The sequence below is a fragment of the Triticum aestivum genome, chromosome 2A (assembly GCF_018294505.1).
Source record: "Triticum aestivum cultivar Chinese Spring chromosome 2A, IWGSC CS RefSeq v2.1, whole genome shotgun sequence".
In the NCBI taxonomy this organism is placed as follows: Eukaryota; Viridiplantae; Streptophyta; class Magnoliopsida; order Poales; family Poaceae; genus Triticum; species Triticum aestivum.
The window spans coordinates 464,206,475-464,278,563 of NC_057797.1; positions in this window are offsets into that span (position 1 = coordinate 464,206,475).

Consider the following 72,089-nt stretch of genomic DNA (forward strand, 5'->3'; position numbering starts at 1 on the left):
CGAGATTTGGTGATTTTCACCTTAAAAGGTTAGAGGAGATCAAAAAAAAACGTTAGGAAGTTTATGGTTTTGCAATTTGAGCATAATAATTTCTTTAGAAACGAGCTTAAAGAACAAAAAAGTTTCATGAGTTATATGAATAAAGAGCTTGATGATATGTCTAAAGAATTTGAGGGTATAAGATCCCAGATTGCTCGTCTAGAGAAGATGACTGCTGAAATTTCGGATATGCAAGCCACCTTAGTCAATAAGATGGCCGCTAAACCGAATACCTATGAAAATCAAGATGAAGATCTAAAAGTTATTGATGTGTCTCCTATTAAATCTTTATTTTGCAATATGAATCTTGATGAAACTGAATATGATCTTCCTTTACCTAGAAGGCATTCTAAAAATTTGGAGTGTTTATATCTTAAGGATGAAATTGATGAAAGTGGGATTGAAAGAAATAAAAATCTAGATGATGCTAAACCCACTATATTGGATTTCAAGGAATTTAATTATGAAAATTGCTCTTTGATTGATTGTATTTCCTTGTTGCAATCCGTGCTAAATTCTCCACATGCTTATAGTCGAAATAAAGCCTTCACCGAACATATTGTTGATGCCTTGATGCAATCTTATGAAGAAAAACTTGAGTTGAAAGTTTCTATCCCTAGAAAACTCTATGATGAGTAGGAACCAACTATTAAAATTAAAATTAAAGATCATGAGTTTTATGCTTTGTGTGATTTGGGTGCTAGTGTCTCTACTATTCCCAAGACTTTGTGTGATTTACTAGATTTTCATAATTTTGATGATTGCTCTCTAAACTTGCATCTTGCGGATTCCACTATTAAGAAACCTATGGGAAGAATTAATGATGTTCTTATTGTTGCAAATAGGAATTATGTGCATGTAGATTTCATTGTTCTTGATATAGATTGCAATCCTTCTTGCCCTATTATTCTTGGTAGACCTTTCCTTAGAACGGTTGGTGCGATTATTGATATGAAGGAAGGGAATATTAGATTTCAATTTCCATTAAAAAAGGGGATAGAACACTTTCCAAGAAATAAAATAAAATTACCATATGAAACCATCATGAGAGCCACTTATGGATTACCTACCAAAGATGGCAATACCTAGATCTATTTTTGCTCGTTATGCCTAGCTAGGGGCGTTAAACGATAGCGCTTGTTGGGAGGCAACCCAATTTTATTTTATTCCTTGATTTTTTCTCCTGTTTAGTAATAAATAAATTATTTAGCCTCTGATTTGGTTGTGTTTTTTGTGTTTAATTAGTGTTTGTGCCAAGTAGAACCGTTGGGAAGACTTGGGAAAGTCTTGTTGAACTTGCTGTAAAAAACAGAAACTTTAGCGCTCACGAGAACTGCTGTAATTTTTATTTGAAGAGTGCTATTTAGTTAATTCTTTTTGTAGATGATTAATAGATAAATTCCTCACGTCCATAAATTTATTTCAGAATTTTTTGGGTTCCATATCTTGCGCTAGCTACAGATTACTATAGACTGTTCTGTTTTTGACAGATTCTGTTTTTCTTGTGTTGTTTGCTTATTTTGATGAATCTATGGCTAGTAAAATAGTTTATAATCCATAGAGAAGTTGGAATACAGTAGGTTTAACACCAATATAAATAAAGAATGAGTTCATTACAGTACCTTGAAGTGGTCTTTTGTTTTCTTTCGCTAATGGAGCTCACGAGTTTTCTATCTTGAGTTTTGTGTTGTGAAGTTTTCAAGTTTTGGGTGAATTCTTTTGATGGATCATGGAACAAGGAGTGGCAAGAGCCTAAGCTTGGGGATGCCCATGGCACCCCCAAGATAATCCAAGGACACCAAAAAGTCAAAGCTTGGGGATGCCCCCGGAAGGCATCCCCTCTTTCGTCCACTTCCATCGGTAATTTACTTGGAGCTATATTTTTATTCACCAACATGATATGTGTTTTTCTTGGAGCGTCTTGTATTATTTGTGTCTTCATTTATGAGTATGCCACAATCATCCTTGCTGTACACACCTTTTGAGAGAGCCATACATGAATTAAAATTTGATAGAATACTCTATGTGCTTCACTTATATCTTTTGAGCTAGATAATTTTGCTCTATGTGCTTCACTTACATATTTTAGAGCATGGTGGTGGATATGTTTTAAAGAAACTATTGATCTCTCATGCTTCACTTAAATTAATTTGAGAGTCTCTTAATAGCATGGTAATTTGCCTAATAATAATACACTAGTAGAAAAAGGGCCTTCAGTCCCGGTTCATAAGGGCCTTTAGTCCCGGTTCTGGAACCGGGACTAAAGGGTCGGTACTAATGCCTATCCCTTTAGTCCCGGTTCAATCCAGAACCGGTACTAAAGGGCGCGGCCACGTGGAGCTCCACCTTTAGTCCCGGTTGGTAACACCAACCGGGACTAAAGGAAATTTTATGATTTTTTTTTGAAAAAAATTTTGAAATTTTTTTTGAATTTTTTTTATTTTCAAATTTCTGAATTATTTTAACCTCTAGTCTGTAATCACCGCCCCTCATCACTTCTCAATTTATCCTCTAATCACCTCTCATCATTCCAAACCATCTAACTTCCCAAACGGTCACCCATCCTCCCACTCCCCCAGCCTGAGCATGGTTAACTTCCGGGTTCTATTCTCCCTCGCTCCAAGTCTGCACTTGTTGTTTTCCTGACAATACTAAGATGTCAATCCTATTAACCTTCAGGAATTTTGCTTGAGCATGAAGTGACACATTTCATAGTTTTATTTTGAAACTATTGTTTTAAAAACAATAATTATTTAGTAACACTAATATTTCTTGAATAATTAGTTTGACCATTGTTTGACCACAGTTTGACCAGATTTGACCAAAATTGAAATAACAGAAATAATTATTTACTAACACTAATATTCTAGAATAATTAGTTTGACCATTGTTTGACCACAGTTTGCCCACTGTTTGAATTTTTTTCGATTTTTTTCACTCTAGATCTTAAAAGCCCCGTAACTTTTTTCTATTAGGTTTTTAAGGATTTTGAAAATGTTTAACGGGGTTCCCCCAGTTAAATTCAGATGTAACTTTTCGAGGAGATGATTTTTCATATAAAAAACTTTTTCATCCGAGTTAGTATGCAAAAGTTATGCCCATTTTTACAAATTTCAGAGAGATTTTGCAAATAAAGTAAAAATTCACATTTGCAAATTTTCCCAACAACTAGACCACATATCACATGGGAAACTTATTTTATTTTATTTTTTTGACATTTCCATCATTTTCTTTTATTTTTTTTAAAACTGAAAAGGCGATCCACTGGGGGGGTAGAGTTTGAAAATGGGACCTTTAGTACCGGTTCGTGGCACGAACCGGGACTAAAGGTCTCAACCCCATTAGTCCCGGTTGGTGCCTCAAACCGGGACTAAAGGTCTAATCCTTAGTCCCGGTTTGAGGCACGAACCGGGACCAATGGTTGTGGGCCAGGAGCGAGGCCCATTGGTCCCGATTCATCCCACCAACTGGGACCAAAAGGTCCAGATGAACCGGGACCAATGGCCCACGTGGCCCGGCCGGCCCCCTGGGCTCACGAACCGGGACCAATGCCCCCATTGGTCCCGGTTCTGGACTGAACCGGGACTAATGGGCTGACCCGGCCTGGACCAAAGCCCTGTTTTCTACTAGTGGTATGCTTGGTATTCAAGATTTGTGAAACTTTCTTTTGAGTGTGTTGAATACTAAGAAAAGATTGAAGCATGATAATTGTTTTGAGATATGGAGGTGATAATATTAAAGTCATGCTAGTTGAGTAGTTCTGAATTTAAAGAATACTTGTGTTGAAGTTTGTGATTCCCGTAGCATGCACGTATGGTGAACCATTATGTGATGAAGTCGGAGCATGATTTATTTATTGATTGTCTTCCTTATGAGTGGCGGTCGGGGACGAGCGATGGTCTTGTCCTACCAATCTATCCCCCTAGGAGCATGCGCGTAATACTTTGCTTTGATAACTTCAAATTTTTTGCAATAAGTATATGAGTTCTTTATGACTAATGTTGAGTCCATGGATTATACGCACTCTCACCCTTCCACCCTTGCTAGCCTCTCTAATACCGCGTAACTTTCGCCGGTATCATACACCTACCATATACCTTCCTCAAAACAGCCACCATACCTACCTATTATGGCATTTCCATAGCCATTCCGAGATATATTGCCATGCAACTTTCCACCATCTAGTTCATCATGACATATCCATCATTGTCATATTTCTTAGCATGATCATTTAGTTGACATAGTATTTGTGGAAAAGCCACCGTTCATAATTCTTTCATACTTGTCACTCGTGATTCATTGCATATCCCGGTACACCGCCGGAGGCATTCATATAGTCATACTTTGTTTTAGTATCGAGTTGTAATCATTGAGTTGTAAATAAATAGAAGTGTGATGATCATCATTCAATAGAGCATTGTCCCAAAAAAAAGGCCAAAGAAAAAAAAGAAGGCCCAAAAAAATAAATAAATAAAAAGGGGCAATGCTACTATCCTTTTTTCCACACTTGTGCTTCAAAGTAGCACCATGATATAGCAAGTCTCATATATTGTGCTTCAAAGTAGCACCATGTTCTTCATATAGAGAGTATCATATGTTGTCACTTTCATATACTAGTGGGAATTTTATGTTATAGAACTTGGCTTGTATATTCCAATGATGGGCTTCCTCAAATTGCCCTAGGTCTTCGTGAGCAAGCAAGTTGGATGCACACCCACTTGTTTCTTTTGTTGAGCTTTCATACATTTATAGCTCTAGTGCATCCGTTGCATCGCAATCCCTACTCACTCACATTGATATCTATTGATGGGCATCTCCATAGCCCATTGATACGCCTAGTTGATGTGAGACTATCTTCTCCTTTTTGTCTTCTCCACAACCACCATTCTATTCCGCCTACAGTGCTATATCCATGGCTCACGCTCATGTATTGCGTGAAGATTGAAAAAGTTTTGAAAAAGTTAGAGTATGGAACAATTGCTTGGCTTGTCATCGGGGTTGTGCATGATTTAAATACTTTGTGTGGGGAAAATGGAGCATAGCCAGACTATATGATTTTGTAGGGATAACTTTCTTTGGCCATGTTATTTTGAGAAGACATAATTGCTTTGTTAGTATGCTTGAAGTATTATTATTTTCTATGTCAATATAAACTTTTGTCTTGAATCTTTCTAATCTGAATATTCATACCACAATTAAGAAGATTTACATTGAAATTATGCCAAGTAGCACTCCGCATCAAAAATTCTCTTTTTATCATTTACCTACTCGAGGACGAGCAAGAATTATGCCTGATACGTCTCCAATGTATCAATAATTTTTGATTGCTCCATGCTATATTATCTACTGTTTTGGACTATATTGGGCTTTATTTTCCACTTTTATATTATTTTTGGGACTAACCTATTAACCGGAGGCCTAGCCCAGAATTGCTGTTTTTGCCTATTTTAGTGTTTCAGATAAACAGAATATCAAATGGAGTCCAAACGGAATAAAATCTTCAGAAACATAATTTTCTTGCCGAACGTGATCCAGGAGACTTGGAACCTACTGCAATGGATCAAAGAGGTGGTCACGAGGGTGGGGGCGCCCCCCCCTAGCGCGTGCCCCCCTGCCTTGTGGGCCCCTCGGTGCTCCACCGATGTACTCCTTCCTCCTATATATACACACGTACCCCAAATGATCAGAAAAGGAGCCAAAACCCTAATTCCACCGCCGCAACTTTCTGTATCCATGAGATCCCATCTTGGGGCCTGTTCCGGAGCTCCGCCGGAAGAGAGCCGTCATCACGGAGGGCTTCTACATCATCCTAGCCCCTCCGACGAAGTGTGAGTAGTTTATCTCAGATCTTCGGGTCCATAGTTAGTAGCTAGATGGCTTCTTCTCTCTCTTTGAATCTCAATACAAAGTTCTCCCCCTCTCTCGTGGAGATCTATTCGATGTAATCTTCTTTTTGCAGTGTGTTTGTTGAGATCGATGAATTGTGGGTTTATGATCAAGTCTATCTATGAATAATATTTGAATCTTCTCTGAATTCTTTTATGCATGATTGGTTATCTTTGCAAGTCTCTTCGAATTATCCGTTTGGTTTGGCCAACTAGATTGGTAGTTCTTGCCATGGGAGAAGTGCTTAGCTTTGGGTTCGATCTTGCGGTGTCCTTACCCAGTGACAGAAGGGGCAGCAAGGCACGTATTGTATCGTTGCCATCGAGGATAACAAGATGGGGTTTATTTCATATTGCATGAATTTATCTCTCTACATCATGTCATTTGGCTTAAGGCGTTACTCTGTTTTTAACTTAATACTCTAGATGCATGCTGGATAGCGGTCGATGAGTTGAGTAATAGTAGTAGATGCAGAATCGTTTCGATCTACTTGTCACGGACGTGATGCCTATATACATGATCATGCCTAGATATTCTCATAATTATGCACAATTCTATCAATTGCTCAACAGTAATTTTTTCACCCACCATAGAATACTTATGCTCTTGAGAGAAACCACTAGTGAAACCTATGGCCCCCGGGTCTATTCTCATCATATCAATCTCCATCACTTTTATATTGCTTTGCTATTTACTTTGCTTTTACTTTTTACTTTGCATCTTTATATCAAAAATACCAAAAATATTCTATCTATCAGATCTCACTCTCGTAAGTGACCGTGAAGGGCTTGACAACCCCTAATCGCGTTGGTTGCGAGTAGCTATCGCTTTGTGCAGGTACGAGAGACTTGAGTGTGGGCTCCTACTGGATTGATACCTTGGTTCCCAAAAACTGAGGGAAATACTTACGCTACTCTGCTGCATCATCACTTCCTCTTCGGGGAAAACCAACGCAAGCTCAGGACGTAGCAGCACGCACGTGGGCCTCGTCCCTGCCCAGCAGCCTCCAAGCCCAGCTCCGAGCCGGCCAGATGGCCCATGGTGAGACATCCCCTACGCCCAGTGCACTGTGTAGCCCAGTTCGGCCCCTGTTACAGATTCGGCCCGAGACGTGTTTTTTCCGCAGAACGTTTTGCTAATTAACCAGCGCACTGCAGTTTTGCAGAAAAGCCCTCAAACATCACGAATTTAATAACTCACCAACCGTGCATCATATTAAAATGTTTTATATATGTAAAATGCTTAGAATTACATCTAGTTTCATAATTTCCAACGTTCATCAATGTTAAAAATGTTGTTTGACTAAATTTTGCTCATGTGCCATGTTAAGATGTTTTATTTCATAACTTAATAACCGTAGCTCCAAATTTAATAAACTTTATATGTAAATGGGGTAGAAAAATGCCTAGTTTAACATGGTGACATTACTTTGCATGTTTAACAACTCTAAAATTGTGTTTAGGGCAGAACAGTACCAACTTTAAGATATGCACATGAGGATTTTTCCGGACTTGTTGCTTGTTATTCCGGCCTCATTTAAACTTGCCTAGATAGATAGTTTTATTATGCTTCACCCCTTGACATGTTTAATAACATTTAATATTGTTTGGTACATAAACGAGAGAGAACTAAATAATGGAATGTGGTGTTTCGTCAATATGCAATTCGTTGCATATTGAGCTCCACTTAATTTGTAGTATTGTTTATGCACTTTGCCATGCCATGCCTATTTAAACCGGACATGCATCATACTTGATTGTGCATCATGCCATTTTTATGTGATGGTTGTTTACTATGTTTCTTGCTTCTTTCCGGGTTGATTCTCTCGTTAGCTTCGGTTTCGTTCTGGAGTTGTGAGGATTCATTCGACTACATCTGTTTGTCGACTTCTTGGACTCGTTCTTCTTCCTTGCGGGATCTCAGGCAAGATGACCATACCCTCGAAATCACTTCTATATTTGCTTGCTAGTTGTTCGTTCTATCGCTATGTTGCGCTACCTACCACTTGTTATATCATGCCTCCTATATTGCCATGTCAAGCCTCTAACCCACCTATCCTAGCAAACCGTTGTTTGGGTAAGTTACCGCTTTGCTCATCCCCTCTTATAGCGTTGTTAGCAGGTAAAGATGAAGTTTGTTCCATGTTGAAACATGGTTATGTTGGGATATCACAATATCTCTTATTTTAATTAATGCATCTATATACTTGGTAAAGGGTGAAAGGCTCGGCCTTATGCTTGGTGTTTTGTTCCACTCTTGTCGCCCTTGTTTCCGTCATACCGGTGTTATGTTCCTTGATTTAGCGTTCCTTACGCGGTTGGCTATGATGGGAACCCCTTGACAGTTTGCTTTGAATAAAACTCATCCATCAAGGCCCAACCTTGGTTTTACATTTGCTTGACAACCTAAGACTTTTTCCCTTGGGTTTCCGGAGCCCGAGGGTCATCTTTATTTTAACCCCTCGGGCCAGTGCTCCTCTGAGTGTTGGTCCAACCTGACAACAGCCGGTGGCCACTAGGGGCAACTCTGGGCTGGCCTACCGGAAGTTTGGACAATCCGGTGTGCCCTGAGAACGAGATATGTGCAGCTCCTATCGGGATTTGTCGGCACATTCAGGTGGCTTTGCTGGTCTTGTTTTACCATTGTTGAAATGTCTTGTAACCGGGATTCCGAGACTTGTTATGGGCTAAGTTGACATTCGGGCGGCTTCCTGGCAGAAGGAATATCATTCGTTGACCGTGAGAGCTTGTGATGGGCTAAGTTGGGACACCCCTACAGGGTATAAACTTTCGAAAGTTGTACGTGCCCGCGGTTATATGGCAGATGGGAATTTGTTAATGTTCGGTTATAGAGAACTTGACACTTGACTTAATTAAAATGCATCAACCGCGTGTGTAACCGTGATGGTCTCTTTTCGGGGGAGTCCGGGAAGTGAACATGTTCTTGTGTTATGCTTGTGCGTAAGTAGTTTCAGGATCACTTCTTGATCACTCTAGCTTCACGACCATTGTGTTGCTTCTCTTCTCGCTCTTATTTGCGTATGTTAGACACCATATTTGCTTAGTGCTTGCTGCAGCTCCACCTCATTTACCTTATCCTACCCATAAGCTTAAGTAGTCTTGATCTCGCGGGTGTGAGATTGTTGAGTCCTCGTGACTCACGGATACTTCCAAACAGTTGTAGGTGCCGATGATACCAGTGCAGGTGACGCAACCAAGCACAAGTGGGAGCTCGATGAAGATCTTAGTCGTTGTTTTGTGTCTTTTCCGGATGATCAGTAGTGGAGCCCAGTTGGGACGATTGGGGATCTAGCATTTGGGGTTGTCTTCTTTTATTTTGGTTCCGTAGTCAGACCTTGATTGTACTCTGGATGATGTATGTTTAACTTGTTATTTGTGTGAAGTGGCAATTATAAACCAACTCATTATCCCATTCTTATTCAGTACATGGGATTGTGTGAAGATTACCCCACTTGCGACTAAACCACCATGCGCTTATGCCTCTAAGTCATGCCTCGACACGTGGGAGATATAGCCGCATCATGGGTGTGACAAATATGCACCAAGTAGAAACATATATCTAATTGCAGTGTTGTGCAAACAATATTGTATGCCACATTTTTTTGTTGCTCCCTAAGTAAAATTATCAACTATATTACTTCCTAGAGACTTTGTAATAATGTTTTGAGCCGGTTAAATTCTTAAAGTGTCTTTTTACAAATTATGCTAATTTATTCGATAGTTTCCATATTATCACATCTTTGGTAATGGGATTGTTTTTGTTTTTGAGGGTGGGATTATGTTCTCTTGTCATCATAAAAGGCTTGCCTAATGTATGCAATCTTGAAAACTGGTATAATCTAACAAAAGAAAGTATTGCCACACACTTGTTGGCCGAGTGTATGGAGGTGTGCAGGTGTGAACACAGCCACTGTGGATTGAATCTGAATGCTCAATTTATGTACTCATGGGAATGCATTTGGTAGGAAGGCAATTTTTTGGATGTGTTAATATATACCCAAATAATTACAAATGTAGATGTCAATCTTATTATGTGTGTGGTGGTATGTGTACATGGATGAGTTATTCCTCATATTAGAAAAGAACAGGAAGTCATAAAATATACCGACAGAAGATCATTTTTTCTTGAAACAGAAGAGTCATTTCTCTGTTGGCGGGGTTTTGTCGGTTCCTTTATATGCAAGCAAGAGATGGATTAGGAAATCACATATATGAACTATATCAGAAAACAAAGATTTAATCGACTCGAGGAACAGATAAATATTGTGGTCATTGGGACAAGGGTTCCTTGCTGGTATTGGCCTGCTCATTGTAGATTATGGGCATAAATGAGGATTGTTAGCTCCATAGTTCTATATCCCTGATGCTATTGAAGCCATCACACATTGTGTATATGCCAAGTATTTACATCCTCGATCAGTCAAAGATGCTTTTTCATGTGACATATGCAGGCAACATGTTGTGTTGTACCATAGAGAATTTCTAATTCAAAATCAATTACATATATCAAGTTATTATGCATGTTCGATCTCCGAGACAACATATTTTGAAGCTTTGTTGTAATCATAAGATTTGTAATTTGATTAAATTATGAGTGCAATTAATTGCCATAGTTAGCAATATTGTCGCCTCACGTTATTATTGTAGAGTAATCTGTCTAAGTTCTATAATTTACCTTTTTAGGAATGAGGTTACTATTGAAGTGAAATTATTCAAGGTTGTGTTAGAGAAGTATCTTGACAACTGGTTAGGATGAACAGAACATTTATAAAGTTTCCGCCACACTGGCCGTTTGAGTCAATTATTAGAGTCTTGCATATCCATGAAATTTAGAAGTGATCTACGATCTTGCATACCATGTTTGGATATGAGATCTCTTTGGAATTGTAAACCTGAGATGTGTGCATTTTATTCATGCATTTCGAAAACAAAAACAAACTGGTCATTCCATGAACTACTGGAAAACCTACTACAATTAGTATCCATTGGATTTGTATTAGAATTATTGCCTTCTTGCCCCCCTTTATACATCTTCCCTATGCTTCCGTACTCCAGCAAGATGTAATTGAAGGAAATATGCCCTAGAGGCAATTATAAAGTTGTTATTTATATTTCCTTATATCATGATAAATGTTTATTATTCATTCTAGAATTGTATTAACCAGAAACTTGATACGTGTGTGAATACATAGGCAAAACAGAGTGTCCCTAGTATGCCTCTACTTGACTAGCTCGCTAATAAAAGATGGTTAAGTTTCCTAACCATAGACATGTGTTGTCATTTGATGAACGGGATCACATCATTAGGAGAATGATGTGATGGATAAGACCCATCTGTTAGCTTAGCATAATTATCGTTAACTTTTATTGCCATTGCTTTCTTCATGACTTATACATATTCCTTTGACTATGAGATTATGCAACTCCTGAATACCGGAGGAACACCTTGTGTGCGATCAAACGTCACACCGTAACTGGGTGATTATAAAGATACTCTACAAGTGTCTCCGAAGGTGTTTGTTGGGTTGGCATAGATAGAGATTAGGATTTGTCACTTCGTGTCTCAGAGATGTATCTCTGGGCCCTCTCAATAATGCACATCACGATAAGCCTCTCAAGCAATGTGACTAATGAGTTAGTTGCGGGAAGATGCATTATGGAACGAGTAAAGAGACTTGCCGGTAATGAGATTGAACTAGGTATGAGGATACCGACGATCGAATCTCGGGCAAGTAACATACCGATGACAAAGAGAATGACGTATGTTGTCATTGCGGTTTGACCGAAGAAGATCTTTGTAGAATATGTAGGAACCAATATGAGCATCCAGGTTCCGCTATTGGTTATTGATCGGAGATGTGTCTCGGTCATGTCTACATAGTTCTTGAACTCATAGGGTCCGCACGCTTAATGTTCGATGACAATTTGTATTATGAGTTATGTGTTTTGGTGACCAAAGATTGTTAGGATTCTTGGATGAGAACATGGACATGACGAGGAGTCTCGAAATGGTCGAGAGGTAAAGATTAATATATTGGACGATGATATTCGGACACCGAAATGGTTTCATAATGGTTCAGGTATATTTCGGAGATCCGAGGGGTTATCGGACCCCCCCCCCCCCCGGGAAAATACTGGGCCTACTTGGGCCATAGGGGAGAGGGGAGGCAGCTCACAAGGGGTGGCCGCGCCCCCTCCCATGGGGAGTCTGAATCGGATTAGGGGAGGGGGCGCGCCCCCCTTTTCTTCTCCTCTTCACTGTCCCTTCCCCCTTTCCCCCTCCATGAGAAGGAAAAGAGGGGGGTGAATCCTACTAGGACTTGGAGTCCTAGTAGGACTCCCTCTCCTTGGCGCGTCCCTGGTGGCCGGCCTCCTCCCTCCTCATTTATATACGTGGGCAGGACACCCCTTGGATACACACCAATTGTTCCAAGCCGTGTGCGGCGTCTGCCTCCATAGTTTACTCCTGCGGTCATATTCACGTGGTGCTTAGGTCACATCACCATGGCCCTGCATGGGTCACATCACCATCACCGTCACCACGCCGTCATGCTGACGAAACTCTCCCTCAACACTTTGCTGGATTAAGAGTTCGAGGGACGTCATTGAGCTGAACGTGTGCTGAACTCGGAGGTGCCATACGTTTGGTACTTGATTGGTCGGATCGCGAAGACGTTTGACTACATCAACTGCGTTATCCTAACGCGTCCCTTTCGGTCTATGAGGGTACGTGGACACACTCTCCCCCTCTCGTTGTTATGCATCTCCTAGATAGATCTGGCGTGATCATAGGAATTTTTCTTAAATTGCATACTACGTTCCCCAATAGTAATGACGGCCCAGGAAACACTGTTGTTCTTTGCTCATCCTTAAGTAAAATAATAATCATATTTATTTCCAAAAGTTTCTAATCCCAGGCTTGTTATTTGTATTCAAATATTTGGTTCAACATATTTTGATTTTTCATTCATGGTTTCCATCTTATGACATGTTTTGCAATGGAATTTTATTTTTTAAGAAATAAAAAAATAGCTGACAGAATTCGTGGAAATAAGTTCTAAGCTCTCAAACGTGCTCAACTACAACTGAATATAATGTTCTTACACATTTATCAAAGATAAAATTATATATTGGTAAACCATGGCATATGAAAAAGAGAGAATGAATGTATGGTGTACATGGAATAGATTTGTAAGCCTTTGGAGGTTTCTTTATTTAGAAAAACTCACTATACTTAAATTTTTTACATTGTCTAACACACCCTTTATCGATGGATGACTAATATTGAATGCTCGCCATAACTCCTTGGAGGTAAGTTGGAGCATCTCAAAAGAGCTCAAATAGATATATTTGGAGCAATAATGTAATATATTCTATGAATACAATCTCCTACAGGAGTTTGTTATTTAATGCATCTGCTTAAGTGTAATTATAAACTGAAGTTTAGTTCACACATGATCATATAGACATGGTTTTCAGTGTAGGAAAGGTTTTCTGTGCAAAATGGTACATGTACCATTGCATGTCTGTAACTTGCTTGGTTGTTAGCATAGATATTGCACGATCAAGTGGACGCCGAGACTACCAATGTGTGCCCGACAAACAACTGAAAGTTTCCTCCATGAGACTTGACTCGGAACAGTAAACTTTAAGAAAATCATTATCTCCGAATAGCAACATAATTAGCCAAGAGATGTGAACTTCATGTGGCTGCAGACTTGGTTGACAACTCAAAGATTCTAGCAGGGAATTCAAATCAGCACAAAAATGCGTCATCACATAAGTAACTTGTGATAGAAGCCCACGTGCTTGAGACGCAGTTCATGAGAGCAGGCAAATGATGGCCACAACATAGGTTGTGTCGGTTTTCATCTGTAATATCTCGCAGAAACAATGGCCACGACTTCGATCGTTGCACTAGTCGCGAGGGTGTCGTAGCTGGGTGAAGCACATACCTCAGTAGGTTGGTGTCGCGATGAGAGCGGTCCGTCGAATACATGGCCAGCACCATTGCAACACAATCGATGGGGTCGATGACGTCTTACGCCTTGTTGGTCACCAGAAAAAAAACATTGAGAAAGGGCATCAACGGTCGCCTCCACCGGTGCGTGTGCCTCAGATTCCTACAAGTCATACTTGGAATCGATATCGACCGTGATCGTCTTGGGAGGAACAACCTCCTTAGTGATAGAGGATGTGTCGCTGCCGGTGGAGGACATTGCCCACACCGAGGCAAACTGCTCGACCTCCTTGTCATTGTGGTCGACCGCGGGCTTGTGGTAGATGGTGTTGGTCGCGTCATGAACTTCGTTGACAATGGCAGTGTTGATGACTTGGTTCAAACCATAGATTGAACACGTGACGAGCGCCACCGTGAGGGGCCAAAGGATACGTCATGGATGACCTCGAGGACCTCCTCGACCTTGGTGGTGGAGCGGGAGATATTGGGGACGACCGACACGACATCGGTGTTGATCGTGAAGCCTCCATCGGAGGTCGCGATCGTGGAGCTCGCTAACTGTGGAGAAGGAACCGCCGTGTTGAACTTGGAGTAGAAGATCTCCCGGTCTTGGAGCAGCATGAGGATGTCGCTGGTCCGCGCCTTAGTCTCTACATGGAACTTGTATAGGTAGATTTTCAAGGCAGAATCGATGGTGGTGGAGATCGAAGGAAGTGTGGGGAAAAATTGGGCAGAATTTTGGTCAAATTTGGGGATGGTGGTGAGAAGGCTCTGATGCTAGATGTTAGGATTATCGTGGTTCTAAGCCTGACAGTAGAGTGGGGGTAGGTATGGAGAGGCAAGGTCCTAGCTATGGAGAGGTTGTAAACACAAGAGATGTACGAGTTCAGGCCCTTCTCGGAGGAAGTAAAAGCCCTACGTCTCGGAGCCCGGAGGCGGTCGAGTGGATTATATGTATATGAGTTACAAGATGCCGAACCCCTCTACCTGTGGAGGGGGGTGGCTTATATAGAGTGCGCCATGACCCCAGCCAGCCCACGTAGGAGAGGGTTTAAGGTGAGTTAAGTTCGGGGCGTTACTGGTAACACTCCACATAAAGTGTCTTTACTATCATAAAGTCTACTTAATTACAGGCCGTTGCAGTGCAGAGTGCCTCTTGACCTTCTTGTGGTCGAGTGAGTCTTCGTGGTCGAGTCCTTCAAGTCAGTCGAGTGAGTCCCTCGTTGGTCGACTGGAAGGTGACCTCTTCTAAGGGTGTCCTTGGGCAGGGTACTTAGATCAGGTCTGTGACCCTACCCTAGGTACATGACCCCATCATTAGCCCCCGAATGGATTGAGGCTTCGAGTGAGGAAGGAGTTGATGTTATTTCCGATTAACTTTTGCACACTAGTCGTGCGTTGTTCTGGACCAAAGAATCTCTTCGTTGATAGTGACCAACTTGTCTTCAGTCGACTCGATCCATTCTCTTCTTTCGTCGAGTGATCTTTCGGGCTTTGACGATTTCCGAGCGACGAATCGCAGGAAATCCCGCGTCTGACAGACCGGTCTGCCGTTCGCGGATTCCGCGGGATGCGAAATTTGGGGAAGCGCGCGGAACGGAGCGGACCGCGGCGTTCGAATGGGACGGGATATAGACGCCTCGATCCCCGTGCCGCTTTCTTCGCCACGTATCCCGCCTGTATAACTGTTCCTGGATATGATTAGATCGACCGGGCCCACCTGTCATCCACTCGGAAGGGACCTTATAAATGCGCCCGGCGAGGGTTTTTTGTACAGTGCCTCAGCATTCTCTTTCTCTGCTCCCTTCGTCTCCGCCCGACGCGCTCGCTCTCGCCTCCGCCCAACCTCTCCTCGCGCGTCTCGCCGGCAACCATGGCCAAGGAGAAGACGGCGGCGCTGGAACGCGCGAAGAAGGCGTCGGCGATGGAGAAGGCGAAGAGGAGATCCACCAGCCGCGGCGGGTCTTCGTCTAGATCCCGCCTGCCGAAGGGCTGGGTCCAAGGAGATTGGATCCAGTCGACCATCATGAAGAAAGATCTCCTCGACATGGCCAACGAGGGCTTGATCCCCCATGGAGCTGCGAGGCTTCCGGGGAAGGAGTGGAAGCCCCAGCCAGAAGAGGGTGAGTGCGTGCTCTTGGCCACCCATGTTGATCGTGGATTTTCTTTGCCGCCGAGTATTTTCTTCCGTGGTTTCTTGAACTTCTTTGGAGCGCAGCTCCACCACTTTACCCCAAATTCTATCGCCTATCTTGCCGCGTTCGTGTCCATGTGTGAGGGTTTTCTGGGCTGTCGACCGCACTGGGGCTTGTTCAAGCATATATTCACGTGTCGCTCTCAGACCGTGAAGAAGGCGAGCCCAGGCGACGAAAGAACCCGAGTCGTCCAAATGTGTGGGGGCCTGGGGATCCAGGTGAGGAATAAGAGCACCTTCCCAGCCATGACTTTTCCCGAGTCAGTCAGAGGCTGGCAGTCGACCTGGTTCTACTGCCAGGATCAGTCGACGCCGGGGCAGTCGAGTGGACTCCCTCAGTTTACCATGGACCGAGTGAACAAGCCCTCCTCTCTGAAGTTGATTCCGGAGGAGAAAGCTGACGTGAAGATGTTGATGGAGCGCGTGGTACAGTTGGTTCGGGAGGGAGTGACGGGCATGGATCTCCTGGAGGTTTTCCTTAGGCGTCGTATCCAGCCCCTTCAGTTCCGGAGCCATTGCATGTGGTTGTACTGTGGGACTGAAGACGAGACTCGAGTCCATCCAGAAGCAGTCGACGATGTCACTCTGGAGAGATGGATGGCCGCCGTTACCGGAAACAAGGATAACCCACGCGAAGCCAGAAGGATTCCTCCACTCGACCACAACAGTGATCCAAACAAGGTATGCCTGCTCTGCTCTCCACTGTGTTCTTGTCATATTCATTTCTGTTTATTCTGCCAATTGGTCGATTGATCCTTGTCTTGATGTCTATCAGGCCCTCACCGAGCTGTACTCGATACCCAATGGAGCACAGGCTCCGACTGAGGAGGGTGAGGCGAGTGGGGGCGAGAGCCAGGAGGAGGAGGAATGGGACTCGGACATTGCTGAGGATGATGATGACGATGACGACGATGACGGTGATGAAGATGACGCTGAAGACGAGGAAGAAGAGGAGGAGGAGGTTGTACCACCGCGCTCGGAAAGGCGGTCGAAGCTTGTCCACGACCCTTCGACTGAACGTGGCAAGGGGGTTGCGACCGTTGCACAGTCGACCAAGCGCCCTCGGACCACCTCTCCGGCGCCGACTGAAAAGGCGCCGAAGCAGCCCCGGGCGGCTCCCTCGAAGCCGACCAAGCTCCTGCCGAAGATGAAGGTGTCCATCCCCACCATATCAGGGTAATCATGCTGCTTAAGTCTTCTTATTTTGTGTGAACTTTGTCTCTGGTTGACGCTGAAGTTAGTCGACTGATTCTTTGGAGTTGCAGTGCTGCTACTTCTGAGACCTCCGCCCGGGCTGACGACCATGAAATGGAGGACGCAGCAACCTCAAAACCAGGTACTATATTCTTAACGCCGTTTTTAATCGACTGACTCATGATCTCTAATCCTGATTCTTCTCTGTAGCTCCACCCAATGTTGTTATCACTCTCCCTGATGATGATGAGGATGAGGAACCGCTGAAGCGCAGAAAGAGTAGGAAAGCGTCTGCCAGCAGGGTGCCCCAGGATGTGACGGCGCCTGAGACTCTGATTGCGGAGGAAGAGAATACCACTCGACACACTGTGTCCTTCGCAGATCCACTGACGAGTGCTCAGCAGCCCTCCCTCTTCACGACGCACCACGTCCCAGAGGACCAAGCTGGCGCCGCGAAGGAGGCGATACGCCAGGCAGGGATCATGATGGAGCAGTTAAGGACCATCCGGGATGCGAGCTAGGCAGCTTACGACGCCAGTTCCGCCCTTCAAAGCAATGTTCAGGTCAGTCGACCACCGCCTGTTCTGTTAGGATATGCTATCAAAAACTTTTCTTTCTAGAATTTATAGTAGTCACCCACTGGGTGTGTCGATTCAGACTCCGTGTTAGCGGGAGCACGCTGAGTGCACCCGCTGGGTGTAGTCCCCATGGCTAAGGTCGACTGCTGGCAGTCGGCTTTAGGTTTTATAATTTTAGTCTTTGCGTCATTCGACTATGTCGAATGGATTTCGCAAACCGGTGGGGGCACGCTGAGTGCACCCACTGGGTGTAGTCCCCGAGACTGTGGTCGACTGCTTGCAGTCGATTACAGTCTTAAAGAATACATCTCTCTTTTTTTTTTTGAGGTCGACTGGTCGACTCTATCTTCGATAGGATTAGTGGGGGCACGCTGAGTGCACCCACTGGGTGTAGTCCCCGAGACTACGGTCGAATGCTTGTATTCGGCTGTAGTCTTAGAAACGTGTGATTTTTCCTTTTTCACTCGGAAGTGAATTATATTTGACATTTAGTCGATTGGTTCTTCGCAGAACTCCTGTGATCTTGTGGCTCGCTACTCTGAGCTGGAAAACAAGCACGTTCAGCTCGAGCTGAACTTGAAGCTGGTTCAGGAGAAACTGACGAAGGCAAAGGAGGAGGCCGAAGGTATGTTTGGTGAGACCTTGACGACTGCTTTTCCCTTTGTTTGTTTCAAAATCTGATCTTGCTGTAACTTGCAGGTAAGGTAAGGGAGGCCCAACAGAAGAAAGACCTTGAACTAGCTGAGAAGATCAAGCTTGCTGACGAGAAGTTAGCTTCAGTCACCAAGCTTGAACAAGACAATACCAATCTGAAAGCTACTCTTGGGATCGCCAACAAGGAGGTCAGTCGACTGAAAACTGATAAAGCTGCCCTGACCGACCAAGTCAGTAAGTTGACTGGGAAGAAAAATGATCTGGAGGCCTTCCTGAGTGGTCTTGCCAAGAAGCTGTTTCTTATGCTTGAAGGTAAACCTCTATGCTAGGCAATTATTTCCAATCGTGGTTTTTCCATTTGACCATCACCTTGACTCGGTGATCGTCCTTGCAGAATTTTGTCAAAACTTTGAAGAAGAAACTAGCCGGCTGGAACCAAACCTCGACCCCGTCAATTCTCCGGTGAACGACGAAGTTGCCATGAATGTTTTTCGACTGGAGTCCCGTGTTGCAGCTGTCGTGGACTATCTTGCAAGGCTGAAGGTCGCCACATCTCGCATCGACTCGACGCTCTGGCCCGGGGAGACACTTCAGAATGACCTTGAGTCGCTGATGGCTCGCTTGAACACGATCCCTGGTCGAGTGCAGGAGTGGAAGAAGTCCTCGGCTCGGTGCGGTGCAGATGTTGCTCTGTGTCTGGCCCGAGTCCACTGCAAAGATGCGCGAGAAGAGAAGCTGGCGGCCCTCCGGGTGGCCAACACCAAGAAACACGACTTCAGGTCCTTTATGGAAACTTTCCTTGCGGCTGCCACTCGGATCGCAGACGGAATTGATCTTGATGAGTTTGTTGCACCTTCCAGCCCTCCGCAGGAGGGGTAAAAAACTTCTTCTAAGCTCGACGCTTTAAATTTGCCTCGGTATGCCGAGTGGAATTGTAACCGATAAACCTTAATGGGCTTAGCGCCTGAGCACTTTCGGTTCCTTTAGATATCGATTCGAACTTGAATTTGGTGCTTGAATATGATTGCTTTTGGCTCGAAATGTCTTTTGCAGGTTCAAAGCAGGGCGCCTTTATTGCAATCGACTTATTCCTTAGTCCACTTAAGCGAGCACTGGGCTGCGGCTAAGCCTCCGAGTGGAAGTCTGGCTTACCACTCGGTAGGATTTTTATAACTTAGGCGAGTACTTGGACTGCAGCTAAGCCCCCGAGTGAGAGGTTTTCTCTTCACTCGGTAGGATTTTTGATTACTTAGGCGAGTACTTGGACTGCAGCTAAGCCTCCGAGTGAGAGGTTTGCTCTTCACTCGGTAGGATTTTTGATTACTTAGGCGAGTACTTGGACTGCAGCTAAGCCCCGAGTGAGAGGTTTGCTCTTCACTCGGAAGGATTTTGATAACTTAGGCTAGCACTGGCTGCAGCTAAGCCTCCGAGTGAGAGGTTTGCTCTTCACTCGGTAGGATTTTCGATAACTTAGGCGAGTACTTGGACTGCAACTAAGCCTCCGAGTGAGAGGTTTGCTCTTCACTCGGTAGGATTTTGTAACTTAGGCGAGTACTTGGACTGCAGCTAAGCCCCCGAGTGAGAGGTTTGCTCTTCACTCGGTAGGATTTTTGATTAACTTAGGCGAGTACTTGGACTGCAGCTAAGCCCCCGAGTGAGAGGTTTGCTCTTCACTCGGTAGGATTTTATAACTTAGGCGAAACTGGATTCGCAGCTAAGCCTCCGAGTGGGAGTGTGGCTCACCACTCGGTAGGATTTTTATAACTTAGGAGAAACGGATTCGCAGCTAGGCCTCCGAGTGGGAGTCTGGCTCACCACTCGGTAGGATTTTTTACAAACTTAGGCGGAACGGATTCGCGGCTAAGTCACCCACTGAGGGGAATTTTATTAGACAAAATGAAAAGTGACAAAAATTATGGAGGAACTATGACACTATTATTTTGAGGTCCATGAACTACAGAAGTACTTTATTGCAACTCATCCGAGTGATAAAACTTAAGTGTAAAATGGGTGGAGTAGTTCCGCGTTCCAAGCTCGGGGCTCGTCGATATTATGCTCGACGTTGTAAAGACGGTACACCCCGTTGTGGAGAACCTTGGTGACGATGAAGGGACCTTCCCAAGAAGGAGCAAGCTTGTGTGGTTTGTGCTGATCCACTCGGAGAACCAAATCTCCTTCCTGGAAGGCTCGACCTCTCACATTTCTGGCGTGGAAACGACGCAAATCTTGTTGGTAGATGGTCGACCGGATCAGAGCCATCTCCCTTTCTTCCTCTAAAAGGTCGACTGCGTCCTGCCGCGCTTGTTCAGCTTCTGCTTCGTTGTAGATTTCAACTCGAGGAGCATTGTGGAGAAGATCACTCGGCAAGACTGCTTCAGCTCCGTAGACCAAGAAGAATGGAGTTCTTCCGGTCGACCGATTAGGTGTGGTCCGTAGTCCCCAAAGCACTGAGGGAAGTTTGTCGACCCAAGCTCCAGCTGCATGCTTGAGATCACGCATTAGTCGGGGTTTCAATCCCTTGAGAATCAGGCCATTGGCTCGCTCTGCTTGTCCATTCGATTGCGGATGGGCGACTGAAGCGTAGTCGATCCGTGTGCCTTGAGAGTTACAGAAATCTCTGAATTCCTCCGAGTCAAAGTTCGACCCATTATCCGTAATGATGCTGTGCGGGACTCCATACCTGAATATTAGTTCCCTGATGAAACTAACATCAGTACCGGTGTCAAGGTTCTTGATTGGTTTAGCCTCAATCCACTTGGTGAACTTGTCGACTGCCACCAGTACATGCGTGAAGCCACTTCGCCCTGTTCTCAAAGGACCGACCATGTCCAACCCCCATACTGCGAAAGGCCAGACGAGTGGAATGGTCTTCAGGGCTGATGCAGGCTTGTGCGACATATTCGAGTAAAACTGACATCCCTCGCACTTATCCACTATCTCCTTTGCCATCTCATTCGCCTTTGGCCAGTAAAATCCGGCTCGGTATGCTTTGGCCACGATGGTCCGAGAGGACGCGTGATGACCACAAGTCCCCGAGTGAATATCATTAAGGATGATTCGACCTTCTTCCGGCGTTATGCACTTCTGACCGACTCCAGTTGCGCTTTCTCTGTATAAATGTCCTTTGATTACGGTAAAGGCCTTAGATCGGCGGACGATCTGTCGAGCCTCTTCCTCATCCTCCGGGAGCTCTTTTCTCAGGATATACGCGATATATGGAACCGTCCAATTGGGAATGACCACCAAGATCTCCATGACCAAGTCGACCACTGCTGGGACTTCAACCTCAGTCGGATCTGTGGCACTCTTGGGCTGTGGAGCTTCTTCGGTGAAAGGATCTTCTTTGACTGACGGAGTGTGTATATGCTCCAAGAACACACCACTCGGAATGGCTTCTCTCTTGGATCCTATCTTTGCTAGATCATCAGTTGCTTGATTTTTCAGTCGGGGTATATGATGGAGCTCCAACCCCTCGAACTTCTTTTCCAGCTTCCTCACTACACTGCAGTATCCAGTCATGGCTGGGCTTCTCACGTCCCACTCCTTCATCACTTGGTTGACCACTAAATCCGAGTCGCCATAGACCATCAGGCGACGGACGCCGAGTGAAATGGCCATGCGCAACCCATATAAGAGGGCCTCATATTCTGCCTCATTGTTGGAGGAATCAAAGTGAATCTGGAGCACATATCTGAGCTTATCTCCTCTGGGGGAAACCAGGACGACCCCAGCACCGGAACCATTCAACATCTTAGAGCCATCAAAGAACATGGTCCAATGCTTCGAGTGAACTTCAGTCGGCTGCTGCTGTTCAATCCACTCGGCGAGGAAATCTGCTATTGCCTGGGACTTAATGGCTTTCTTTGCCTCAAACTTGATATCAAGGGGAAGAAGTTCAATCGCCCATTTGGCCACTCGACCAGTTGCATCTCTGTTGTGCAAAATCTCTGATAGTGGAGCGTCGCTGACGACTGTGATGGAATGATCAGAGAAATAATGAGCAACCTTCTTTGTGGTCATGTATATTCCATACACAAGCTTCTGATAATGAGGATATCTCTGCTTGGATGGAGTCAAGACTTCAGACAAATAATACACTGGGCGCTGAACTTTGAGAGCTTTTCCTTCTTCTTCCCGCTCGACCGTAAGCACAGTACTGACAACTTGTCCTGTGGCTGCGATATAGAGCAACAGAGGCTCTTTGCTGATTGGAGCAGCAAGCACCGGCAGGGTGGAGAGCAGAGCTTTTAGCTCGGCAAACGCTGCATCAGCTTCTAGAGTCCACTCGAACTTGTCTGCCTTCTTCATCAGTCGGTAAAGAGGCAATGCCTTTTCACCGAGTCGTGAGATGAATCGACTTAATGCGGCCAAGCATCCAGTAAGCTTCTGGACATCGTGCACTCGCACAGGGCGTTTCATTCGGAGAATAGTGCCGATCTTCTCTGGATTAGCGTCGATTCCTCGTTCGGAAACGAGAAAACCGAGTAACTTGCCACCAGGAACTCCAAATGTGCACTTTGATGGATTGAGCTTGATATCATACCTTCTGAGGTTGGCAAATGTTTCAGCGAGATCAGCGAGCAGGTCGGAACCTTTTTGTGACTTGACAACGATATCATCCATATATGCTTCCACATTCTGACTGATTTGAGTGAGTAGACACTTCTGAATCATTCGCATAAATGTGGCTCTGGCATTCTTGAGGCCGAATGGCATGGTGATATAGCAGAAGCACCCGAATGGAGTGATGAAAGTTGTTTTTATCTCGTCGGGTCCGTACAGACGGATCTGGTGGTACCCGGAGTAGGCGTCTAGAAAAGACAGTCTCTCGCATCCCGCGGTCGAGTCAACAATTTGATCTATGCGAGGGAGAGGAAAATGATCTTTCGGGCAGGCCCGGTTGATGTGCTTGAAATCAATGCACATTCGGAGCGATTTGTCCTTCTTAGGAACCATGACGACATTAGCGAGCCACTCGGAGTGGTATATCTCTCGGATAAATCCTGCCGCCAACAGTCGAGCCACTTCCTCACCAATGGCTTTTCTCTTCTGGACAGCGGACCGCCGAAGATGCTCTTTGACTGGTTTTGCAGATGAGTCGACTCTTAGGCGATGCTCAGCCAGTCCCCTGGGAACACCTGGCATGTCAGCGGGCTTCCATGCAAAAATGTCCCAGTTCTCACGGAGGAACTGACTGAGCGCTTCTTCCTATTTCGGGTCGAGTGTTGTGGAGATGTGGGTCGGAGCTGCATCGGGGTCGGTCGGGTGAATGTGAACAGGCTTCGTCTCACCGGACGACTGAAATGCGGACTCTGTGGCGGGTTTCTTGGATCGCAGCAAATCACTCGGATCTGCATTTTGCTTGTATTCTTCGAATTCGACCGCTGTCACCTAGGAATCAGCAATCTTTGAGCCCTTCTGAAAGCACTCTTCTGCCTTTTTCCGATCACCGGTGACAGTGATCACTCCTTTGGGGCCGGGCATCTTCAATTTGAGGTACACGTAACATGGTCGAGCCATGAACCGTGCGTAAGCTGGTCTCCCCAAAATGGCATGATATGCACTCTGAAAATCCACGACCTCAAACGTCAACTTTTCTTTGCGAAAATGTTTCGAATCACCAAACACCACGTCCAGAGCTATTTGGCCGAGTGACTCGGCTTTCTTCCCTGGTATAACTCCATGAAAGCTCATGTTACTGGTGCTCAGTCGGGACATCGGAATGCCCATTCCTTTCAGTGTGTCTGCATGCAACAAATTCAGCCCGCTTCCACCGTCCATCAGCACTTTTGTCAGTCGAGTGCCTTCGACAACTGGATCGACCACCAAAGCTTGCCTCCCAGGGGTGGCAATATGAGTCGGGTGATCAGATTGGTCGAATGTGATGGGTATTTGGGACCATTTCAGATAATTTGCTTTTGCTGGGGCAACCATGTTCACTTCTCGGTTAATGACTTTTAATCGACTCTTGCTTTCCACATCTGCAAAGATCATCAGAGTGGAGTTGATATGCGGATATCCTTCCTCACTGTCCTCCTTGTCTTCGGCCTTGTCCGACTCCTTCTCCTTGTCCTTAGACTGTTTTCCTTGAAACTGCTGGATCAGGAGTCGACATTGGCGAGTGGTATGCTTCGGGTAGATGATATTCCCCTCTTCGTCTTTCTTCGTGTGGATGTGACACGGCATATCCATCACGTCGTTCCCTTCTTTATCCTTCACCTTCTTAGGGTTCCAGGATCCTTTTGGTTTCCCTTTAAACTTTCCTTGAGTCACGGCCAGAGCCTCTCCAGGAGCTGCCGGTTCAGCCTTCCGCTTCTGTTTCCGACTGGTGTTTCCCTTTTCCGACTGGCTCGGCTTGTGCTTGCCGCTTCGGAGTCGGTCTTCTTCTTCGCCGTTGGCGTACTTGGTAGCAATCTCCATCATCCGACTCAAGGTCATGTCACCGGTTCGACCAAACTTCAAGCTCAATTCTCTGTTCTTGACACTATCTTTAAAGGCGCAGACTGCCTGATGATCAGACACATTCTCCACAGTATGGTGCAAAGTGATCCATCTCTGAATATACTCTCTGAGAGTCTCATTGGTCTTCTGCACGCAGACTTGCAACTCCGTCAATCCAGCCGGTCGTTTGCAAGTTCCTTCAAACGTTCTGATGAACACTCGGGACAGATCTTCCCAAGTGTAAATGCTGCTAGGAGGTAATTGAGTCAACCATGCCCTGCCAGAACCTTCCAGCATGAGGGGCAAATGCTTCATGGCCACCTCGTCGTTCCCACCACCAATCTGAACCGCCACTCGGTAGTCCTCAATCCAAGTTTCAGGCTTAGACTCACCAGTGAACTTGCTGACTCCTGTTGCCAACCTGAAATTGGGAGGGATAACTGCGGCTCTGATAGCTCTGCTGAAACATTCAGGACCAGAAACATGCACTCGACTGCTTGTGGGCGCATCTCTGTCGAGTCCGCCTCGATGGGCTCTGTTTCGGTCGACCAAACCTTGCACGATAATGGATCGCGCGTCGAAGCCTGGTTCTCTGGGGTCGACTGGAACTCTTCGCCCCGTACTGAACTGACGCCTGTCATCTTGCTGCCGAGGAGCGTAAGACCCACCCCTCGGAGGGGAATTGGGCACTCGACGCCTATCATCTCGGTCGAGTCGGTCACCATATTGGTCTCGCCGATTCTCGCGCCCTTCACGCCGCGGAGGCGATCTGGGACTGTGAGCCGACTGAACCGTATTCGCAGCGACGGATCGACTGTGAATTCTGTTGCGCGACTGCGACATGGCTGAATTCTGGTCTCCTGCTGCCCGGAGCAGATCCCTGATCTGCATCAAGCCTCTGCCAGCTTCCGACTGAGAGGGTTGGATGGACTCTGCTATACGGGTCGCAGCTGCTAAATTCTGGATTGGGGTTCGATATACCTGAGTCGGCGGGAAGAGTTGACGTCGACTGGTGTCGGGAATTCGTTGCTGCGCGCGCTCGTCGAGTGCTCGCTGAAGATTCTCCAGTCGAGTGCGTTCGGCCAAATTGGCCAAACGTACATCCTCCAAGGCGCGAGCCTTGGGGGTTTCTCCTGCGATGGGAGTACGCAGGACATCCACGTTCCTGCGGCGAAGTTCCTCTCTTTGCAGAGAGTCGAGTGGCTCGGGCTGGTACTCTTCGTGGTCTCGTGCGGGGTCGCCTCCGTCGCCTGCTCCACCATCACGGGCGAAGCCAGGGGGACTGCGGGGCCCGTCGACCATCAGAATTTCTGCCGCTGGATCACTGCTATCGCACTCGGATGCGGTCTCTACGGAACCAGTCGACAGATCGAACAGGCCGTAGAGAGATTCGTCGGGCTCGATTGCCGCAACTTGGGTGGTGGCCGTCTGGCGAGCCACCGCGTGCCTCACCCACCGCTGAATCCACGACCGGCCCGAGCGCTTGCGCTGACGGGAGACCGGGAGATGGGGATGTCGACCGATACGGGGTCGACGGTTGCCGCAGCAAAACGCCGCTGACACATGCGCGAAAATGTGTCGCACCGCGGACGGGGAGCACATCAACGTCGAGTGGAGCCTCCTGGAGCCAGGCGGAGTCGTCAGCGATGAAGGTGAGAGCGCCGAGACGGATCTCTCGACCCTCGACCAAAAATCCAGCAGCCACCATGATGAAAGTACTCGGAAGAATCGCAACTTCTCCACAAAATTGCTAAAACACCTGCCCCACGGTGGGCGCCAACTGTCGTGGTTCTAAGCCTGACAGTAGAGTGGGGGGTAGGTATGGAGAGGCAAGGTCCTAGCTATGGAGAGGTTGTAAACACAAGAGATGTACGAGTTCAGGCCCTTCTCGGAGGAAGTAAAAGCCCTACGTCTCGGAGCCCGGAGGCGGTCGAGTGGATTATATGTATATGAGTTACAAGATGCCGAACCCCTCTACCTGTGGAGGGGGGTGGCTTATATAGAGTGCGCCAGGACCCCAGCCAGCCCACGTAGGAGAGGGTTTAAGGTGAGTTAAGTCCGGGGCGTTACTGGTAACGCTCCACATAAAGTGTCTTTACTATCATAAAATCTACTTAATTACAGGCCGTTGCAGTGCAGAGTGCCTCTTGACCTTCTTGTGGTCGAGTGAGTCTTTGTGGTCGAGTCCTTCAAGTCAGTCGAGTGAGTCCCTCGTTGGTCGACTGGAAGGTGACCTCTTCTAAGGGTGTCCTTGGGCAGGGTACTTAGATCAGGTCTGTGACCCTACCCTAGGTACATGACCCCATCAAGGATATCTCTGACTCACTCAAATGCACTAGTTACACGATAAGTGTAGTATGATTATAAGAACCAGTATGCTAAAGTGGGAAAACAAGGGGGAGGAATATGAGATCTAAGGTGGAAGTGAGAAGAGTCGATGGCGTTTCAGTCATGCTCTTCTGGATAGTCCGTTCTTTGGCTCCCTCCGAAGTATTTAGGATCTTCGATATAACGCATCTTGCGTCTAATAGAACCCTGACGCACAAGGCAACCATAACTATGCAGACCCATTTAGTGTGTACTGTAGCGACCACATACTCTGGGGAACGAACCAATGCAACGACTATGCATTGTAGCAGCCTGGTAGCTCCGTCGAATCGAACACTGTAGAACAAAGAAAAATAAAAATAAAACTGAAAAGGAGCAAAAAAATAAATATAACAATAGAAAGAGATTAAACTGGTTCGGGAACCTTCTAGAAGGTTCCCAAACCGGTTGGCTGCTACTGTGAAATACAATCAAAGTGGGCCGGTTCATTGCTCGGAACCAGCGTCCGATGGGTCCGTACTTGTTGTAGCCTGCATCGGCTTGGGGTGGCGCACCGCCTGGGCTGGCCCATGTGCTGGTCGAAATGGGGCAGCCCATGTCTGGGGAGTGGGTGTTGTGTGTACGCGTAGCGGGAGGGGGCGTGTCGCCGCACCGCGTCACCCGCGAGGAATCAATGGAAGGCTGCATTGATTTTCCGCGGAAAACGAGGCATTGTGAAGACGACGAGACATGGGTCGCTGACTCGGCGGGCCCACCGTTCGTTTGTGCCAAAACCGATTGCCCCGGCATCCCCGGGTGCCCCCAGCGCGTCGGGTTTGGCCTGAGTCTGCAGGCGCCAGTTTCAAGCCAAACCGACGTAAAATGGGCTCCTAGAGAACGACTGGACTAATTTTTGGACACTGGTATTAAAAAGAGCCCTTGATGATGCGGTTGGAGATGCTCTGAGCCTCACATTGGGGGAGTTCCGTACTTTGTAGCCGGCGCTTGGGGTGGCGCACAGCCGGGGCTTGCCCTTGTGCTCGTCGATTGCCAGAGGCTCTCGGAAATTTTCTCAAAAAAAAATTTGCTCTCGAAAAATATGCCAGGTGTTTCTGATTGGCTAGCAATTACTCTCTCCGTTCCAAAATAGATGACCCAACTTTGTACTAATTTTATACTAAAGTTAGTACAAAGTTAAGTCATCTATTTTGGAACGGAGGGAGTAGTTCGCTCGTGGAACCCACGTGGATCGTCTCCTGAGGCTGGTCATAGTGTGAAGTAACTTATACTAGTGTCATACATATGAGACTAGTCTAAGTTACTATCTTTATAGTGCAAAGTAACATAGTAGTAGTATCATAGATGGCTTTATTTATTAGCTTATAAACTCACCTTGTATTAGAAAGCGCTATGTTACACTAACATATTATGTTACTACTTCTCATTAACTACTTGCCACATAAACAAAAAAATTCTTAAAGTGTGTTATGTTAATCGCTAAGTTACTCCCACTATGAGTAGCCTGATGGCCAGAACCAATCGCGGTCGCCTGAACACGCGCAGGTACACAAAATCCGCACTCTTGTCTCTCTAAGCTTTGCCACACTGCAGTACTGTAGCCGACGGACGCCCTGCCAACACACTACGCCGCGGAAAATATGCCCTCCAACGCCGGTGACGTCCGCCGCGGCGCCCAGCTGGGAAGCGGCGACGCCGCGGATCTCGTGCACGCTCCCGTTCCCCGTATCGGGCGCTGCGAGGCCGGCTTCGACGCGGCCGCGCGCGAGGAGAAGGCCGCTGCCGACCAGGTCGAGCCCGAGCGTACCTCGCTTGGCCGCGCGAGGCCGAAGGACGTCGACGATGCAGAGGGCTCTGCACGCCGGACAATCACGGAACACGCCAAAATTCTCCCGCTGCAGCCGTCATCGGATGGATGCGTGGAGGTGGTGGTTCCGATGAACAAGAGGAAATCCGATTTGGTGGACTCCCGCTGCAGCCGTCATGGGATGGATGCGTGGAGGCGGAGGTTCCGATCAACAAGAGGAAATCCGATTTGGTGGAAGAAATCCATGTTAGAGATGGTGAAACTGTCTTCGCAGCCCCACCGGCCAAGATCTTGAGGATTAGCCACAAGACGAAAGTGGCCACAAGAGGCAGCGGCGGTCTTCGTCGTGGTCGTGGTGGTGGACGCGGACGCGGTCGCGAGCGCGGACGAAGCTCTGCAGGTGAGTCAGCGCAGAATTCTTCGTCCTCACTTGGCAACAGGTGCTGGCTGATTGCGCCCTCTCCTCCGGTGCCTAACAGGCGCCTGTTTACAGCATAGTTTTAAATAGTGGGCTATAGCCCCGCTATATCTTCGTTATAGCTGTTTGAGTATATTGCCGCTAAATGATTTCATATATAATTTGCCGCTATAGCCCGATATAGCCCAGCTATAGTTGTTTTTAAGGGTTACCGCTATATGCCATAGCCCGCTATTTAAAACATTGGTTTACAGCGCCACCTCCTTCTTCAGTGGGGGACGACGGCCATCTCTAAGTTGAAACTAGTTCGGAAGATGAAAGCAGTGATGGAAGTTTCGAACCGGACGAAGTAGACGTCACAGCATTGTATCTGCTCGCTAGTGTTGGTGTCTACCCGTGCTCTAGACTGCCCTAGCTGCTGCCTATCTCTCTCTCTGGATCAAACCAGCGAAGAAGAAGATGGAAGAAGGAGGAAATAGAAGGCACAGGTAGTTTTACCGGGCACTCGAACACCCGCAGCCGCACGAACGGCCTTGTTATGTATTTCCTGAGCACGAACTCAAAACACAACGACCCAGCGATACACAGAGACCAGCCAGGCTATATACGCGCGCCCGTACGCACATACTCACCCACGCCCCGCGTCCCACGCCGTACCTGGCTCACGTTCCCGTCGCGCCCGTACGCAGACGACGCGGCCACCAAACAGCCCTGGACGCGGTCATTCCTCCGACTCCATCGCCAACTAACCAACTCGCTAGCCAACTACATGCACGGCCACACTTTAGCTAACCACCTAGCCAAACACACACGTCGGACTATGGCCGGACTATAGCCAGACACACTGCACACGCGACCCCGTCACGGTCCCGGCATGTCCGGTGCGCGCACGCACATGCACCCGACGTGATCACCACCGTGACGGCCACGGCTTTATTCCTAACATTCACCCCCTAAGCCGTGGCCTAGAGGAGTCCGTCGTCTTCGACTCCAATGACGTCCGCCAGCAACGCGCGCTCCGCCGTCGGCTTCCTCCGCAGTTTGGAGCAGTCCCTCTTGAAGTGGCCGCGCTCGCCGCACTTGTAGCAGTGCCCGCGCCGGTTCCCGCCGCTGCTCGGCGCCACGCTTTTGTTGTCGCCGTCATCCCGAGCACCGCCGTGTCGATGCTCCCGCGCTGCCCACTGCGCCGCCGTCATGAGGAGCTGCTCACCCCCGCGCTCGCCGCCGTCTTGTCCACGGCGCCGAACCCGCTCGTCGAACGCGCGCAGCCGCCCAAGCGCCTCGTCGAACGCCATCGTCGTCACGTCGTGGAACTGCTCGATGCCGGCGACGACGGGGAAGAGGCGACCCGGCACCGTATCCAACAACTTCTTGACGAGCGCCGCGTCGCCCAGCGTCTCCCCGAGGTTGACATACGTCGCCGCCATCGCCGCGAGCCTCCCGCCGTACACGTGGAGCTCCTCGCCGTCCGCCATCTTCAGGCGGTCGAATTCCCCGCGCAGCGTCGCCAGCCTCACCGCGCGGACCCGATCGGCGCCGACAAACCTCACCTTCAAGGAGTCCCATACCTCCCTGGCGGTGAGCTTCGTCGACACCTGCAGCAACACATCCTCCGGTAGCGCTCCGAGCAGCAACACGCGCGCCGTCTTGTTCTTCCGCGCGTTCACCGCCGCATCGCCCGGCGCCACCGCCTCCCACATGGTGTGCACGTCGAGGATGGCCTGCGCCTTGATCGCCTAGACGGTGTAGTTGTCCACCATGAGCATCGGCATCGCCATCGACGCCGATCCGCCCGCGCCTTCGCCATGAGGGACGAGCGCCATGGTCACCGGTGATCACCCCAACCGAAGCTCTGATACCAATTGTTGGTGTCTACCCGTGCTCTAGACTGCCCTAGCTGCTGCCTATCTCTCTCTCTGGATCAAACCAGCGAAGAAGAAGATGGAAGAAGGAGGAAATAGAAGGCACATGTAGTTTTACCGGGCGCTCGAACACCCGCAGCCGCACGAACGGCCTCGTTATGTATTTCCTGAGCACGAACTCAAAACACAACGACCCAGCGATACACAGAGGCCAGCCAGGCTATATACGCGCGCCGGTACGCACATACTCACCCACGCCCCGCGTCCCACGCCGTACCTGGCTCACGTTCCCGTCGCGCCCGTACGCAGACGACGTGGCCACCAAACAGCCCTGGATGCGGTCATTCCTCCGGCTCCATCGCCAACTAACCAACTCGCTAGCCAACTACATGCACGGCCACACTTTAGCTAACCACCTAGCCAAACACACACGTCGGACTATGGCCGGACTATAGCCAGACACACTACACACGCGACCCCGTCACGGTCCCGGCATGTCTGGTGCGCGCACGCACACGCACCCGACGTGATGACCACCGTGACGGCCACAGCTTTATTCCTAACAGCTAGTGTTTCTGAGATGGTCGCTAACGATAGTGATGGTGATACAAGAAATAATGCTGTTCTTCCTGCGAGGAGAACTAGGAAGGACGTCAACATCCATGATGAAGGGACTTCACAAGAAGGTGGAGCTAGAAACTGCACAGGAGGTACACTCTAGAATACATTGGTTAAATATTCGTAATTATGCAAATGCTCACAGTTACATATATACTCCTCCTTTGTTCTTCACTACTAGCTAGGAGCTTCCTGGGGAGCCCGATAATTAAGCTGGAAACACCAAAGGAAAGAGAAAGGAGGATACAGGTGTGTGTGTTCAAATTCACTATTAATATATTAAAGGTTAATTATGAAGAAAAATATATTGATTCTTGGATTGTCACATATTCTATGCATACAATCTCCCGGGGGAGTTTATTACTTCATGCATCTCCTTAAGTGGGATTATAAAACGAAGTTTTATTCTCATTTTTTTTTGAACTTCCGGCAACATATACACTGACTGCTTGAGTCCATATTATAAGAATCTTGCATATCCATCAAATTTAAAAGTAATCAAATGGGATCTTGCGGAGAGAACATCGGCGCTTCTGTCCTCGTCTAATTAGTTCATCGTTTGAGGTTCCATGTTAGTGGCAGAGTAGTGCTCGCCTGGTCGATCTAGTGGGAGTTCTACATTGTTTATTTTGAAGATGCATAAATGACTGAAACTCAAGGAAATTAGGTCACTTGTGTATGCTGGGAAAAGCAGCCCTCACACACATGAGTGATGCGCAATAAAACCCCTTTTCAGGCAAAATAACTCACTTCACTGAGCATTTTTTTAAACATGATTTAGCATGTTCATACTTTTTTGGACGGGCAGCTCGTACAAACTAGAGTTTTTTTACTTCATTTATATTATGAGAAGTACATTTGTTGTTTGTGGTTGTTAATTAACAACAAAATGGTAGATCGATATTAATAAGGAGATATGATATATAAACATGATTCTGAGTATTACGTTCGCACAAACCTTTTTTGTGAAAACCTTTGCACATACTTTTTATCAAGTAATCTGCACCAAGTAGAAACATATATCTCATTGCAGCATCGTATACACAATATTATATGTGACATGGTCCCTAAGTAAAATTATCATCAATATTGTTTCCTAGAATCTTTGCATTAATGTTTTGTGCCAGTTAAATTCTTAAAAAAAAATTAGAAAAGGAGGATGACCCCCGGCCTCTGCATCTGGGCGATGCATACGACCACTTTATTAATTATTCTCACAAGACCTTACAAAGTAATACAACAGTAAGACTAAAGCCGTCGTCTAAGCAACTCTATTCAGTTGATGAAGGGGCGCAGATAGCCTGAGCCTAATAACAAACAGACGTCGCAGCCAAACCTAACATCTAAGATCTGAGGTCCCATCCAGGACGCCTGCCGGGCATGGGTCTCACCGGTCCGGCGTGCACTCAGAGGCCGCCGCCGCCAACTGCCACCGCTCCATCTTCAGAACTGTACTGATGCATCAACCTTGCTCGGTCCAGGTATCGTCGACGCCACCACGGCGCCCAACGGCACCTCTTCCCTGCGCGCAAACAGCTAAGCACGTCGCGGTCGCCACTGATACACCTCAGCACCATGCTGCCAAGTACCACCAGCCGACACAGCTTGAAGTCTTTGGAAGATCCGTCGTGCGTAGCACCTGCCGACCAGACATGACAAAGAGTAGCACCTGTCGGTTAGGCATGACTTGACATCTCCACCGAAGCTCCACGCAAGATGAAGCCGCTCCACCTCCAGCCTCTCTGAACGGGACCGGAGCACTCCAGGAAGACACAACGAAGAGTTGAGCACCACAATCACCACGAGAGCCGGTCCAGCCGACCGCCATGGCAAAGCGACACCACTAAAGAAAGAACCGCCGCCATCAGGAACGCCAAGAACGCGCTGCAGCTGTCCCACCTCCCCGCGGACCCAAAGCGGCGCCTTCAAGAAGGTGACGGAGCCGGGCACCGCCGCTGCCCAACCAAAGTTGTGGGTTTTCACCCGGGTGCAGGGGGAGGACGAGGGGGAGGGAGCTGGATCTCGAAACCGCCTTCAAGAAGGAAACAACGCCTGGAGCGCCGCCGGCGTCGTGGCCGCCGCAGCCGGCCAAGAAATTACTCCGATCTAGAGCTCCCAACCCCACATCCACGCAGTCCGTCACCAGATCCGGCCGGACTGACGAGGAGGAAGCAGCGGCATGGGGGCGCCGTCTTCAGATCTGGCGAAGGAGAGCAGCAGGGGATCCTCCACGCGGCGCCCGCATCCACCGCCAACTCGCCGCCTGCGCGGCCGAGTAGACGCGGCCCTCAACTCCGGCAAGCGCCGCCCGCCGCTAGGACGATGCCGCCCTCACCAGCAGAGGCCGCCGCCTCAAACCCTAGGTCTAAGCCCGAGTGGCGTCGCGGCCGAGGGCCTCGCCGCCACCCTCATCGGCGGCCGCGCGGGGGACCTGGCGCCCATCTCTGGCGGCGGCGAGGAGAGGAATCGAGAAGGGGAGGAGGCGGACGGGGAGGTTGGTCGCCCTCGAGTCGCCCTCAAGAGGACGACGCCATTAAGATGATTTTGTTAGACATATTATGCTAATTTATTTGATGGTTTCCATATTATCACATGTTCTGTAGTGGTATTATTTTCTGTTTTGACGGTGGGATTATGTTCTCTTGGTACGTAGCATAGAAGCCTTGCCTGATGTATGCAATCTTGGGAGCTAATATATTTTGAAAAAAAATAATTGTTTGACACTACTTGGTGGAGTGTATGGAGGTGTGCTGATGTGAATACATCCACCATGGATTGAATCTGAATTCTCAATTTATGCAGACAAGGGAACGTGTTTGGTAGGAAGGTAATTTTTGTGATATGTTAATATATACCCAACTCATGAGAAATGTAGATGTCCATACAAAAGTCTGGTCAGTCTTATTATGTTTATGTGTGTGGTGGTATGTGTACCTGGATGAGTTATTTCTCGTATTAGAAAAGCACAGGAAGTCATAAAATAGACCGACAGAACACCGTACGTTCCTGAAACAAGATAGTCATTTCTCTGTTAGCCGGGTTTCGTCGGTTTCCTTATAGTATGTAAGCAAGAGATGGATTAGGAAATCACATCTACGATCTATATAAATGGCCGAAACTCAAGGAGATTAGGTAACTTGTGTGTGCAGGAAAAAACAGCCCTCACCACACGTGAGTGATACTCAGTAAAAACCTTTTTTAAGCAAAATTACTCACTTCAGTAAGCATTTCTTTAAACACGATTTGTCATGCATACCTTTACGAAGTTAACGGGCAACTCATACAACTAGAGCTTTTTATATTATGAGAATTGCATTTGTTGTGTGTGGTTATTAATTGATAACAAAATGATAGATCATTTTTTCAAAACCATGCATGAGAACTGCATGTAAATTTATAGATATAAAGAGGAGTACAACCGGCAAAATCCGGCACATGTACAAATACAGCACAAGCCAAAAAAAGCAGAGAGAAAAGGAGAGGAAACTCTAGGAACAAGAACAAACTAATCAAACTCCGCTATATTAGGCACAACCATCCAATTTTTGCTTGCAGTGTCTGATATTTTAGCCTCTGTTGGAATAAGCCATGGCATGTATGTGATCGGGCTCGTCGGGCGCAACGGATACGCGTGGGACGTGCGGAACACACTGATGCAGTCGGGCTCATCGGGTTCGTCGGGCACGTCGGTGGCGCGCCGGATGTGCGGGACGTGCGGGGCGCAGAAGCGTGGCATGTGTGCATGTGCGACGTGCGCGCGTGTGTGTGCGTGGTGGTCAGCCACATCAAACTAGCTAGATAGGTGGTTAGCGATGCATTGGGAGCGGCCGCGGTGTGCGTGTCATGGGCGCATGAGGCCGGGCATGCAGGACGTGCATGCAGCACAGCGCGAGGCGTGGAGGTTGGATCTCATGGAGGAACGGCATGACCCCATGCAAGAGCGGCCGGGGGATTGGGTGAGCGCGGGTAGTTTGCTGAGTGTGTTGTGTGAGCTAGCTAGACTATAACTTGGCCATGTATCCCGTGTAGAGTTTTGGTGCTCTGGAAAGTAAAAACGAGGCTGTGTTCGGCCGGGTGAAAACTCCAGTGTACCCTATTCCTTCTTCTATCTCTAGTCTTGAGCGAGAGAGGGAGAGTGGCAACAACAATTGGTATCAGAGCTTTGGTTCGGGCAATCACCGGCGACCATGGCACTCGTCCCACACGGCGGCGGCAACAGGCGCAGGCGCTGCTACAAGTGCGGGGACACTGGTAGAAAAAGGGCCTATAGTCCCGGTTCGTAAGGGCCTTTAGTCCCGGTTCTTGAACCGGGACTAAAGGGTCGGTACTAAAGGCCCTCCACGTGGCCGGTCCACCTTTAGTCCCGGTTGGTAACACCAACCGGTACTAAAGGAAATTTTTTGATTATTTTTTGAAAAAAAAAATTTGAAATTTTTTATGAATTTTTTTTCCGATTTTCAAAATTTTGAATTATTTTAACCTCTAATCTCTAATCACCCCTCATCACTGCTCAATTTAATCTCTAATCACCCCTCATCATTCCAAATCATCTAACTTCCCGAATGGTCACCCATCCTCCCACTCCCCCACCCTGAGCACGCTTAACTTCCGGGTTCTATTCTCCTTCGTTTCCAAGTCTGCACTCGTTGTTTTCCTGACAATAGTAAGATGTCAATCCTATTAACCCTCAGGAGTTTAGCTTGAGCATGAAGTCATATTTCACTGTTTGAGTTTGAAACTATTGTTCTAAAAAACAATAGTTTTTTAGTAACACTAATATTTCTTGAATAAGTAGTTTGACCACAGTTTGACCATAGTTTGACCAGATTTGACCAAAATTCAAAAAAGCTGAAATAATTATTTAATAACACTAATATTCTTGAATAATTATTTAGTAACACTAATACTTCTTGATTAAGTAGTTTGACCATAGTTTGACCAGATTTAATGAAATTTAAAAAAAAACTGAAATTTGAGCATAACTTTTTTTCCTTTTGGAGTTTGAGGATTCTACAAATTTGCAAACAGGCCACAGGCGGTCTCCATCGGATGTAACTTTTCGAGTAGATGATTTTTCATATAAAAAACTTTTTAATCCGAGTTCGTATGCAAAAGTTATGCCCATTTTACAAATTCCAGAGAGATTTTGTAAATAAAGTCGAAATTCATATTTGTAAATTTTCCCAACAACTAGACCACATATCACATGGGAAATTTATTTTATTTTATTTTTTTGACATTTCCATCATTTTCTTTTGTTTTTTCTAAAACTGAAAAGGCGGTCCACTGGGGGGAGAGTTTGAAAATGGGACCTTTAGTACCGGTTCGTGCCATGAACCGGTACTAATGCCTGAAAGCCCGTTAGTCCCGGTTGGTGGCACCAACCGGGACTAATGGGCATCGCACCCTTTAGTCCCGGTTCGTGGCACGAACCGGGACTAAAGGGCCCAGGTGAACCGGGACTAATGCCTTAACCGCACGAATAAATATTGTGGTCACTCGGATAAGGGTTCCTCGTTGTTATTGGCCGTGAAGCTCATTGTACACTATGGGCATAAATGATGATTATAGCTCAATAGTTCTATATCGCTTATGCTATTGAAGCAATCACCCTTGATCTATCAAAGATAGTTTTCCATATGACATATGCAACATGTTGTGTTGTACCACATCTAGAATTTGTAAGTCAGAACCAATAACATATACCTAGATATTATGCATGTCGATCTCTGAGACAACATATTTTGATGCATTGTTGTAATCATTATATCATGCAATTTATTAAATTAGTAGTGTAATTAATTGCCACCTAGTGTTTCGTTAATACAGTTAGCAATATTGTCATCTCAGGTTGGTATTGCTAGAGTAATATATGTAAGTTCTAAAGTTCACATTTTATGAGTTTGGTTGCTATTGAAATGAAATTATTCTAGGTGGTGTTAGAGAAGTATCTTGACAACTGATTAGGATTAACATGACATTTATTGGATATCTAATGAAGCCACACTATGTCAGTAATTGTTTCTAGCGGTAGTTTGGGTTCGCAGACCATCTATTTTAGTAACTATGTTCGGGGCTGCCACCACGTGGATCCGCCCACCACGTCTCCGGGGCCGCCGCCCCGAAATCCTGCACTGTTGCCTCCGTCGAAAGGATCAGTCCCCTCAAAGCCACGCCGCGAGCTCCAGCATCCGTCTGCACTGGAGCGTCGCCACTAGGATCTGCATAAGCATGAGAAGTTGATGTCCGTGAACTCACATGCCTGAAGAAATAGTACAACAACAAATAGTTCAATGCAAATTATATAGTTCAACAAATAAAAACTCATATTTCATCACACGTCGCACCCGACGTCGCCTTTGAGCCTTCATAGGTGCTCCACCAGATCATGCTGCAGTTGATGATGCACCTGTGGGTCTCGGATCTCCTGACGCATACTGAGGTAGGCAGTCCAGGTTGTCGGTAGCTGGTGATCAACTTCGGCTAGAGAACCTTGCATGTAGTATGATTCAGTGTCAAACACTGGGTCTTCTTGCTCGCTCTCGATAAGCATGTTGTGCAAGATGGCACAGCAAGTCATGATCTCCCACATTTGATCTTTCTGCCAGGTCTGAGCGGGGTACCGGACAACAGCAAATCGAGATTGGAGCACACCAAATGCCCGCTCGACATGCTTCCTGCAAGCCTCCCGAATCTTCACAAACCAGGCGTTCTTGCCTCCTGGCACAGGGTTTGAAATCGTCTTCACAAATGTCGACCATCTCGGATAGATGCCATCAGCTAGATAGTACCCCTTGTTGTAGTGCCGCCCATTGATCTCGAAGTTCACCGGAGGAGAATGGCCTTCAACAAGCTTGGCAAAGACAGAAGAGCATTGCAGCACGTTGATGTCATTGTGAGTTCCTGACATACCAAAGAAGGAGTGCCAAATCCAGAGGTCCTGTGTGGCTACCGTCTCAAGTACCACACTGCAACTGCCTTTGGCGCCTTTGTACATCCCCTACCAAGCAAATGGGTAATTCTTCCATTTTCAATGCATGCAGTCGATGCTTCCAAGCATCTCAGGAAATCCTCTTGCTGCATTCTGTGCTAGGATCCGAGCAGTGTCTTCCGCATTGGGTGTTCTCAAGTATTGCGATCCAAACACTGCCACCACTGCCCGACAGAACTTTTAGAAACACTCTATGCTGGTGGACTCGGCCATGCGCCCATAGTCGTCGAGTGAATCACCGGGAGCTCCGTATGCAAGCATCCTCATTGCTGTCGTGCACTTCTGGATTGAGGTGAATCCAAGTTTTCCGCTGCAATCCATCTTGCACTTGAAGTAGTTGTCGAACTCCTGGATGGAATTCACAGTCCTGAGGAAGAGCTTTCGGCTCATCCGAAAACGGCGCCAAAATGTTTTGTCGCCGTGAAGTGGAGCATCGGTGAAGTAGTCCGAGTAGAGCATGCAGTAGCCTTCGAGACGATACCGGTTCTTTGCTTTCACCCGCCCCGGCATCGAGCCACCTTGCCGCGGCTTTTTATTACTCGCCAGCAGCTGGGCGAGGGCGGCGAGCACCATGAGATACTCTTCTTCCTGGACGTCGGCCTCGGCTTCCTCCTCCAGCAGTGCGGCGAGCGCTTCCTCGTCATCCAAGTCCATCGCCGAGGCAGGCAAATCGCCGAACACCTTGCGCCCGGTGGGCGTGCACCCACCGCTAAACTGCCCCTCCGCGGCCGGAAACGGCGGCCGGAAACGCCTAACTGCTGTTGGAGGGGCTGCCGTGGCGAACCTCTGCTATTTTTCTGGCGGGGAATGACTATCTAGCGGTGAAGGGCGACGGGTGGCGCTGGGATATAGCTAGTGGCGGCCAGGGCGCGGGGGGTGGGAGGCGAGTCGGGGAAGAAAATCTTGACTTTTTACCTGACGGTGTGGGCCAGCCGCACTTTTTCCTTGCGCCGGAGCCCCCGATCGCCCCCCAATGCGCCGGGTTCGGCCTACGGCCGCCGGACGGAAAAAAGGGCCGAACCGGCGCTTTTCGTCGTCCTGGGGCGTTTTTTGGCGCCGGCGCCGAAAAAGTGGCCCGGGGTGCCTGTTGGGGGCGCGGCTGGAGATGCTCTTAATTACTCTGCATGTGTGTTATAGATTATGAAAATAAGTGATGATCAGTACCTCTATAGTTCTATATCCCTTCTCGAAACCGTCACACATTTGTAGCACACGATCTCGTAATCCAATCGAGTGTGATAATGAGGGACGTTGCATACATTTCGGGTCCATCCATCGTGTGTGATATGGGTGCACGATTGGCTCCCATAACCGAGTGCTATGATTGGTACCATCACAGATGGTTCTTCAAAATTATTTGTATGTGAACTTGTTCACCCGATTAATTCAAACATGTAGTATTTCAACATCGGAGTTACTTAATTCGCACAATAAAATGTCTAGATTACATTTACATACGTAAAATATGAAAGTATAAAACTAAAATATCTAACTATATATAGCTAGCTAGGTGTCGTCTTCTACTTCGACGTTGGCTAAGAACACAAGGGTGACGCCCATGTTGCCGACAACCACGTCCACCCTTTGATCGATTGCGATATGCCGGCCTCACAGCCCGTGGTGGCCTCAAATACGACGACAAAATGGTGTGTGGCAAGGATGCAGTTGGGCAAGATAGGAGCTTCCGCAACTGCATTGGCCTCAGGCTCTACACATTCAGCGTTACAGTGGGTGGCGTCGGGCAACTCGGCGAGCTCACAGGTGCACTCCTGCTCCTCCACGATAGATTGTTAGTGCATTTCCGTCACGATAGATTGTTGATGGCGTCAATTTGTTTAATTTTAGCAAAATTAGAAATGGAAGCGAAATGATAATGATATTTTATACATTCTCAAAGTTGACAAGTACAGATAAATGTCACATGACACAGTATTACACATACAATAACTAAAACAAGACACAAAAGAAACATCGTAGTAAGTCATCATCACCCTGTGCATCTTGACTTTGGCAACTATTCACTTGAAGTACATCTTCACTTTTGCAGCTATTCACGTTGAAGTCGATCGGTTCTTGGTAACTCGTCTCCTATAGTGAAAGGCTGCTTATTTATTCATCTCGACGAACTCATTTTTCCTACAACAAACATACACAACCAGAAGTCAAAAAATTGAGATGTTTGGTTATCCCTTAAATCACCTTAATCCCTTCCTCAACATATCATGTTCGGTTCCTGCTTTTGAAGTAAGAAATAAAATTGGAAGGAAACAAAGAAAAGAAAATGTCAAGGAAGAAAAAATAGAGCTTCAGATGCAAGGTGGGACATTGCATCATTACCATGGGAAAAAATGTGGACACTAAAAATAATGCAGATAAGTAGTAAATATAATGAACTCCCAATTGCTAATTGTTCTGTCGAAACATATTGTGCAATCACATAACTCTATTTTTTATCTGTTCGGAACAACAGCCATATTTTATCTAATATAAACACATAATAGTTATTTTGTTATAGAAGCACTAGTAGAAAAAGAGGCTTTGGTTCGGTCAGAAAAGAGCATTAGTACCGGTTGCATTACGAACCGGGACTAATGTGAGCATTAGTCCCGGTTCGAGCGGCTAGGGCACCGTACATGCATTACTCCCGGTTCAAATGGGACCTTTAGTCCCGGTTGGTGCCACGAACCGAGACTAAAGGGTGTGATGCCCATTAGTACCGGTTACTAATGGGGTTGAGGCATTAGTACCGATTCGTGGCACCAACCGGTACTAATGGTGCAATTTTCAAATCCTACCCCCCCCCGCGTGTATCGCCTTTTCAGTATTGTAAAAAGCAAAAGAAAATGATAAAAACTTGTAAAGTTAAAATCCTTCGAGATGTAGTTATGTTACTACATCTACTAGTTAGGAAAATTTTAAAACTTAAATTTGGACATGTTTTGCAAAAAGTGTAGGGAAAATGTAAAACGGCTATGACTTTTGCATAAGATGTCAGAAAAAAACGTATAATATATCAAAATGTTCAGCACGAAAATCCGCATCCGATTTTGACGGTCTATCGCCTGTTTGCAAATTTGTAGAATCCTCGAATTCCAAAAGGAAAAAAGTTATGCTCAAATTTCAGTTTTTTTTAAAAAAATCGTTAAATCTAGTCAAACTATAGTCAAACTACTTATTCAAGAAGTATTAGTGTTACTAAATAATTATTCAAGAATATTAGTGTTACTAAATAATTATTTCAATTTTTTTGAATTTTGATCAAATCTGGTCAAACTATGGTCAAACAATGGTCAAACTACTTATTGAAGAAATATTAGTGTTACTAAATAATTATTGTTTTTTAGAACAATAGTTTTAAACTCAAACAGTGAAATGTGTGACTTCATGCTCAAGCTAAACTCCTGTGGATTAATAGGATTGACATCTTACTATTGTCAGCAAAACAACAAAGTGCAGACTTGGAAACGAGGGAGAATAGAACCCGGAAGTTAAGCGTGCTCAGGCTGGGGGAGTGGGAGGATGGGTGACCGTCTGGGAAGTTAGATGATTTGGAATGATGAGGGGTGATTAGAGATTAAATTGAGCAGTGATGAGGGGTGATTAGAGAGTAGAGGTTAAAATAATTCAGAAATTTGAAAATCGGAAAAAAAATTCAAAAAAATTCAAAAAAAAGTTTCAAAAAAAAAATCCTTTAGTACCGATTGGTGTTACCAACCGGGACTAAAGGTGGACGTCCAGGCAGCGGCCACGTGGAGGGCCTTTAGTCCCAGTTCGTATAAGAACCGGGACTAAAGGGGGGGGGGACCTTTAGTAACGACCCTTTAGTCCCGCTTCCAGAAGCGGGACTAAAGGCCCTTATGAACCGGAACAAAAGGCCCTTTTTCTACTAGTGTAGGATCATAGAGTGGCAGATCATATATGAAAATTTCTAATAAGGATAATCATATAGGAACCAAGAACCATTGCAATGTTGAGTGTATGAATGTTCAAAATCTATCTAAATAATTACGACTGGGTGAACCTCTTGTAAAAGACTGAAGGCTTTCATGCCTCCTTGATTGCATAATGTAGGTCTAAATTAGTGTTGCCAAAGTAGTTCGGCATTCCAATATACATCTGAAAGGCATAGTTTAATTAGCACCAGTATGTAGTGATTCTCGCTGCCAACAAATTTAGTCCTAGTGTGGATAGAGAGTGATAATAGACTGGATCGCCTTGCAACACCCAAATGCTCTCATCGCTCCACAAAACAGCCAGTCCTTCTTTTATCGAACTATAAACCAATAGCTACCAGCACTCCATGCCATCTCCTTTGTCATCATAAACTCAGGCATTAACACCTACTTTTGATTAGATATTTGGCTACACCAGCAATCACTCACTGCTCTATTCCCCTGCCTCTACTCACACACCACTTCATCCCTCGCTCGTGTGGCTGCTATTTTGAATCACGGTTTAGAATCAATCCTACGGAACCGCCTAACATCTAATGTTGCTACCGAGTTGTGTTCTTTGTCGTCTCTACTGCAGGACTTCCAGGTGTCACCAGGACCCGATAAGCGCTACCTCAACGGTGGCCTATGCTTATCCACACGGGCCGCCTATGAGCTGAACATGGGCGACAATGATGATGACGGGCACGCAGTGGCCATCCGGTCTTCATGCGTTCCAAACAGCGTGAAGATCTTCACATGGGTCATGTTTCGTGGTCGACTCAACTCCAAAAGCAACCTCCTCCGCAAGCACATCGTCTTGGACTCACTCTGCCCATGATGTGGGTTCGATGGCAAAACTAGTTCGCACATCTTCATTGACTGCCCGCTCGCGTAGTGGATATAGCAATGGATTAGACTCTCACCCCCGGACAACATCGACGATCTTTGGGACTGTCGTCTCCCTTGTCAGATGGATGTGCTAATCTGGCACTCCATCCTCCTCATCATCCCTGTGGAAGATTTGTGACTCCAGAAATGCTATGACTTTCAAGCAATAAAACCATCACAGCATCTTCACCCTTCAGTGAATCATCAACGACCTCATGCTCTGGACGCACCGGATGAAGAAACCAGCACATAAACAAGCCGCCTCCTCATGGCGTTCCTATCTCTTATCACAATTACACGTGTTGATGTAATTCACCTTTGTAATCAGGCAAACATTGTATTACAAAATTGAGAAATATATTCAGATCGGGAGCTCGCGGTGATTTTTCAAAAAAAAAGGAGTGATAATAGAATGCATCGCAGTTTGGCAGCAGCAGCAAACACACAGAACTTGAACAGCAGCACACACATTCAATGATAGCAGTAGCAGGACACACATAGCAGCAAAATGATTGTTATAGCTATATATTTTTATATCTAACTATATGCGTACATCTTCCATTACAAGCCAACCATTAATCAATCTTGACAGAAATTAGAAGAAGAAATGTGCATATGCACGAATATATCATCGAGGATTCACACAGATAGTTGTGCCACAATTGAAAGGAATGAGAAAAGGAAACAATTATCAATATTATTTATCAGTATGCGAAAAATTGCCTAATTTTTCCTCTCATCAGAACTTATTATTCTTTCTCCAACAATTATCATGAAACTCGCATTCATTTCTTTAGGGTTCTTGACTGTTAGAATACAACTTGTATTAGGATTATGACTCCTACTCGGTTTGTAATAAGGCTAGGTCAGGTGTGGCTTAGCTCTTATATATACTTCTTGTATCGGCACAATATTGCATCAACAATTATTCAATACAATTCTACATGGTATCAGACTTTCGATCCTAGGGTATCGCTAACCCGCCAGCCCCGCCACCGCCTGGCTACTTCGAGCGGCGTGCCGCCAAGGTCGCCACGGCCACGGCCTCCTCCGCCTCTAGCTCTACTCTAGCTCTACCTCCACCAATACCCCCTTGCATCTCCTTCACCGACACCATCTCCGATATTAGCCCCTACATCCCCATAACCCTAGACCTCGCTGCTCACAACTACTACCATTGGCGTCACCTTTTCGACGTCCACCTTGGGCGATGTAATCTCCGCTCTCACGTTGCCGACGACTCTCTTCCTCAACTTCATGATCCGCAGTGTGTCAAGGATGATCTCGCCATTATTCAATGGATCTACATGTGAGTCTCCACGGAGATCTTCAATCTCGTCCACTATGACAGTGCCTCCGTAGCCGATCTATGGGCGGCCCTTCGTCAGCTCTTTCAGGAAAACGTCGATGCTCGCGCAAACAATCTCCACACCGAGCTTCGGAATACGGTGCAAGGTGATTCACCAGTCGACATCTACTGCCAACGCCTCAAGGCGATCGCGGATGAACTCCGCAAACTTGGTGATCCGACCGACGATCGCCAACTCATCAACGTGAAGGAAATATGCCCTAGAGGCAATAATAAAGTTGTTATTTATATTCCTTTATATCATGATAAATGTTTATTATTCATGCTAGAATTGTATTAACTGGAAACTTAGTACATATGTGAATACATATACAGATAGAGTGTCACTAGTATGCATCTACTTGACTAGCTCATTGATCAAAGATGGTTAACTTTCCTAGCCATGGACAAAGAGTTGTCATTTGATAAGCGAGATCACATCGATTAGCTTAGCATGATGATCGTTTAGTTTGTTGCTATTGCTTTCTCCATAACTTATACATGTTCCTATGAGTATGAGATTATGCAACTCCCCAATATCGAAGGAACACTTAGTGTGCTATCAAACGTCACAACGTAACTGGGTGACTATAAAGATGCTCTACAAGTGTCTCCGATGGTGTTTGTTGAGTTGGCATAGATCGAGATTAGGATTTGTCACTCTGTGTATAGGAGAGGTATCTCTGGGCCCTCTCAGTAATGCACATCACTATAAGCCTTGCAAGCAATGTAACTAATGAGTCAGTTACAGGATGTAGCATTACCGAAACGGGAAAAGCGACTTGCCGGTAACAAGATTGAACTCGGTATTGAGATACCTACGATCGAATCTCGGGCAAGTAACATACCGATGACAAAGGGAACAATGTATGTTGTTATGCGGTTTGACCGACAAAGATCTTCGTAGAATATGTAGGAACCAATATGAGCATCCATGTTCCACTATTGGTTATTGACCGGAAATGAGTCTCGGTCATGTCTACATAGTTCTCGAACCCGTAGGATCCGCACGCTTAACGTTCGATGACGATCCATATTATGAGTTTATGTGTTTTTATGTACCGAAGGTGGTTCGGAGTCCCGGATGTGATCACGGACATCATGAGGAGTCTCGAAATGGTCGAGACATAAAAATTGATATATTGGACGGCTATATTCGGACACCGGAAGTGTTCCGGGTGGTTCCGGATAAAACCGGAGTACTAGAGGGTTACCGGAACCCCCCGGGGAACTAATGGGCCTAGATGGGCCTTAGTGGAGAGAGAGAGGGGCGGCCAGGGTAGGCCGCGTGCCCCCTCCCCCTTGAGTCCGAATTGGACAAGGAGGGGGCGGCGCCCCCCTTTTCCTTCCCCTCTCCCACTCCTTCCTTCCCCCTCCTAGTAGGACTAGGAAAGGATGAATCCTACTCCTACTAGGAGGAGGATTCCTCCCCTACTTGGGCGCCCCAATGGCCGGCTGGCCTACTCCCTTGCTCCTTTATATATGGGGGCAGGGGCACCCTAGAACACACAAGTTGACATTGTTTAGCCGTGTGCGGTGCCCCCCTTCACCATAATCCACCTCGGTCATATTGTTGTAGTGCTTAGGCGAAGCCCTGTGCTGGTAGCTTCATCATCACCGTCATCACATCGTCGTGCTGACGAAACTCTCCCTCGACACTCAGCTGGATCTATAGTTCGTGGGACGTCACCGAGCTAAACGTGTGCAGATCGCGAAGGTGACGTATCTTCGGTGCTAGGATCGGTCGGATCCTGACGACGTTCAATTACATCAACCGCGTTATCATAACGCTTCCGCTTACGGTCTACAAGGGTGCGTAGACTATACTCTTCCCTCTCGTTGCTGTGCATCACCTAGATAGATCTTGCGTGTGCGTAGGTATTTTTTTGAAATTACTGTGTTCCCTAATAGTGGTATCAGAGCCAGGTCTATGCGTAGATGTTATATGCATGAGTAGAACACAAAGGAGTTGTGGGCGTGGGTATATACATATTGCTTGCCGTCACTAGTTGATTCTTGATTCAGCGATATAGTTGGATGAAGTGGCTCAGACCGACATTACATGTATGCTTACGCGAGACTGGTTCTACCGACGTGCTTCACACACAGGTGGCTGGTTGGTGTCAGTTTCTCCAACTTTAGTTGAATCGGATTCAATGAACAGAGTTCTTTCTGAAGATCAAAAAGCAATCAATATACCGCGTTGTGGTTTTTGATGCGTAGGTAAGAACGGTTTTTGCTCAGCCCGTAGCAGCCATGTAAAAGTTGTAACAACAAAGTAGAGGACGTCTAACTTGTTTTTGCAGGGCATGTTGTGATGTGATATGGTCAATACATGATGCTAAATTTTATTGTATGATATGATCATGTTTTGTAACAGAGTTATCGGCAAACTGGCATGAGCCATATGGTTGTCGCTTTATTGTATGAAATGCAATCGCCATGTAATTGATTTACTTTATCACTAAGCGGTAGCGATAGTCGTAGAAGCAATAGTTGGTGAGACGACAACGATGCTTCGATGGAGATCAAGGTGTTAAGCCGGTGACGATGGTGATCATGACAGTGCTTTGGAGATGGAGATCAAAGGCACAAGATGATGATGGCCATATCATTTCACTTATATTGGTTGCATGTGATGTTTATCCTTTATGCATCTTATTTTGCTTAGTTTGGCGGTAGCATTATAAGATTATCTCTCACTAAATTTCAAGGTATAAGTGTTCTCCCTAAGTATGCACCGTTACTACAGTTCTTCGTGTCGAGACACCACGTGATGATTGGGTGTGATAAGCTCTACATTCACATACAATGGGTGCAAGCCAGTTTTGCACATGTGGAATACTCGGGTTAAACTTGACGAGCCTAGCATATGCAGATATGGCCTCGAGACACTAAGACCAAAAGGTCGAGCGTGAATCGTATAGTAGATATGATCAACATAGTGATGTTCACCATTGAAAACTACTCCATCTCACGTGATGATCGGACATGGTTTAGTTGATTTGGATCACGTGATCACTTAGATGATTAAGAGGGATGTCTATCTAAGTGGGAGTTATTTAATAATTTGATTAATTGAACTTTAATTTATCATGAACTTAGTACCTGATAGTATTTTGCATTTCTATGTTGTTGTAGATAGATGGCCCGTGCTGTTGTTCCGTTGAGTTTTAATGGGTTCCTAGAGAAAGCTAAGTTGAAAGATGACGGTAGCAATTACACGGACTGGGTCCGTAACTTGAGGATTATCCTCATTGCTACACGGAAGAATTACGTCCTGGAAGCACCGCTAGGTGACAAACCTATTGCAAGAGCAACACCAGATGTTATGAACGTCTGGCACAACAAAGCTGATGACTACTCGATAGTTCAGTGTGCCATGCTTTACGGCTTAGAACCGACACTTCAACGATGTTTTGAACATCATGGAGCATATGAGATGTTCCAGGAGTTGAAGTTAATATTTCAAGAAAATGCTCGGATTGAGAGATATGAAGTCTCCAATAAGTTCTATAGCTGCAAAATGGAGGAGAATAGTTCTGTCAGTGAACATATACTCAGAATGTCTGGGTACCACAACCACTTGACTCAGCTGGGAGTTAATCTTCCTGATGATAGTGTCATTGACAGAGTTCTTCAATCACTACCACCAAGCTACAAGAGCTTCGTGATGAACTATAATATGCAAGGGATGGATAAGACAATTCCCGAGCTCTTCGCAATGCTAAAGGCTGCAGAGGTAGAAATTAAGAAGGAGCATCAAGTGTTGATGGTCAACAAGACCACCAGTTTCAAGAAAAAGGGTAAAGGGAAGAAGGGGAACTCCAAAAAGAATAGCAAGAAAGTTGTTGCTCAAGTGAAGAATGCCAAGTCTGGACCTAAGCCTGAGACTGAGTGCTTCTACTGCAAAGGGACTGGTCACTAGAAGCGAAACTGCCCCAAGTATTTGGCGGAGAAGAAGTATGGCAAAGAGAAAGGTATATTTGATATACATGTTATTGATGTGTACCTTACTAATGCTCGCAGTAGCACCTGGGTATTTGATACTGGTTCCGTTGCTAATATTTTCAACTCAAAACAGGGGCTAGGGATTAAGCGAAGATTGGCTAAGGATGAGGTGACGATGCACGTGGGAAATGGTTCCAAAGTCGATGTGATCTCCATCGGCACGCTACCTCTACATCTACCTTCGGGGTTAGTTTTAGACCTAAATAATTGTTGTTTGGTGCCAGCGTTGAGCATGAACATTATATCTGGATCTTGTTTGATGCGAGATAGTTATTCATTTAAATCAGAGAATAATGGTTGTTCTATTTATATGAATAATATCTTTAATGGTCATCCACGCTTGATGAAGTGGTCTGTTTTTACCAAATCTTGATAGTAGTGATACACATGTTCATAGTATTGAAGCCAAAAGATATAAGTTTAATAATGATAGTGCAACTTATTTCTGGCACTGCCGTTTAGGTCATATTGGTGTAAAGCGCATGAAGAAACTCCATGCTGATAGACTTTTGGAATCACTTGATTATGAATCACTTGATGCTTGCAAACCATGCCTCATGGGCAAGATGACTAAAACTCTGTTCTCCGGAACAATGGAGCGAGCAACAGACTTGTTGGAAATAATACATACTGATGTATGCGGTCGGATGAGTGTTGATGCTCGCGGTGGGTATCATTATTTTCTTACCTTCACAGATGATTTAAGAAGATATGGGTATATCTACTTCATGAAACATAAGTCTGAAACATTTGAAAAGTTCAAAGAATTTCAGAGTGAAGCGGAAAATCATCGTAACAAGAAAATTAAGTTTCTATGATCTAATCGTGGAGGTGAATATTTGAGTTATGAGTTTGGTCTTCATTTGAAACAATCGGAATAGTTTCGCAACTCATGCCACCTGGAACACCACAACGTAATGGTGTGTCCGAACGTCGTAACAGCACTTTATTAGATATGGTGCAATATATGATGTCTCTCACTGATTTACCTCTATCGTTTCGGGGTTATGCTTTAGAGACATCTGCATTCACGTTAAATAGGGCACCATCAAAATCCGTTGAGATGACACCTTATGAAGTGTGGTTTGGCAAGAAACCCAAGTTGTCATTTCTTAAAGTTTGGGGCTGCGATGCTTATGTGAAAAACCTTCAACCTGATAAGCTCGAACCCAAATCGGAGAAATGTGTCTTCACAGGATACCCTAAGGAGACTGTTGGGTACACCTTCTATCATAGATCCGAAGGCAAGATATTCGTTGCTAAGAATGGATCCTTTCTAGAGAAGGAGTCTCTCTCGAAAGAAGTGAGTGGGAGGAAAGTAGAACTTGACGAGGTAATTGTACGTACTCCCTTATTGGAAAGTAGTTCATCACAGAAATCAGTTCTAGTGATTCCTACACTAGTAAGTGAAGCTAATGATGATGATCATGAAACTTCTGATCAAGTTACTACCGAAACTCGTAGGTCAACCAGAGTAAGATTCGCACCAGAGTGGTACGATAATCCTATTCTGGAGGTCATGTTACTTGACCATGACGAACCTATGAACTATGAGGAAGTGATGATGATCCCAGATTCCGCAAAATTGCTTGAGGCCATGAAGTCTGAGATGAGATACATGTATGAGAACAAAGTATGGACTTTGGTTGACTTGCCCGATGACCGGCAAGCCATAGAGAATAAATGGGTCTTCAAGAAGAAGACTGACGCTGACGGTAATATTACCGTCTACAAAGCTTGACTTGTTGTGAAAGGTTTTCGACAAGTTCAAGGAGTTGACTACGATGAGACCTTCTCACCCGTAGCAATGCTTAAGTCCGTCCGAATCATGTTAGCAATTTCTGCATTTTATGATTATGAAATTTGGCAAATGGATGTAAAAACCGCATTCCTTAATGGATATCTTAAAGAAGAGTTGTATATGATGCAACCAAAAGGTTTTGTCGATCCAAAAGGTGCTAACGAAGTGTGCAAGCTCCAGCGATCCATTTATGGACTGGTGCAAGCCTCCTGGAGTTGGAATATACACTTTGATAGTGTGATCAAAGCATATGGTTTTATACAGACTTTTGGAGAAGCCTGTATTTACAAGAAAGTGAGTGGGAGCTCTGTAGCATTTCTGATATTATATGTGGATGACATATTGTTGATCAGAAATGATACTGAATTTCTGAATAGCATAAAAGGATAATTGAATAAGAATTTTTCAATGAAATACCTCGTTGAAGCTGCTTATAGATTGGGCATCAAGATCTATAGAGATAGATCAAGACGCTTAATTGGACTTTCACAAAGCACATACCTTGATAAAGTTTTGAAGAAGTTCAAAATGGATCAAGCAAAGAAAGGGTTCTTGCCTGTGTTCCAAGGTGTGAAGTTGAGTCAGGCTCAATGCTTGACCACTGTAGAAGATAGAGATAAAATGAAAGTCATTCCCTATGGTTCAGCCATAGGTTCTATCATATATGCAATGATGTGTACTAGACCTGATGTGTGCCTTGCTATTAGTTTAGCAGGGAGGTACCAAAGTAATCCAGGAGTGGATCACTGGACAACGGTCAAGAACATCCTGAAATACTTGAAAAGGACTAAGGATATGTTTCTCGTTTATGGAGGTGACAAAGAGCTCATCATAAACGGTTACGTCGATGCAAGCTTTGACACTGATCTGGCTGACTCTAAGTCACAAACCGGATACTTATTTTTTTTAAATGGTGGAGCTGTTAGTTGGTGCAGTTCCAAGCAGAGCGTCCTGGCGGGGTCTACATATGAAGCAGAGTACATAGCTGCTTCGGAAGCAGCAAATGAAGGAGTCTGGATGAAGGAGTTCATCTCCGATCTAGGTGTCATACCTAGTGCATCGGGTCCAACGAAAATCTTTTAGGACAATACTGGTGCAATTGCCCTTGGCAAAGGAATCCAGATTTCACAAGAGAACCAAGCACATCAAGAGACGCTTTAATTCCATCCGCGATCAAGTCAAGGAGGGAGACATAGAGATTTGCAAGATACATACGGATCTGAATGTTGCAGACCCGTTGACTAAGACTCTCTCACGAGAAAAACATGATCAACACCAAGACTCGATGGGTGTTAGAATCATTACAATCTAATCTAGATTATTGACTCTAGTGCAAGTGGGAGACTGAAGGAAATATGCCCTAGAGGCAATAATAAAGTTGTTATTTATATTTCCTTATATCATGATAAATGCTTATTATTCATGCTAGAATTGTATTGACAGGAAACTTAATACATGTGTGAATACATAGACAAAGAGAGTGTCACTAGTATGCCTCTAGTTGACTAGCTCATAGATCAAAGATAGTTAAGTTTCCTAGCCATGGACAAAGAGTTGTCATTTGATAAACGGGATCACATCATTAGAGAATGATGCGGTTGACTTGACCCATCCATTAGCTTAGCATGATGATCGTTTAGTTTGTTGCTATTGCTTTCTCCATAACTTATACATGTTCCTATGAGTATGAGATTATGCAACTCCCAAATACCGAAGGAACACTTAGTGTGCTATCAAACGTCACAATGTAACTGGGTGACTATAAAGATGCTCTACAGGTGTCTCCGATGGTGTTTGTTGAGTTGGCATAGATCGAGATTAGGATTTGTCACTCCGTGTATCGAGAGGTATCTCCAGGCCCTCTCGGTAATGCACATCATTATAAGGCTTGCAAGCAATGTAACTAGTGAGTTAGTTACGGGATGTAGTATAGCATTACGTAAACGAGTAAAGAGACTTGCCAGTAAGGAGATTGAACTAGGTATTGAGATACCGACGATCGAATCTCGGACAAGTACCATACCGATGACGAAGGGAATAATGTATGTTGTTATGCGGTTTGACCGATAAAGATCTTCGTAGAATATGTAGGAACCAATATGAGCATCCAGGTTATGCTATTGGTTATTGACTAGAGATGAGTCTCGGCCATGTCTACATAGTTATCGAACCCGTAGGGTCCGCACGCTTAACATTTGATGACGATCGGTATTATGAGCTTATGTGTTTTGATGTACCGAAGGTAGTTCGGAGTCCCGGATCTGATCACGGACATGACGAGGAGTCTCGAAATGGTCGAGACATAAAGATTGATATATTGGACGGCTATATTCTGACATCGGAAGTGTTCCGGGTGGTTTCGGATAAAACCGGAGTACCGGAGGGTTACTGAAACCCCCCGGGGAACTAATGGGCCTAGTTGGGCCTTAGTGGAGAGAGAGAGGGGCGGCCAGGGCAGGCCGCCCGCCCCCTCCCCCTTGAGTCCAAATTAGAATAGAAGGGGGGCAGCGCCCCCCTTTTCCTTCCCCTCTCCCACTCCTTCCTTCCCCCTCCTAGTAGGACTAGGAAAGGATGAATCCTACTCCTACTAGGAGGAGGATTCCTCCCCTCCTTGGGCACCCAAGGGCTGGCCGCCCCCCTTGCTCCTTTATATACGGGGGAAGGGGGCACCCTAGAACACACAAGTTGACATTGTTTAGCCATGTGCGGTGCCCCCTCCACCATAATCTACCTCGGTCACATCGTTGCAGTGCTTAGGCGAAGCCCTGCGCCGGTAGCTTCATCGTCACCGTCATCACGCCGTCGTGCCGACGAAACTCTCCCTCGAGACTCAGCTGGATCTAGAGTTCGTGGGATATCACCGAGCTGAACTTGTGCAGATCGCAGAGTGCCGTATCTTTGGTTCTAGGATCGGTCGGATCGTGATGACGTTCGACTACATCAACCGCGTTGTGATAACGCTTCCGTTTACAGTCTACAAGGGTACGTATACTATACTCTTCCCTCTCGTTGCTATGCATCACCTAGATAGATCTTGCATGTGCGTAGGATTTTTTTTTTGAAATTACTGCGTTCCCCAACACAACGTCCTCCTCATCGGCCTCATCGAGCAGTTCGAGAAGCAGGCCTCCTTCATCCCTATGATGCATCTGCATCCCTCCTTCGTCGAGGTTCGCTCGATGCTCCAATGGGCCGATTGTGCCCTAACTAGGAAGTACTCCCATCCTCAGGTCTTCATTGCTTCTCCTCACCCGCCTGCATCGATGCCGCCACTGCCACCTCCACCAAAAACACCTCCTCAACCATCCGGCTGGCATCCATGTCCCAACTACCGGGGCAAAAACCCTAGGCCACCAAAGTTCCGCACGGTGCCCGCTCCTGCTCCACCCCGGGCTCCACCAACTGCACCACCGTGTCACATCCCTAGCTTCTGGTAATGCTCTAGGCTAGCTTCATGTGTGCATCATGTTTAAATTCTGAAATTTGAACTGAGGGAAATTGGAAGCCTCAAAATCCTAAATAAAAGAGGGGCAAGAAACCCTAAAATTGCAATCAGTAAATCCAAAATGCCCTAGAAATAGCTCTGACAATTTTGGCAAGAGTTATAAATCAAACCAAAATTTTGGGATATTTCTAAGGAATTATTGGGCTCTGATTTTAAATCAATATTTTATTTGAATTTGGAGTTATATTCATAATATATAATGAATATATTTTCAAATGACCTGAGATATTTTTGTTACATGTGGAGAAGTCCATTAAGTGACTTAAAAATATCCAGGGGAGTTTTGGCACTGTTTTCAAACTCTGTTTGAATTAAAATTCAGTGCCAATTAAATAAAACAGAACAAAATTAGAAAACAGTAAATAAAAACAGAGAGAGGGAGAGAAGGCCACCTGGGCCACTTACCTGGCGCCGCTTACCTGTCCAGCCCAGTCGGCCCAGCTCCTTCCGCTGGCCCAGCCCACCGCCGCCTCCCTCCCCTGTCGCCTTCCTCCTCTGCCAGGAGGACGGGCACGCGCCCGGCGCGCGCGGCCACGCGCCCCGGCCACCTCCTCCCTGCTTCGGCCACCTCCTGCCTCCCTGCTTGCCTCCACTACTCCCTGGAGACGCCACGCGGCCCCCACAAACTCCTCACTCTCTCGTATCTCTCCCTCCGTCCCTATCCCCCTCTGCTCTCTCTCTCTCACGATCGACCACGAGCACCCGAGAGCACCGACGAGCTCCACCGCGGCCAGTGTCCACCCCTCGCCTCGGCGATGCTTCCAGAGGAACCTCCGCGCCTTCCTCTTCGTCTCCACCAACTCACGTGACGCCGGGAGCCCTGCATCGCCACCCACATCGCCGTTCGATTCACCGCCGACAGGACGTCCCCGAGCCCACTTAGCGTCTCGTCCGACCCCTCGTGAGCTCCTCTTCTCTTCCCCTCACTCCCCGCACCTGATTTCGTCCCCTAGCTCCTTCTTCCACCACGGCCGAAGCTCGCCGCCGCCGTGCCTCGTCGCCGTCGTGGCCAGAGCCATTGGAGCTCCCACCTGAGTGCACCATCGTGCTCAGACCGTCTCCACACGCCCGTAGCACGCCCCAGCTCGCCTTCCTGTGCCCCCTAGCTCTCGCTCGCGTCTCGCCCGAACTCTGGCCGCCGCCGCGAGCTCGCCTCCGGCGAACTCCGTCCACCCCCGCACCTCACGTTGGTTCCCCTAGATGCGCGCGGGCACGGGCTATCCTCTGGTGCCCCTGGCGCGTCGATCCGTCGTCTCTGGCGCAACTCCGGCGAGCCACCGCCGCTCTGATCGTCGCCGTCGTCCAACCGCCGGCGCATCTGACGTGAACCGTCATTAGCAGCTAATCCCCCCCCATTAACACACTAACAGACACTGACAGCGGGCCCGTAGCGGGTCAAAGCCCGAGTCAACATGGGATTAGCCCCTGTGTCACTGACGTGTGGACCCCACACGTCAGGTTTGACCCAAGCCGGGCCTTGTTGACTCGCTGACGTCATGCTGGCGTCAGGCTGACGCAATTAAATCATTTCTGAATTTAATTTAATTCTGAAATTCCAGAAAATGCCTAAAACTTCTAAAATTCATAGAAATTCAACCGTAGCTCCAAATTAAATAATTTATATATGAAAAATTATCAGAAAAATTCAAGGAATCCATCTGTACCATTTTCATGCATGTTAGAACAACTTATAGCTGCTGTTTAGCACAAATCAATTAAATGGCATTTGAATAATCACATATGGAGTTTGAATTTGAATTTTATATTCAAACCAACTTCATTTAATCTGTTGCTAGTTGCATTAGCTCAAAACACATTCATATTGCCATGTCATGAGCATGCATCATATTGTGCATTGCATTGATTGTGTCTTTCCTCAGTTGCCGGTGATTGCCCCCTTTCGATAGACGTAATACCGATGATGTGATCGTTGACACTGATGAAGACTCAATGTTATCTTCAGAAGTGCCAGGCAAGCAAAACCCCCTTGTTCATTCCGATAAAATCCCACTCTCTCGCTCCTGCTCTCTTTTAATGCATTAGGACAACACCGATTCAACTGTTACATGCTGCGGTAGTTGAACCCCTTTATCCTCTGCATGACCTGTCATTGCCACAGTAAATAGATGAAACCCACTAGCATGAGTAGGAGTTGTTTGAGCCCTGTTGTGCCTACTCATCCATGTTTGTTTGTCATGCCTGCTACTTCTTAGAGTTGAGTCAGGTCTGATTCATCGGGGATGAATCAGAGGCGTGTGAACATGTCCTACTGTGTGTGAGCTAAGCGTGTGAACACGATTTGGTAAAGGTAGCGGTGAGAGGCCATGTAGGAGTACATGGTGGGTTGTCTCATTGAAGCCGTCCTCAGGAACTGAGTTCTGTGTTCGTGATCCATGATTCAGCTACTACCATACATTGGGCCCTGAAATATGACCCCGCTCGACTTCTTATTCACCCTTGTCCTCTGTCCAGGAGTTGCAAGTAGTTTCTGGTGTTTGTAGCTTACTGGAGGCCGTGGACAGCGCTGACCGTACGGGTGGGCTGTGATGCGGTAGGTACGTGGCACGGTGTACCGGATGCCCATTTGGTATCTCGGGAACCCTGTTCACATCGTTTGGGGCTGTGAGCGAAACTCCGGCCGGATCTCCTCATGGATGGAACCCGAATAGGCGATAAACCTGGACTAGAGACTTGAGTGTTTAGGTAGGTCGTGGTCTACACCCACGTCGGCTTTCGCTTGAAGTCTGCCGAGCACATGTCGTGTGCAGACGCTAAGTGGTGGAAACATGTATGAAGAAGTACACCCCTGCAGGGTTAATATGATCTATTCGAATAGCCGTGTCCGCGGAAAAGGACTTCTGGGTTGCTTATATCAGTTCATAGACAAGTGAAAGTGGATACTCTAAAATACGCAAGATAAGCGTGAGTGCTAGGAATGGCGTTCTTGTAGGGAGACGGGAGCGGATCCATAGTGGTGTATTGATATGGTGAATATGTGGACTCGTGTGCGCCACCTTAAAAGAGTTACATTGTAGTCGTAGTTTAGGATAGCCACCGGGTCAAAGCTGGCTTGCTGCAGTTAAACTTCACCACCCCCCCTTTGTTGATAATGATGCATATGTAGTTAGTTCTGATGTAAGTCTTGCTGGGTACATTTGTACTCACGTTGCTTAATTTATGTTTTTGCAGAGAGACTTCGGTCTCACTAGTAGTTCCGCGTGGACTTCGACGTTTAGCTTGTTACCTCAGCTACGATCTTGTGCCTCGGCAGGATTTGGTAGATAGTCAGGCTTCTCAGCCTTTTTCATTTATAGATGTCTGTACTCAGACATGGTAGCTTCCGCTTGTGCTTTGTTTTGTATGCTCTGAATGTTGGGTCATGAGACCCATGTTTGTAATATCTCGCTCCTCGGAGCCTATTGAATAAATTACTTGAGTCGTAGAGTCATGTTGTGATGCCATGTTGTATTTGCACATATCGAGCATATTGTGTGTATGTTATTGAAATGCTTGGTATGTGTGGGATCTGACCATCTAGTTGTTTATCTTTAGTAGCCTCTCTTACGGGGAAATGTCTCCTAGTGTTTCCACCGAGCCATGGTAGCTTGCTACTGCTCTGGAACACTTAGGCTGGCCGGCATGTGTCCTTCTTCGTTCCTGTGTCTGTCCCTTCGGGGAAATGTCACGCATTGAGTACCGGAGTCCTGTTAGCCCGCTACAGCCCGGTTTACCGGAGTCCTGCTAGCCCAGTGCTACAGCCCGGACCCACTTGCTGATGACCGACACGTTCGAAGGTGGGTCATGGATGCCTGTCTCTATAAGTCTGTGCCACTTTGGGTTTACGACTAGTCATGTCAGCCCGGGCTCCTTATCATATGGATGCTAGCGACACTATCATATACGTGAGCCAAAAGGCGCAAACGGTCCCGGGCAAAGGTAAGGCGACACCCGTGGGGATACCGTGCGTGAGGCCGCAAAGTGATATGAGGTGTTACCGGCTAGATCGATGTGACATCGAGTCTGGGTCCTGACAGCGTTGGTATCAGAGCTTGACTGCCTGTAGGATTACCAAGCCAAACTGGTCGAAGTTGAGTCTAGAAATTCTTTAGTTATATAAGGGAATTGATTGTGGGATGGAACGTAAGGCTCTTTTTACTCCTTATACCTCGTGGCCTTCTGATCTGAGTCATCATCTTCTCTTCTACGGGGATTAAGAACTAGGCTATCTCTTCTTTCTATCAGGATCACGTGTTACTAATCCGTAGACTTATAAGATTGTTGGGTTTAAGTCTCAGTTCAGTTCCTACTACTTCCGTATATAAATTGTTGATCTCGAAACCTTGATATCGTGCTTCTGAGTGGTTATGCCACCATTTTTGTGAATGTCTCAAATCCTTTCTGAGCATTTACAGCCGTTATGTTGTCCGAGTCATTCCAGATTTCTAAATAGTCTGATGCATTTGCAAAATCCTTTCCCTCTGGTTTCGATGTTCCTTTATGCCAGCTCAATCACACTAATTGTTGAGTTGAGGTATTCTATTGCCTTGACATTATGTTGGAGTTACTATTATGACCCTAGGTGTCTCAGGGGATCATCTAGTAGTCTAGCCATGATTTATGTTCTAGTGTGATGACTCTGGCCGTCATTATCGAAAGCATCCCGTGATGCCATTTAGTAGTAGGTATTCTATCCCTGGGTTTTGAACCCGAGATTCACCCTACTTGCTTCATGCTGATAGCAATTGCTAGTTCCTTTAGGTTATTAGTAACCTTTGCATTAGTCCATGAAGTCCGTGGTATCTTCTTCTTCCAAATACCATGAACTACTTATGGCAGAAGTTCCTCGTTGAACTGAAATATCACCACAGGATTATTCTTGATGAGTTCTCCATTATATATTGTGGCTCTGCCAGTTCTACCTTTCTGCATGGGTTATCCGGAAGAAATATGTTGAATTTCGTTCGACATGCTAATCTATGCATCCACAACTCAGAAAATTATATGTTCCTTTGAGTTGTTCTCTTTAGTTGCATTCTGACCCTCGTCTATCAATTGATAGTCAAGATTATGTGTGCATTCGTTCATCGATGCCTATTACTCTTGTGGTCCGTCAAGCCATTCCATTCAGAATGACTAGGAGAAACAAACTCCAGTACCTCTTCCATATCCAGGATTGGGTCAAAGAAGTTGTGCTTCGCAGATCAAATGCCAATCCAGCTTTTGCTCTGTTCCACCCTGGAGTGTTACCATCTTTATATTAAGATTATCATGGGAATGGCACACCATCCTATGAATTCTTGATTTAGTGATACTCTCGCCGTCATTACTCATTCCTCGGTTTCGTGTTGTCGTAACCGGAATGCCGACAAGTGAGTCGTGGTGTGTGAAATCAATACTCCCAGCAACCTCGTTGCTTGGTAGCTAAAGGATAATAATTTCATTCTTAGCGTGTTGGTTTTTGAATCATCCTTCTAAGACTGATCGTGCTACCTAGTCCTTATTTCCTGGTGCACTCTTTGATTGATGAGTAGGATTTTGTCAAGTCCTCGCTCATCTGATCATATCATCTTGCCCTGAAAAGCAAGATTGTTCTCGAGCTTAGTAACATATCGGTGGTTCGTGATTTCCGAAGATCTTCTTGGAAGTATTACCAGGTTGTCACCTGACCGCTATGTTGAGCTCGTGATCAAGTTTGTTTCTTGTGAACCACCTTCTCTCCAAGAATCGGTGTTAGATATCCCTGAGCTAGTTGGTTAAGCTAAACGACAACTTGGAGGGTTGGAAGATAAAAGCTTGCCTGACTTAGTTCGTTCCAAAGGGATATTCTTGTGTAGTGTGTGTTGAAGAAAGATGATATCTTCATCGATTGGTCCCTGTGATCAGTTGCTGGACCTATTGTCTTATCAATCCTTTGATTTGAGTGTGGGCTATCGTCAAATCAAGTCAGAACCAACGATGTTCGTAATGTTGTCTTACTCGTGGTTGATCCCTCGAGCATACACCATTATATCTTTTGGGTCTGACCAATGCTATCACCGTGTTCACACGATGGTGGAAGTCCAGTGATATGGAAATTCCGATGAGTTGTTGTTGAGCCCATTGACAACATCCTTACCTTCTCCATGATGTTGTTGAACATTAAGTTAGTGTTGGAAACTTTTGAAAGCATTTTCTTCATGCTAGCTCATGAAGTACTTGTTTGATGAAAGGAGTGACTTCCTTTGATTCACGTGCATTTTGATGTAAGTTGCCGTCGTGAATTCGAGAAAGTTTGTTTTTGCTCCTTTGGAATCATCCCAAGTCAGTCATGCACGTGCGAAGAATTCTGTGGTCTGTTAGACTGATCATCTTCATTCCATATGATTATCCTAGCACACCAAGCCACTGATTGAGTTGTTCAAAGATAAAGGAGTCTATCCAAGGTGAACTCTTTGGACTTCCACGCGTGGAGACTTCGATGTCATTAATGATGGTTCCCCCTCTTGAACTCGGTAGTGTTTTATTATAAGACTACTTGTGGTCATGCTTGTCTAGGACATCGTGTTCACATGTTGTAGCAGAACCAGCTCATGTTTTGGAGCTTACTATCGTAGTTCATTCCCCGAGAATCTCGCAACGTCATCTCATCGATTTGTGTTGCAAACTTTCATTTTTCTTCCCAGACTCGATGAGTCTGGAATATCCTGACACCAACCAGATCTGATTCTCAGGCAGATATGATGGTTGGAGCATTTCCCAAGAACTATAATATTGGTCCCTCTATAACCGGTAAAGTGGATGTCGTGGCCAACACACCCAGCCGGAAGATCCATTATTGTAGTATCTTGATTGAAGAAGTTGGCCACCTCCCCATAGGGATTTCGTAGGATTTACTCCCTAGTTGCCCCTATGGATTTCTGTGTTCCGAAGTCCGACCTTTTTACTTGATGTTCTAGATATCAAACCATATCTATGAATGGGTTACGCTAGCACATCAAGGAGAACATTAGAAGCGGAGTGCTAAATGTCTCTCGGTCGATCGTCCAGATTTTGTTCCTTGGCTCGCTAAGGTGAAATCTGAGAAAGTGTTATCTTCCTATGCATCTGCATCGTCCATCGTTGTTCATCATGGTGGTATGTTGTGTTGCCAGGATCCTTGACACGGATGTTGGTAAAACCTTGATGAATATGGAAATGCTCAAGTTCTTGAGAGCACGCACAAGCGCTAGGTGTTATCATCGGCACTAACTAGGATTCCTCTCAGTTTTCCTCGGCAATGCTATGATCCTTTCAAACAGTGAATTCACTCTCTATTGTTGGGTCCTTCCCCAGTTACCAGAATCATTCCCATCATTTGCATTTTGTTCCCAGCTTGCACCGCCAATGTGCCATTCTACCATGGGTCCCATCCATTTCCGGTGATAAGCAAATTCATCCATTACGTTGTCTTCAACAAGGTAATCCACATCATCCAAGTCCGAGTATGCTATTCTACCGACCCCCTCCAAACGATCGCTTGAGAATTGCCTTAGGCTGGTATAAAGGTTTTCAATGATCTCTGAATCAAAGGTAATTCTTTTTGCCACTTAAGAAAATAATCTACGAATCACCCTCCTCCAGGATGTTTCGTTGTGGTATCATAGCAACTCAACTCCTTGCTACGTTGACAATCGTTTACCACCTTCTTAAGTGTGGAATTGTTGTCCACCTAGTGCACCTTCGTCATCCGTCTCCTTCCACCCCTCTGGATGTGTGCTCATGTCTCAACCCGAGAGATGGTCCTATGTCTCGTTTCGTGAGTTGTTCGATCTTCGAGAAGATCGACCCTGCTAGAGTCCCCTTCTTTCCTCCATGTCATGTTGACAGGATTTCTCAAGGCAAGACTTCAAGACAATGATGGTGAATGAATCAACGTTCAACTGAAGTGCACCCTGGATCGTGAAGATTATACTAGTTTGCGTTACCCATTCACCTTACCCTACGCTTGAATCTCGAGACGAGATTCTTGTTTAGTGGGGGTGAGTTATCACATCCCTAGCTTCTGGTAATGCTCTAGGCTAGCTTCATGTGTGCATCATGTTTAAATTCTGAAATTTGAACTGAGGGAAATTGGAAGCCTCAAAATCCTAAATAAAAGAGGGGCAAGAAACCCTAAAATTGCAATCAGTAAATCCAAAATGCCCTAGAAATAGCTCTGACAATTTTGGCAAGAGTTATAAATCAAACCAAAATTTTGGGACATTTCTAAGGAATTATTGGGCTCTGATTTTAAATCAATATTTTATTTGAATTTGGAGTTATATTCATAATATATAATGAATATATTTTCAAATGACCTGAGATATTTTTGTTACATGTGGAGAAGTCCATTAAGTGACTTAAAAATATCCAGGGGAGTTTTGGCACTGTTTTCAAACTCTGTTTGAATTAAAATTCAGTGCCAATTAAATAAAACAGAACAAAATTAGAAAACAGTAAATAAAAACAGAGAGAGGGAGAGAAGGCCACCTGGGCCACTTACCTGGCGCCGCTTACCTGTCCAGCCCAGCCGGCCCAGCTCCTTCCGCTGGCCCAGCCCACCGCCGCCTCCCTCCCCTGTCGCCTTCCTCCTCTGCCAGGAGGACAGGCACGCGCCCCGGCCACCTCCTCCCTGCTTCGGCCACCTCCTGCCTCCCTGCTTGCCTCCACTACTCCCTGGAGACGCCACGCGGCCCCCACGAACTCTCTCACTCTCCCGTATCTCTCCCTCCGTCCCTATCCCCCTCTGCTCTCTCTCTCTCATGATCGACCACGAGCACCCGAGAGCACCGACGAGCTCCACCGCGGCCAGTGTCCACCCCTCGCCTCGGCGATGCTTCCAGAGGAACCGCCGCGCCTTCCTCTTCGTCTCCACCAACTCACGTGACGCCGGGAGCCCTACATCGCCGCCCACGTCGCCGTTCCCCTCCTCGGCCACCGGAAATCGCCGCCGTTCGATTCGCCGCCGACAGGACGTCCCCGAGCCCACTTAGCGTCTCGTCCGACCCCCCGTGAGCTCCTCTTCTCTTCCCCTCACTCCCCGCACCTGATTTCGTCCCCTAGCTCCTTCTTCCACCACGGCCGAAGCTCGCCGCCGCCGTGCCTCGTCGCCGTCGTGGCCAGAGCCATTGGAGCTCCCACCTGAGTGCACCATCGTGCTCAGACCGTCTCCACAAGCCCGTAGCACGCCCCAGCTCGCCTTCCTGTGCCCCCTAGCTCTCGCTCGCGTCTCGCCCGAACTCCGGCCGCCGCCGCGAGCTCGCCTCCGGCGAACTCCGTCCACCCCCGCACCTCACGTTGGTTCCCCTAGATGCGCGCGGGCACGGGCTATCCTCTGGTGCCCCTGGCGCGTCGATCCGTCGTCTCTGGCGCAACTCCGGCGAGCCACCGCCGCTCTGATCGTCGCCGTCGTCCAACCGCCGGCGCATCTGACGTGAACCGTCATTAGCAGCTAATCCCCCCCCGATTAACACACTAACAAACACTGACAGCGGGCCCGTAGCGGGTCAAAGCCCGAGTCAACACGGGATTAGCCCCTGTGTCACTGACGTGTGGACCCCACACGTCAGGTTTGACCCGAGCCGGGCCTTGTTGACTCGCTGACGTCATGCTGGCGTCAGGCTGACGCAATTAAATCATTTCTGGATTTAATTTAATTCTGAAATTCCAGAAAATGCCTAAAACTTCTAAAATTCATAGAAATTCAACCGTAGCTCCAAATTAAATAATTTATATATGAAAAATTATCAGAAAAATTCAAGGAATCCATCTGTACCATTTTCATGCATGTTAGAACAACTTATAGCTGCTGTTTAGCACAAATCAATTAAATGGCATTTGAATAATCACATATGGAGTTTGAATTTGAATTTTATATTCAAACCAACTTCATTTAATCTGTTGCTAGTTGCATTAGCTCAAAACACATTCATATTGCCATGTCATGAGCATGCATCATATTGTGCATTGCATTGATTGTGTCTTTCCTCAGTTGCCGGTGATTGCCCCCTTTCGATAGACGTAATACCGATGATGTGATCGTTGACACTGATGAAGACTCAATGTTATCTTCAGAAGTGCCAGGCAAGCAAAACCCCCTTGTTCATTCCGATAAAATCCCACTCTCTCGCTCCTGCTCTCTTTTAATGCATTAGGACAACACCGATTCAACTGTTACATGCTGCGGTAGTTGAACCCCTTTATCCTCTGCATGACCTGTCATTGCCACAGTAAATAGATGAAACCCACTAGCATGAGTAGGAGTTGTTTGAGCCCTGTTGTGCCTACTCATCCATGTTTGTTTGTCATGCCTGCTACTGCTTAGAGTTGAGTCAGGTCTGATTCATCGGGGATGAATCAGAGGCGTGTGAACATGTCCTACTGTGTGTGAGCTAAGCGTGTGAACACGATTTGGTAAAGGTAGCGGTGAGAGGCCATGTAGGAGTACATGGTGGGTTGTCTCATTGAAGCCGTCCTCAGGAACTGAGTTCTGTGTTTGTGATCCATGATTCAGCTACTACCATACATTGGGCCCTGAAATATGACCCCGCTCGACTTCTTATTCACCCTTGTCCTCTGTCCAGGAGTTGCAAGTAGTTTCTGGTGTTTGTAGCTTACTGGAGGCCGTGGACAGCGCTGACCGTAGGGGTGGGCTGTGATGCGGTAGGTACGTGGCACGGTGTACCGGATGCCCGTTTGGTATCTCGGGAACCCTGTTCACATCGTTTGGGGCTGTGAGCAAAACTCCGGCCGGATCTCCTCATGGATGGAACCCGAATAGGCGATAAACCTGGACTAGAGACTTGAGTGTTTAGGTAGGTCGTGGTCTACACCCACGTCGGCTTTCGCTTGAAGTCTGCCGAGCACATGTCGTGTGCAGACGCTAAGTGGTGGAAACATGTATGAAGAAGTACACCCCTGCAGGGTTAATATGATCTATTCGAATAGCTGTGTCCGCGGAAAAGGACTTCTGGGTTGCTTATATCAGTTCATAGACAAGTGAAAGTGGATACTCTAAAATACGCAAGATAAGCGTGACTGCTATGGATGGCGTTCTCGTAGGGAGACGGGAGCGGATCCATAGTGGTGTATTGATATGGTGAATATGTGGACTCGTGTGCGCCACCTTAAAAGAGTTTCATTGCAGTCGTAGTTTAGGATAGCCACCGGGTCAAAGCTGGCTTGCTGCAGTTAAACTTCACCACCCCCCCTTTGTTGATAATGATGCATATGTAGTTAGTTCTGATGTAAGTCTTGCTGGGTACATTTGTACTCACGTTGCTTAATTTATGTTTTTGCAGAGAGACTTCGGTCTCACTAGTAGTTCCACGTGGACTTCGACGTTTAGCTTGTTACCTCAGCTACGATCTTGTGCCTCGGCAGGATTTGGTAGATAGTCAGGCTTCTCAGCCTTTTTCATTTATAGATGTCTGTACTCAGACATGGTAGCTTCCGCTTGTGCTTTGTTTTGTATGCTCTGAATGTTGGGTCATGAGACCCATGTTTGTAATATCTCGCTCCTCGGAGCCTATTGAATAAATTACTTGAGTCGTAGAGTCATGTTGTGATGCCATATTGTATTTGCACATATCGAGCATATTGTGTGTATGTTATTGAAATGCTTGGTATGTGTGGGATCTGACCATCTAGTTGTTTATCTTTAGTAGCCTCTCTTACGGGGAAATGTCTCCTAGTGTTTCCACCGAGCCATGGTAGCTTGCTACTACTCTGGAACACTTAGGCTGGCCGGCATGTGTCCTTCTTCGTTCCTGTGTCTGTCCCTTCGGGGAAATGTCACGCATTGAGTACCGGAGTCCTGTTAGCCCGCTACAGCCCGGTTTACCGGAGTCCTGCTAGCCCAGTGCTACAGCCCGGACCCACTTGCTGATGACCGACACGTTCGAAGCTGGGTCATGGATGCCTGTCCCTGTAAGTCTGTGCCACTTTGGGTTTACGACTAGTCATGTCAGCCCGGGCTCCTTATCATATGGATGCTAGCGACACTATCATACACGTGAGCCAAAAGGCGCAAACGGTCCCGGGCAAAGGTAAGGCGACACCCGTGGGGATACCGTGCGTGAGGCCGCAAAGTGATATGAGGTGTTACTAGCTAGATCGATGTGACATCGAGTCGGGGTCCTGACACACCGCCACCCCCCAGCTTCATCAACTGCACCACCGCCGCCGCCCGGATGGCACCCATCTCTTGATCCATGGAAAGGGCTAGTCCACGCGTGGCCTATGCCTTGGTACGCCCCTATGCCATATGGTGCCCCGCCTACCAATACCGGTGGATGGCAGCCCGGTGCTCGCCCTCACACCGGCGCACCCGTCCTCGTGCCTTGACAGCCAACGGCTGCGTACCATGCTGCTCCCTCCTACGCGCCACCGATCTACAACACCAGTCCTTATGCATCCTATGGCGCTCCATCGCCCCCCTACATGCAGTAGTACAATGATGGTGTCTCTCTCTTTACGCCTATGCCGGCCCTATTATCGAGGCCACAACACCCGCAAGCTCCCATGACTACACCGGCCTCTACTTCGACTCCGAGCTGGTACCAAGCTGCTTTTCTACAAGCCGTGAACAACTTGGCTGCACAAGGGAACTCAGGTACGGATTGGATTCTGGTGATTATCGTCATATGTCTACATCGAGTAATTTGCTTTCTTCTTGCACACCTTTGTCTTTTCCATCTATTACCCTCGGTGGTGGATCTTCTATTCGTATTTACTATATGGGCCAGGCTCAAATCCAATCCCAATTAAGCCTTTCCTTCTTCGTGATGTTCTTGTAGCTCCTGCTCTTATTAAAAATCTGATTTATGTTCGCCAAAGCACCACTGATAATTATGTCTCCTTTGAGTTTGACTCCTTTGGTTTGTTAGTGAAAGACTACCCGAGATCGCCCGATTCAATAGCCCCGGTGATTTACACCCTCTATGGTGCTCCGGTCGCTGCTCCTCCAACATCTATGGTCGCCTGTGTTGATCTGTGGCACCAACGTCTCGGCCATCCCAATAAAAGTGTGTTATCCACACTTCTTACTGAATTTTCAATACCTTGTAATAGAGACTCTCATAATTCTTCTTTGTGTCAGTCATGTCAATTGGGCAAACATGTTTGCCTTCCCTTTAGTTCCTCTCAATCCTCTAGTACTTTTCCTTTTGAATTACTTCATTGTGATCTCTGGACATCACCCATAGAAAGTGTATCTTGTTTTAAGTATTATCTCGTGATTCTTGATGGTTATACTCATTCATAATATACTCGACGTTCATAATATATTCCTTAACTTCCAGCGCTATGTCTCGGTCCACTTTTTCCTCCCTATAAGATTCATCCAATGTGATAATGGTCGTGAATTTGACAACTTTAAAAATCAAAATTTCTTTCTACAATATGGAATTCTCTTGCGCTTCTCCTGTCCTTATACCTCCCCTAAAAACGGCAAAGCCGAGCATTCTCTTCGTACTCTTAATGACATCATTCACACTCTACTTGTTCAATCTTCTATGCCTCTAAAGTTCTGGGCTAAGGCCCTCCACATGGCCACATATTTACTCAATATTCGTCCATCCAAAGTTAACCCACAAACTACTCCTTACTTCTCTTTATTTCTCTCTCGACCAAATTACTCCGACGTTCACGTCTTCGGTTGTCTTTGTTTCCCAAACTCCTACTCCACTTCTCCTAACAAACTTTCCCCACGCTCTACCCCGTGTGTCCATCTAGGTTTTTCTGACAAGCACAAGGGTTATCGTTGTCTAGATCTTGTTAGTGGTCGTGTTCATGTGTCTCGTCATGTAACATTCGCTGAAAACATTTTCCCTTTTCCAAGCATCAACAATTAGATCCCAACTCACCCACGCCATCCACTAGTCCCTCTCGTCGCAATCATCTTCGCTTCTTTCACCTGCCGACCTATCCTGCGAAACCAGCCAAATCCTCTACCACTTTTGTCATCACCTTTGTTCCGGCAGAGGAAAACCCATTACACTCTGTCACGGCAGACATCCTGCCACCGCAGTCTTCACCGCTGTCTCCCGCGTCCGCTTCTTCCGCTATGCCGGACGCATCCACGACATCTTCCCCCACCCCTCCTGCTCATGCTATTCCCATTCCATCTCCGACTAATGATCATACGATGCACACACATGCCAAGTCCGGGTTTCGTTTACTTGCAAAAGATCGTCTCAATCTTCATGCATCTCTATCTCCTTCCTCTCTACCCAAATCTTACAAATCAGCTCTCCTAAATCCTAATTAGGCCGCAACTATGAAAGATGAATATGATGCCCTTCTGCAGAATAACACACGGCAGTTAGTTCCTCGTCCTTCCAATACAAATATCATTTCGGGAAAATGGGTTTTTCGCCACAAATTTAATTCTGATGGGAGTCTTGCACGTTATAAGGCTTGATGGGTATGCTGTGGTTACTCTCAGCAACACGGCATCGATTATGATGAGACTTTCTCTCCAGTTGTCAAGCCCAGCACTATTCGCACTGTCCTTAGCATCGCCGTCTCTTCTTCTTGGCCAATTCATCAACTAGATGTCAAAAATGCTTTTCTTCATGGCTCTCTTCAAGAAACAGTCTATTGTCAACAACCTCTTGGCTTCAAACATTCCTCCTATCCTAATCATGTTTGTCTTCTTCAAAAATTTGTTTATGGTCTTAAACAAACACCACGTGCCTAGTTCCAATGCTTTTCTACTTATGCTCAAACCATCGGTTTTACCCCTTCCCGTTCTGACACTTCACTCTTCACCTTTCATCACAACAACAACACTGCTTACCTTCTTTTATATGTTGATGATATTATCCTCATAGCTTCCTCACAACAATTTCTAGATCATATTATCTCTCTTCTTCGCCACGAATTCTCTATGACAGATTTAGGTCTTCTTCACCACTTCTTAGGTATTGCTGTTATCCGTGACTCCTCTGGTATTTTCTTGTCTCAATGTCAGTACACTATGGATCTTCTTTCTCGTGTTGGTATGCTTGATTGTCAAATTTCCCGTACCCCTGTTGATATAGGTTCCAAACTCTGTGGGGACGGTGATCCTTTCTTTGATCCTTCTCTTTATCGTAGTCTTACTGGTGCACATCAGTATCTCACTCTCACTCGTCCTGAATTTTCTTTTGCTATCCAACAAGCTTGTTTATACATGCATGATCCTCGTACTCCACACTACAATCATGTCAAACATATTCTTCGGTATCTCAAAGGCACACTAGACTTAGGTCATCATATCAACAAATCCTATCCCACCTCCTTGACAGCTTACTCTGATGCAGACTAGGATGGTTGTCTAGATACTTGTAGGTCCACATCCGAATTTTGTGTTTTTCTTGGTAGCAATTTGGTTTCTTGGTCTTCAAAAAGGCAGGTTACGGTCTCCCTCTCATCTGCTGAAGCTGAGTACCACAGTGTGGCTCATGCGGTTGCTGATACGGTTTGGTTGCGCCAGTTGCTGTCAGAGCTGCACCGTCCTATTGAGAAAGCTACCATTGTTTACTGTGATAATATTTCAGCTGTCTACATGTTAGGGAATCCGGTTCAACACCGCCTCACCAAGCATATTGAGATCGACATTCATTTTGTTCGAGAGAAGGTGGCTCTCGGTCAAGTTCGCGTTCTCCATGTTCCTACTTCTACTCAGTTTGCTGATATCTTTACTAAAGGCCTGGCAACTACTCCATTTCAAGACATTCGTTTCAGTCTCAACGTCGCTGAGCCTACCATTGACACTGCGGGGGGATGTTAGAATACAACTTGTATTATGACTCCTACTCGGTTTGTAATAAGGCTAGGTCAGGTGCAGCTTAGCTCTTATATATACTTCTTATATTAGCACAATATTGCATCAACAATTATTCAATACAATTCTACACTGACAGATAAAACTATTGTCATTACCACTATTGACGTGTACATGTATTATCATCTAACCAAATTGTTTCTTGTAGCATGCTTGTTTGGTACTTGGTATGACCATTGAAGCACCTTCACTAAACAGTCAAGATTTGAGAGAGCAATCAGACAAACTAGCAACTTACAGTAGGGCATAGCTGCACTAACACATTGCCATGGATTTATTAAACTAAGCAAGGAGCTGCATTAGTCACGATGGGTACCATGGTGATTTGTCCGTGAAGTGCGGAGAGCTGAACCACCGGGTCCATCAGCGTTCAGTGTCCACACACGAGCACGTCTCTGTGAAGCACGCCATTGCCCCACTCCAGCAGGAGCCCTTTACGGCCACCAACACCTCGCTCGTGAGGAAATCCTGCAAGAATCTCAATTCAGTTAAGAGACTCGGTGAGTGATATTACATAAACCAAACTAATGAAGAAGTAGTGGTGTACGTACCACATTTTAACCCACAAAATTAATTATATTTCCCAGACTTCTGGTGGATCAAGAACATCCAAAGTGATAGATTAGAATAGAAAACTGAGACTTGTTCTTTATCTATTCACATCATTTGCTCAAGTAGGCCAGATTCTCCGGTGTGTGCGAGAGAGGGAAAATGGAGCAAAGGATTTATCAACACGAGGAGTAGAGGGGGAATACCTGGGATTCATAAGGTTGTTGGGATGTAGGGCCGTGGAGGACTGATATGTCTCGAACGTATATATAATTTATGAAGTATCCATCTCATAATTACAACAATTTTATATGATTTTGGTGTACTTTATATGATTGAACGAAACTAACCTGGACTGACGTTATTTTCAAAAGAACTACTAATGTACACTTCCTGATCCCAACTTTCCTTTGCAATTGTTAATTGTCAATTTGCATGGAGTCTCCTCTTAAGCCTATAAAACCATATACACCTTCTCACATATCATAATCTTCTACGAATTGTTGCCAGCCTGGACCATAAACTTTAGTCATTCGCTCATTATGAAATAATTTGATTTCATAGGATAGTTCTTCATTGGTAAAAAAATAGGCATTCATTGAGACTTTTTAGATATGATAGTATTCTCTATCACTTCATTTACTGGAGCAGCAGTATGTTGTCTAGCCCCACAAAGAATAGTGTAAATTCATCAAATTAGCTTACTTTTATACAATACCATAGACCAAATAAAAATAGGCCACCAGTATAAAGTATACATACTATGCACATTCTCAACCAACCTGTCGTTGTTGCCCCCCTGTTCCACATGCTAGCTACTATTGTTCTTACAGGCAGCACACCATCTCTTCAGGAGAAATAGAACAAAAGAATCTTCAAAGAAAAAGAAAAACATTTTTTTGAAAAGGGGGAAGGCCTTCGGCCTTTGCATCTGGGTGATCCATGCTGCCACTTTATTAATTATTCACAAAGATCTTACAAAGTAATACATTAGTAAGTCTGAAGCCATCGCCTTGGCAACATCTATCGCTGTTCCTATCCAGTTGATGAAGGGAAGCTGATAGTCTGAGCCTGATACCAAACAGACCTCGTAGCAAAGCCTAACATCTAAGACTGGAGACCCCAACCAAGACACATTGTCGGGTATGAGGGGCACACCGGTCAGGCGCACTCTCAGAGGCCACCATTGTCGGTGATGACCCACAAGTATAGGGGATCTATCGTAGTCTTTTTGATAAG